This window comes from Schistocerca gregaria, unplaced genomic scaffold (genome assembly GCF_023897955.1).
Source record: "Schistocerca gregaria isolate iqSchGreg1 unplaced genomic scaffold, iqSchGreg1.2 ptg000288l, whole genome shotgun sequence".
In the NCBI taxonomy this organism is placed as follows: Eukaryota; Metazoa; Arthropoda; class Insecta; order Orthoptera; family Acrididae; genus Schistocerca; species Schistocerca gregaria.
Genome location: NW_026061777.1, coordinates 679,563 through 751,651, shown reverse-complemented (window position 1 = coordinate 751,651; position 72,089 = coordinate 679,563).

Below are 72,089 nucleotides of genomic sequence, written 5' to 3'. Positions count from 1 at the left end.
GGTGACAAGATGATCAACTCTTGTTTTGAGGAAGGCAAATGGCTGCTGATGATTCCACAACTACTATCACTTTAGTGCTTCCTCTTCCAACTGAAACTGACATTCATGCATATCTTTCTTTCTTCAGATAAGCAAAGATATGAAAATCACACAGAGAAAGATTTGGGCTGTATGGAGGGTGTTGCAGCATTTCCCAGCAAAATCAGAGGAGCATACATTTCATCCAATTGGCAGCATGGGGGCAAGCATTATTATATAACAGGACGATTCCAGCTGACAGTATTCCAATAGCCTAAGGTAAAGTGCCAAAGCCAACAGTGGAAACATTCCATGTCTCCCCCAACAAAGCAACCCAAAACTGTTCACACAAGTTCTGTTAAGGCCACGATGACCTTAATGCATGACGATTACCACCTGCCACATTGTGAATTGGAGAAAGGCTACACTTCAGCGACTTGCAATGTTACCCAACCAACATCCTCCATAAAGCCTCAATCTATCACTGTGTGATTCTCACATCTTTGGCAGTCTGAAGAAAGATGTGACGGACGTTGCTTTCAGCTGGACACGGATTCGGGTGCTGTTGTGGATCTGTCAGTGGCTGACTGTGTTCTACAGAAAAGGAAGTGATAGTTTCATCTCCCATTGGGATAAATGTCTTAATTTGTGTGGTGACTGCTTTTTAATGGAAGCACTCCATGGTTCTGTCATGTCAGGTGTTACATAAAAAACACAATTTCTAATTAAATAACAAAGCACCTAATTTATTTGAAAATTACTAGTATTACTATGTTAATACAAAACACAAAGACGGCAGTTAAACACGAAACAAAATATTTAGCAAATGTCATCCATGGCTTTGTACACACACATTCATTCTTTGGACAAAATTTTTGATGACTCTAGAGCAAAGTTCCACATGAATTTGATCCATGACATGTCTAATTTCTACTTTGAGGTATGGTATGGTTCAACTAAATGCAAGATCTGACATGCCTCCACAAAACAGTCATATGGTGTCATATCACGTGACACCAGTGGCCAGTTCACATCGCCATTACAAAGATGAGACAAGCAGGAAATCTTTCTGTTAGCACCCTAGTTGTTTCAACAAGCATTGTGGCAGGTTGCCCTCATCCGGTTGGTGGATGTCTTTCACATTCACATTCAATTCATGCCCTTGCAATTGCGCCCATAAAAACTGTTATCATCTGGCAATAACAATCACCAGTGACTCTCACTGCATTTCGAGTCTTGCCTTCAAAAACGTATGGCCCATAACCTGCACAAAACAGTGACTTGTTCTGGATAAAGACACTTCTCGCTGACTTTGTAAGGATTCTCTGTGCCCCAAACCCAGCAATTTTGGTTATTCACACAACCTTTAAGCCAGAAAGGTGCCTTGTCACAGAAGATTTTTTGTTGTTGTTGAAATTCTTGTTTTGTGAATACCCAATCAGCAAATACTTGTCCATTGACCTCAGCTCATGTGTTGTTTGGATCATAAAAGAATGTAAATGCAGATCTTTGTTAAAATTCAATGCAAATTCAATCTCAGAAGGGCTCACCATTGAGAATGGCGGTGAATTCACTCACTGCACATGTAGCAGTGGGACATTGATGACCGAGACATTCCCTACCAGTTGACAAGTATGAGGACATCCATGTGATTTTATGTTTCCAGTCAGTCATGTATCTTCGAATTTCCTTACCGGTCTCTGCACTTTTGACACATTAGGCAAATTTCGGATACCAAAAATTACATGTCTTCAAATGGTCTCTGCATGGCATTCAATGTACTTGAAATGCCCTTTAAAGATCTGGATTGTTGATCCATCATGTACCACTCTGTTTTACTGCCTGCTCAGTGTAGAGACTGAAAAACATTTGGGATAGGCTGCAGCCCTGCCTGTCCTCCTTCTCAGTTAGCACTTCCCTTTCAGTTCTTTGACTCTTGTAATGGCAATGTCCTTTGTGCACAACCTGCACACTGCCTTTGGCTCCCTGTATTTTATCACCATAGATTCATAATTTTAAATCTATGTTCTTGTCATCAGTGTCAAAAGCTTAGGTTCTTCACATGTCCATTAATTTTGAAGACTGCATAATTTTCATTGAGTGTACAACCCTTATAAATCTACAGAACCTTAAACTTTTCTTTTTATCAGTAATTCCATGCCTATTATATGCTACAGACAGTTTGTTAACAGAAAGAACATTGAGAACTTTTCCACTTGTGTCCTGACAGGAACAGTACTTGACAAAAAGTAAGACATTCTTGCAACTTGACAACAGGTTATGTCAAATACCTTCTAATTCACATTTCTGCTACAGAAATGCTGATTTGGCACATTAATATGGGAATGTGGGAGATTAAGCAAAGAAATTCTTCAATAAACAATGACAACTGGCAATTAAAAACAAGTGATTTGCTCTAAGTATGCAAATATGCTAATTTTTTACTATCTAAAATTTTATTTCTTTTGAGTCACCCTTCACATGTTGTAATGCACACATAACAAAATGAATTTTAAAGTTCTGCTAATTGTACTTTACTTTCATATTCCTTGCTATGATCCTCCTTTCTCCCAAAGCTCTTCAATCTGTAATGCCAACTGAATGCTGTTGCATTAAGAGTTAAATGTATCTCCTTATCTTGACCTCTTTTCTGTTTAATTTCATCATAAACATGCTGATCTCCAATACTGAGGTAAACATTCATACTGGCGTTCCTTACAACTGCTTCATTGTTCTTCGTCAACACTGTTTAGTAATACAACAGTCTGCAAATGAAGCATATTATTATCCATAGTGATTGCTTCATGTAACTGTGTATCATACAACTTTTAATACCCAATGAAGCATATTTACAGTATATATGTTTAACAACATGTCATAAATCCACACATTAAAATAATGTATGCAATTTGCAGCTAACACAAGCCAATTACAATGCATGTTGTCTCATGATGATTTAGTTAGTTTAAGGTTGAGACATACTAGGAATTAGGCCCAAACCAGCAGATTCATGTGTAGTATCTTGCAAATAAATGATTTTAAAGAACAATTTAACATCCTAGTACTGGGTGATTATAATTGAAATGCAGGTGCTCACAGAGGTCCAGTGTGTGGTGTACATATCATGTGGCAGCAAAACTTGGTAGATATTATAATGCATAAATACAGAAGTGATTTTTTTTTCCAGAGTAAAAGTTCCAATTTTGGCCCCCGAGTGCAAATCTGGCACTGTGAATGCAAGAAAGATGTATAGACATGTTTGCACATAAAGTGGATTAGGAACAGGACATGAGTAGAAAAGTTCAAACAAGACAGGAGGGAATAATTGTCAGTTTATTACTAAGCACTTTTTACACAATTTGCTCAATATAAGCACTGGAGATGTCTACAAAATGCTGAATGGGATTAGATTTGCACCTGGTGACAAAAATTGAAATTAATTTTTTTCCCAATGTAAATTGGTAGATACACTAGTGGGATAATGCAGAACCAAGTTTCACCTTCATATGGTAATTACAGCCCACACTGGATCTCCCTGAGCAGAAACACTTCAGTTGTAACCACCCAGCATTTTACTCGAGTTCAGAATCAGACATCCCCAGCTACAATAACAAATAGTAAAGAATAATAACACAGTACTTTAGTGCAGTATTTTGATGATTTGTAAGTAATTCTTTGAAAATCATGATAAAACACAGTTTTATGTTTCTATTCTTTACTGAAGCCACACAATTTCAGTTTTACAACAGACGTTTCCAGGTTTCTAACGACAAAGTTAAGAGACACACTATAAATAAGGGAAATGGCCTTCTCATTGGATGTGACCAGAGTGTCACATTATAAATGAGGAATGTGATGTAGAAGGGCACAAACTGAGTCATTTATCAAACAGAATATGAGTATTAGATGATAATATTTTTCATTTATACATTAAGTGCATGCATGGAAATCTTTTTGTGACTGTACAAGGTAATATATTCATGAAATCTCAATCAAGAAACAAAAAGTTTGTCAATGACAATATGTTCACCTTTTGACTGTAAAACTGTTGATTTGTTAATCCCAATATTGCAATTTTGATCATGTGGGAATAACTGCATGTTAGCACATGTCAAAATCCGACAAGCATATGACATGACAAAGAGAGATAGTTTCATGACATTGTGTTCCTGATTACAACTTTTTATATGTACCGCACTGTTCCGTAACATTTTGTGGGGTAAATGATTCCATATTTGTTTTTGTTTCATATAAAATAGAAGCTGGTTTTACCACTTGCTTTTCTGTGGGCTCACATATAGTTGTTCCTGTGTACAAATCTGCGTGTAAACTACTTGATTTAAATGTGTTTGGATATGTTGCACATTTTCTACTTTATGTTCATACATTCCTCTGTAATTTCTCACATTTAATGGAGAACTTCATGCTAGGAAGCTTTTGACAAAATTGGTATTTAACTTTTTTACATCTTGTCATTGAATGACTATGCAATTCTTCTTTGAACACTATTGCTTTTTGCCACAGACTATTTTTTGTAGTCTCAGTGACTGGAGAACCCTTCCTCACAAATACTAAAAAATTCAACAGCAGCTTCAAATATTTTATCACACATTATTGACAAGTACTACAAACAATACATTTTAGCAAAAATTGATGCATTAGAATCATCCTTCCACTCCAATGAGTTCTCCATTAAATGCAAGAAAGTATGGAAATGAACACAAACAAAAATAAGGTAGAATATGAGCAATATACTTACAATTTAGCAGTTCACACATGGATTTGTAAGCAGAAACAAATATATATGAGCTTGCAGAAAATCATGTGATAAAAGCTACTTCAATTTTATAAGAAACAAAAACCCAATAAGAACAATATTATGAAAAAGATGGACTGCTATTCACCACATGGAGCAATCAGTGAGCTGCAGACAGGTATAATGAAAAGAGTGCTAAACATTTAAGCTTTTGGCTGAAAGGTCATGTTCAGAGATAGAAAGCAATTATATATTCACACACTCGTGGCCACTTCCACCTAATGTGGAATTATTTATCTGCCACAATATTACAGGTATTAGCAAAAATCAGACAGAGTAGGAGTAACATATTTACAGTACGATTTATGGGAACAGGATACAAGTAGTGGTATACGGAATAAACTGTCCCCAGTAATATTTGCACATACATATATTTCGACAATTATCATACACATGCACACAGTACAAGGTATAAGAATGGACTGAATTAAAATAGTGGCTCGGATAAGTGACCTGAGTCCCAAAGATTAATGTTGTCTATTGTTGATATGACCTATCAATGCCACACAGCACCTCCACCCCCTGGCAGTAAGGAGTACTGCATATGAGTCTTGAGGGGAGACCATGTGGGCATTGATGTTGCTGGTATTCGTACGAGCTGGGAGCCACACAACCAGGACCTCCACCCCTACCGTGGTGGATTTTGGAGGCAAAGCAATGGGAGGCAGGTCTACCTTGAAGTCGTTGAGCCAGCGAGGGTAGATGATGCGGAGGCCAGCCTGAGAGCAGGTGAGTTGAACGGAGGATGGTGGGGTAAGCCCGGATGCTGATCAAGCTGTCCGGTGAGATGAAGGTGGCAGTTGTCATCAGGTCTTACTCACGAGGGAGGGTGAGGCTATGCACAACACTGATGTTTAACTGGTCGTCGGGTGGCGGGCAGTGGTGTCTGCATTGTGTGACTCTTCTACCAGTACCGTATGCCTGTTACCCCCCCCCCCCCCCCTCCCCACTCACTGCTCCAGCTGGCCTTCGAACTGCATAACCTCACTCACCCTGGTGTCTGCTCCAGCACATGGCTCATCTCTGAGTGTTTAATTTGGAAAAATATAAAATGGTACTGTCAGACCCTGGCACACTGCTGCATCCCCTGCCAATGCAAAAAAGTCAGCCGCCATACCGCCCCACCACTGGGCAAGTTCAACATCGCTCCAGGACGATTTCATCACGTACATATCGATCTTCTTCCACCATCGCGGAGGGCCACAGATACATTCTATCCAGAATTGACCACACATCCCACCAAGTAGAGGCAGACCCCTTACCTAACATCACTGCTGACAGTTTTATCTCCTCATGGATTGCTAGGTTCAGTTGTCCGACCACCATCACTACTGACTGAGGTTGGCAGTTTGAGTCTTCCCTGTTCACCATGTGACATCTGCGGCATAAAGAAAATTCACGCCACAGCCTACCACCCACAAAGCAACAGGCTAGTGGAATGGAGGCACATCACTCAGGTGCCACAACTGCCTCTGGTCTGATGCACTTCCATTAGTACTGCTCAGTCTCCGTTCAACTTTCAAGCCCAACTTACAGGAACTATCTCAGAATTCGTTTTTGTGGAGAACCCCATCCTACCAGGGGAATTCATTCAGCCTCAAGTACCTGAAGACTTCCCACTCCCCCGATGTCATAAGTTGCATGCACACCCACTTCAAACATGTACGTCTTCAGCCACTTGCCAACCATTCTCAACACTTGCTCCCATGTAATGCTGAGAGAATTCGGTCTGACAGCCTCTGCAACCACCTTATCTCGGCCCCTTTAAAGTCCTGCAGCAGGGCGATACAACTTTCGACATCAACGTCAAAGACAGTCCTCAAACTGTTTTGTTACACCAACTCAAACCAGCACTCATGGACCATGATGTCCCTATGCTGGCTCAGTCTGATCCTCCTAATGACTCTCCTGCCAGTCTCCCTCCCACTGTGGAGTCCGACAGTGTATCTCCTCAGGCCACCACACTGTTTTATTCACCTGACACCTCCCTGTCACCTTCTACGGGTTTCTCAGACACGTCACCCTCCACCTCGTGTGCAGGTTTTGCTGCTACCTTATCGACTATGGAGACACCCTCTCCGTCAGTCACCCTGCTCTGCAATGTACCCCCGCACCACGTTGACAACATTTCAGACATCACTCTCAATGTTCGAGTTCTCATTCTACTAGCAGACACCACTGAGAAGAGTCACACAACAGCTTTGTCCGCAATGCTAGGGAATTGGGAATCTAGTTTTAGTAAACACAATGGATGTTTGAGGGCCTGTGAGGAGAGCTTGAGATTCCTCATCAGAGGCTTGTAGAGTGGTTGGATAAGTCAATTATGCATGAAATAGTATTGATCTGCGGTGATATTTGATATAGTGAACATCGGTTATGAATTGGGAGACTAGATTAAAGGGACAGAAACGCAGGCAGGGTAGGTCCTCGGGGGGGTTTGCAGAAAGTATCTGTGAGTGGTTTGTGGTCTGCGAGGATGAAGAATGAGTGACCTTCCACATCAGGGCAGAAGTGTTTGACAGCCTTGTAGACCACAAGGAGTTCTCTATCAAAAGTGGAGAATTTCTTCTCACCTGGTTACAGCTTTTTAGAGAAGAAATGAAGAGGGGAAACCATGTCTATCTTGCATTGATGTAGTACCACTGCCACTGCAATGTCACTGGCATCCGTAGTGATGGACGGCTCAGGGTGAGCTAAAGAAGTCTAATACATTGAAAGCCTCCTGTGTAGGTGCAGTCCAGTGAACGGGCTTGAGTCCTGAAGTCTGTTTACCCAAGAGCGAGTCTGTCAGTAGGGCCTGCACGGCAGTGGCAGAAGCCAGGTGACGACGGCAGTAACTTATTGTGCCCGGGAAACATTGGAGTTCTTTGTAAGTAGCCGGGGGTGGCAGTGGAGTGACGGCTTGCACACGAGTTTTGGGAGGCTGTATTATGTCAGTGGAGACGGTGTGAGCCAAGAAAGTGACGGAAGGCTGACGCAACTGTAATTTTTCTTTGTTGACCTCAATGCCATTGGATAATGATTTTCATGTTCCTCAGCTGACTTGCTGAAAATTAGTATGTCGTCCAGGTATGTGGAGCAAAACTCTAGCTATGGGTAGGATGGAGTCAATGAAACGCTGCTGCATTTCTTAGGCCACACGGCATAAAGTGGTATTAGAACAAACCAAGCGGCATGATAATAGCTGTTTTAGGGAAGTCATCCGATGCTACGGGAATCTGATGGTAGGCATGTTTACAGCCAATAACACTCAAGATTATAGTACCAGGTAACATATGAGTGAAATATTTTATGTTGGGCATTGGGTAATTGTACATGACAGTACAAATAGCGGTATACAGAATAAACTGTTCTCACTAATATCTGCACATATGTATATTTTGATAATTATCTTACACATGCACACAGTACAAGACATAAGAACATGCTGGATTAACATGGTGGCTCAAATGAGTGACCTGAGTTCCAAAGATTACTGCTGTCTATGATGAATATGACCTATCGACGAAACAGATTCAAAGAGTGCAATACAAACAAGAAGTAATAATCAGGAACACAATGGAACGAAACCACCTTCTGTTTACTATGAAACAAAAAGCAATATTGAGTACTTTAAATTACTTAACAAGAAAATGAAGTGTGCTTGGCAGCAAACCAAGGTGATGTTACCCAAAGTCCCTACTTAAGTTTCATACCCCTGGTAGCACCAGTCGAATAAAATGACAAAACATGTGTAACTTTACAACAAACATAGGGCTGTAAGTGAACCTGTCAATCACAGCTTCTCATATCATTATATCATATCAGAGTAAATGCATAAATAATAAAATTCCTACCACCTACATCAAATTATTATGCTACTTTAGAATCAAGTTGCCTAATCATTTGGATATACCATTTGATACTTGAAAGATATATTGGTCCACCAGAAGAAACATGAACTGACAGTCTAATGTTAAGAGATCTTTATCATTCAGAGGAGAATGGAATAAAGTAATGTAATTAAGAAAATACAAGAGAAAAAGAAAATACGTTTAATATCAAACTGCAGCCACTCATTTCAGTTTACAACATTGGTGGGTAGGTTGTCTAATGACTAACAAAAATTCACCATTCCTCTGCTGTATAAATATATTGACAAAATTATTACTGTACTGAAAATACTGATTAACAACAATTGTGAATCAGACATTCTGCAGCTGTTGACTATGGCTGATGGTGACTGAGTGCACGTCTGTTCCATGAACAGTGCTGAACTATTGCACATAAAGCAATACAACAGCTGTAAGAATGACCATGCATGTAAAAGCATTATAATGTAACCAGGCATTCATTAGTACAATTAAATGCTGTGATGCAGTCAGTGTTATGAATATAATTACACGGAACAACTAGAATTAGCATTGTTTCATACCTTGTACAAGAATGATTGGTTTTAAAAGCCTACTAGTCAACTTTGACAGCCAATTTACGTACATCACAGCTGGAAAGGAGAAAAAATGAAGCCCCTGTATTATGGACTGTCTACACAAAAGCTTCGCTAAACTGGAAGTTTTGGCAGAAATGAAAGTTTCTATCCTCTAGAAGACAGAAATGAGTGTTAACCACTTTTGTTTATTAACAGTTATGAAAAGGGTAGATTGCTACTCACTGTAAAGATGAAACATTGAGTTGCAGGCAGGCACATGAAATAGATTGTTTTACACTGAGTTTTGGCCAAAGCCTTCGCCAAAAAATAAAAGAAATTACACATGCATATGCAGCACAGACAGGTTAAAATATGCCATTGTCAGGCCTCTCTACAAAAAGGGGGACACCTCAAATGTCAATAATCATTGGCTAGTGACCTTGCTTACAGCATTATCAAAAATCCTTGAGAGGGTAAGGTACTCACTAACGGTTAGCCATTTCAACAGTAATGGGATACTTAGTAAATCACAGTTCAGATTTCAAAAACGCTGTTCCACTGAGACAGCAATATACAATTTCACTGTCCACATTATAGAGTCTTTAAATAGTAAAACGTCACCAATAGGAATTTTCTGTGACTTGTCCAAAGCATTATGTTATAGGAATTACAATTCTATGGAATAGCATATGAGTGGTTTAAGTCACCTACAGAACAGGAACCAAAAGTTTCCTTATATGGGTCAAGTGATTGAAGTAAGTTTACCACTTCATCAAACTAGTGTTAAATTACATTAGGCGTTCAACAGGATTCAGTCCATCAGTCCCCTTCTGTTCTTGATATGTGTGAACAACCTCCCTTCTTATCTGAAATAGGAAGCTGAACTGGCACTGTTTGTGGGTGACACAAGAATCATTATTAATCCAGTAGAAGAAAGTCCAATTGAAAATGATACAAATAAGGTATTTGGAAAAGTCATTAATTGGTTTTCTGCAAATGGGCTTGCTCTAAACTTTGAAGAAACTCAGTACATCCGATTTTCTGCTGCAGAAAGTACAGTTCCTTCAATAAATATAGCACATCAGCAGACATGGTAGAGCACACTAAGATTTTGGGTGTACATATAGATGAGAATCTTAATTGGAAAAATCATATTTTGGATCTTCTAAAGCGAATAGTTTCAGCATCTTTTGCACTCAGAATAATTGCCAATTTTGAGGATATAGAAGTTAGTATGCAAAGTATGTTATCACTTCATAATGTCACGCAGAATAATAATTTAGACAAAAAGTATTCATTGCTCAAAAGAAAGTGGTTAGAAGAATGTGTGGGGTTTGTAGTTGCACATCTTGTAGGTATCTCTTTAAAAGATGTTCAATACCCTTTTTATAATGGGAACTGCCTAACTCCTCAAAATAGCCATTAACTGCCGACATCATGTCTTCATTTGTAGAAAATTTTCGACCATCAAGTCTTTTTTTTCAAGTTTTAGAACAGAATAGAGTGCATGAGGTAGCAAGTGAATCTTTAATTCATTAATGTTGGCCATTGTAATGTGAGCTGGTGCATTGTCCTGAAGAAACAACACTTCCTTCTTGGCCAAATGTGGCCATTTTTGTTTGATTTCTTTGCCCAAATGTTGCAGTACGTTTGCATAATACTCACCACTGATGGTTACTCCTTTTTCAATATAGTCAACGAAAACTATCCCACGTGCATCCCAAAAACTAAAAAAAAAAAAAAAAAAAAAAAACACAGATGCCATGGCCTTGCCGCCAGATGAAATGGTCTTTGCCTTCTTTGGGGTCTGTTCTCCAATTTGTAACCATTTTTTTGATTTTTTTGTCTCAGGAATGAAGTGGCGGACCCATGTTTCTTCCATGGTTTTGAAAAGGTGCAAAATATCATCTTTATTATTCTGAAACTTCTCTAAACACTCAACTGAAACATCTTTATGACATTGTTTCTCCTCGAGTGTGGGCAAACGCGTCCTGAACCTTGCACACAGTTTTCTCATGTCCAAGTTATGTGATGTACAACACATTCTGAAATGCCTGACAGCTCGCACTTACAGTAGACAATCATACAGTACTGCTTTGTGGATTTTTTTCACCATTTCTGGAGTCATCACTTCATATGTTCAACCACTGCGATGCTCGTCTTGGCTGCTCATACGGCCTAGCTTAATCTCAGGCACCCAATATTTTACTGTTGACAACAAAGGAGCAGACTCCCTGAAAGTAGAAGCTTTAATATTTGTTGCACTGAAGCGTTTAAAAAAATATATTGCATCAGGTAACAATGACGAATTTTCTCCACTTTAACAAGATCACACAACATTCACTACTGGAGGATACTAAACAATGTGGCGTCTTCAGACTTGAAACAAATGCTTCATAGATCATATAGTTTCTAATTCAGAGGTATTATTCAACAACTGCCATCTCCCAGTCAATCCAGGTACTTATGGAACCACCCTTATATATGGGCTTCATTTCTGGATCCTGATAAATGTGTAATAAAATTAAAAGATCTTGTTATAATATTTGTAGAATATTTAATTTTCTTCCATTTAACCGTTCCAATTTTTCGTAAAAGAAATATACCCTCTTGATTTACTTTTTCCTGTGATATTCATGATTTTCTGATACTTCTTGTTCCATTCCTCAAATATGACCAATTTAATGTACAGAATTCTCGTTCTCTTCATTGTCAGGAACATCATCACTCAGCTCATGGAACTATTCCAGTCAGACATTAAGATTGCTGCTAAACTCTGTCCTAGTTTTCTTTTATCTAACATGTTTAATCCACAAACTAGAGGTTTAGAGAGCATTATTTCTCATAGGTAAGTGTTCTATGTAAAAAGCAAATTAACTATAATTAGTTTTGATATACCTAAAGTAATGTACATAAAAGTTGAGTGAGTGTAGGAAACCAGTGAAGTAATGTGCACATTGTTTTGGATTCTAGCACTTGTGCTCGTGCAGATGACAAGTGTCCTCCAAACTATAATAATGTTTCACAAACAGTTCAAGCCAATGATGGCTAAAGCTTACAGGCAGAGAGTTAAGGGCCTGAACTCCATCCACCTGAGACAAAATGTAGATGGGAAAATCAAGTGGGACGAGTGTCACCCGCACAAACAATGTAGGGTTAGAAGAGGAGCTGGTGTCTGCATGAAGCAAACACACAGACTGTAATAAATGGAAGACAAGCAGCATCAATTATACAAATGGGTAGCATGCAGGAATAGTAAGATCAACCAGCAACACCTATCACAGCATCTCGATGATGGCAAGGTGCAATCCTGATCTAAGCAGCTGAGCATTCCACAGCCATAACCTACTGTGTCGATGTTGTCGGGCACCTCGAAGATTCTTTACATGAGTTTGAGTGCTTACTGGCAAATGACATTTTAGTGCAGAGTCATGCTACAATTACCAGTATTTTGAGAGATTTCAGTGAAAAACAAGAGTCTGATCACAATTTGTACTAACCACTGCAGACATCATAAAAATTAGGAGTTAAGCATCACATATTTCCTAAGAACAATTACACCAAACAAAGATGATTAAAAAGCCTATAAACATAATGATTCACTTTTACTTGGTAATGCTTTCGCATGGTTTATGAATAGGATTTGAGAAGCAAACTATTGAATCATCCTCTGAAACACAAGTTGGAATCTGATGATGTGCCAGCTGCATGTTTCCCATCCTACAGAATGGATATAGGTGGGAAAAATGAGCCTAATATCAGGATGCTAATCTGGATATAAAAAGGAAATTACAGTAAAGAAGTAGAAGAGATTCTGCAAGTAAGGACAGGGTGAATCATCTAAAATTCTCACGGCAAATCTTGTAGAAATGGGAACAGGTGTGGTTTTCACAAAATGAATTGGTAGTCTGGAGCTCATATTGCTAGCCAAGAAACAGATCATAATAATACTTCAAAACTGTATTGTTTGTGAAAACATGCAATTTTTTAAATGGAACAATGCCTATTGACATTTAGAAATTAAAAGTGGTATACCTCAGAATGTCAGTGGGGTTTCTTGCGGGAATCTAGTACGAGTCATTTATGCATTATAATATTGTACACATTTTCCCCACTGACACTTGTCTGTGTCATTAAACCTACATAGTTGCTAGGTACAATGTTCTTATGTTTGCCTACAGTGTGCATAAAGACTTGCTAATCAGTAAATATGTGACAGTCCAAGCGGTAGGTCAAAAGTGGTTGACGGGATTTACTAATGCATAAAAAGCAGACATACTCATGAAGTACAAAGAGTTTCATAAGATTGCAACTAATTCTTGTACAGTATACGAGGCAAGATAACCCAATAGATGTGGACCATCTTGACAATTATTTATCATCTTCAACGAGTTACTAAAAGTGGTAGTGTAACACCTAAACATTGTAATGGAAATAAACAAATTAGGACAGAAGATGGGGAAATTAGTATTCTTGATGCTGTTTGCAGTTGATCCACACATTAGTTTCTGCAGAATTGCAAGAGGAAATGGTATGAGTCAGACAAGTGTCCTACACATTCTTCACTGACACAGGTTCCATTTCTAACACATCTCTAAAACATTACTATGAATTAATTTTGATTTAAGTTAAAGTACTCACAATTGCTGGTGATCTGTCACAGCAGAAGTCCCAGAAAACAGCGACTGTAGGATTTAACCATAAAGTTGAATGATTTTTTAATCTAGTATAATGTTTCAGCTGAATATTTATTATGATCTCAAAGTAACTAAAAGCATCTTGAAAAATCTAAAATAAGTTGTAACATACTTGCAATAATGAAATGAAACATGCTCAACAAGCAACATACTTTCTGTCCAAATATAAACAAAGTACTGACCCCCTATGTATAAACTCCAAACAATCTGCGGCATTGTTTAGAATCATTTTTTGATTAACTAACAACTAAAATTAACACACAAAAAACTGAAAATACATATATAATCGTATATTTACTCCAGAACAGCAAGTACAATTCTATGATGGGTCATATTTGTGATACTATTTGAGTATAATTTCTTGAATACATAATTGCAATAATGCATTTACATTTCTTGTGAAGTACTGGAGGTTCCCTTCATGTACAGAGCTTCTACACTTTGAAGTAAATGAAATCAAGCATTTATAATTTTTTCTAGATGAGTCACATGCTTTTATATGCATGTATAATTCCAAATTCATCTGGAGAATGCATGTTTTAAGTGAGTCTGTTATGTTTCAACACACCCAAAAGGATTTTTGAAAGTGAAAGATGAACAAAACCTTTTCCGACACATGGAGGAACAAGAATTTTACTTATGATATGAAATAAATCCACTATTTGATTAAATATGTAAAGTAATATGAAACATAATACAAAATTATTACTCAATAGCAGAAGGAAAGAACAAGTTGTTTCTTAACTGTATGAGATAATATGTAACTTAGAGTTTCAAAGGTAGCAAAAATTCCTAAGCGTAAATGCACAAATCTCTGTACTTTACATAAATGTAAATAGTCTTGAAGTATGCAGACTGCTTCGTAGAGAATCTTGAAGTGTGCAGTATGCAGACTGTTTTATGAGATGACATGCCTGACCAAGTATCTTGAAGAGTGCAAAAATACTAGCTTGTTTCCCAGATCCTCCTGTAAAATAGGCTTTTGTCAACAATGGCAAGTGCTGACATGGTAAGCTAGAAGGATCTCAGCAATAGAGGCATATGCATGTGGACAGGGGGAAGGAGATCATGGTACTCTAATGAGAAGTAAGAAATTAAATAGAAGATTCAGAGTGTTGGAGTTGAAGAAGAAAAGATGACAGACCCCCAAAGACAGGACCCCCACTGTTCCAGAACTTCACTGTCATGCCGGAGAGAGAAGAGTGTTCGGCATTCCCTGCAGAACGGACTTGCCACAGCTACACCTTCCCAGTCCTCGAATATTAACCCCAACACTCCCTACTGACTAATCAACAAAGGGTGAACAACTAGCATTCTACAGGAGAGAGTAAATGACATGTAAAATGCTGTATTGGTTAATTCAAGTAAAAAATGCTAGATACTACCAACTGACTTACAAGCAGCCCCTCTAATATCTGGGTTTGATCTTACATAAACATGAAATACTGAAACATAAACATGAAAATAATAAAGAGAGGTACAGAATTACTGTGTTCATATGATATCTGTTGCTGCTCAAACATAAATTAGTACATTAACACGAAAATATAGAAATAAGGTAGCCAAATGCATCAAATTACAACATATCCCATATCAATTAATAGACAAGTCAACTAACTGCTTCGTTGGGTATATCATAGATATGTAGAACGTTCATATTATAAGAAGTACTTTGTGATGCATTGATATGTTTGCTAAACACCATAGAGTCAAGTACAAAAGTAAAAATATCACATTTTCAAAATTAAACAGAAGGCGAGTCTGAGATACAAAAGTTTAGGTTACTAAAATCTTGGCTAAGTGTCATGTTCTCCTTCCAATTGACAAAGCATATATGAAGTGCTATTTCAAGTTCACAGACATATTTCATGTGTTCATAATGTTACAAAATTATATATAAGGCAAAGGTGAAAGATGTATATTTTTTCAAGCTCCATTACATATAAATAAACAGTTGTTAGCAGAGTGATGGAATTAATTAAGTCAAGATATTGTTGTTAATAACTGCTGGGGTATGCTGTACAGCACAAGAAAGCAGTTCACCACTTGGACAATGAACAGTTACAGAGAATTAGACTGCATGTGACAGCACATCATGGTATAATATATGGCAATACATTGCTAGTTCTAACTTTGTTCCCATAAGTTGCAGATCTAGTGAAAGTAAATATACTTCTTTTGAAAGAAAAAGAGCATTGATAATGAGTGGTTACTGAGAACCACATTGCACTTGACAGTGTATCATTGCGTTTAATTGACATAGAAGATATTTCAAGCAGCAGTGCGTATCAATAAGAACTCTTAAGTTTTAGAATACATTGACAACAGGTGATTATAAAGAATTACATTGCATGTCTTTGTATTAAGTCCAGATAGACCAGATTAAACAGATGATTATAGCATACATTGTATCATGTAAAGGTAGTTGTTAAGCAATTTACAAGAAACAGTAATTGTTAGCCTTTCAGACATCTACTTTCATGGAATAATTATGTTAGTTTTCAACTGTTGAAATGTACCTAGACATAATGACTGTGCCACTTGTAGGACAAAAAGGAATTATTTCTTTACAAGTCAAACTCAGACTTTACAGCAACTGAACTGACATGAAAATTTAAGGTCAGGAAGCTACAAGGATGGATTGAGGGATAGAGGAATTTGCCCGCAATAATTGTCAAAGGCACCATGTTCTTGTAGATAGAAAGTCATCATCCCAATATTTTTTAAATTTTTTTTTTGTAGGGACTGAGAGCCACCATGGCCAGATACCACTGTAGAATCAGGTTTATAGTGGAAAATGAAGAACCCACAGGGTACTTCCAGAATGTATACTGCTCAATAACCAGTTGACAGTCATCTCGTTGATCATCACCACACTAGACATGATGTGGCAACATCACATCAGACAGTAAATAAAACTGGGCACAGATAAGGTAAATTCCAACATAGATTAAATTAAAGGATGATGTACCATGAGTTACATATGAATGAGTAAAAAAAAAAAAAAAAAAAATTTATTGGAACAAAATGGATAGTTCAGCCATCCTAAAGGTTTGATCTATATGTATATATTTTCTCATTAGTTATAAAATGATGAATTAACTAGACTTCAGTTGAAAGTATATGTCTGCAGAAACAATAGCTATACCATGAATACAAATCCTCATGGGCTGCAGACAAATAGCTAATCTTTGAAACATTATTTTATCATAGATTTGCCTTGTGCAACACATTACATTGCAGTTGTTTATGACTGTCGGAATACAACTGATGCAATAACATAATGAAAATGAGTCCAATATTAAGTACACATTAGTGAAAAGCTATGGCTTGCTCCAACATTGAATAGCACCTAACCTACTTTCTTCAGCATTACAAATTTTCCATTCAATTATCCTACGTCACCTGACATTTATAGCTGAGCAGTTTGCTGATTTGAGCAGACATTACAACAAAAGTAATATGCAGAACACCTTATATCTGTATCTGACAGATAGCATAATATATATGGATACCAGACATGGAGCAATCATCAAAGTATGTCTGAATACTCAGTGCACCAAACACTTCTAACGATGGGCCTCTGCAGCCATGAACCGTACGTGTGTCACCGTTAAACCACAACATCGGCGGCAACTACAACTGAAATGGGCATGTGACCATTGGCACTGGAAATTAGTACAGTGACAGAGTATTACTTGGTCTGGTGAATTGTGATACATTTTTAATCGTGCTGATGGGAGGGCGCAAAGCCTTTGTCTTCCAAAGGAACATATGGCGGTGGCTCTATTATGCTCTGAGCACATTCAAGTGGGCATCCGTAGGTCCGGTGGAGCTCGTGCAAGCAGTATTGTACACCCCTTCTTAACAATTACATTTTCCAACGGCAGTGGAATTTTTCAGCAAGATAATGCTCCATGTGACAAGGCCAGGAGAGAGTGATGGAGTGGTGCGAGGAACACAGTGGCAAGTCCAGTTGATGTTCTGGTCGCCCAACTCGCCAGATCTGAAACTGGTCAGGATGTGACTGAACGTGGCATCAGAGATCAGAACACCCTCTCTGGAATTTGGTAACTTATGTGGTGCCAACTCCCTCCAGCTACCTACCAAGACCTCATTGATTGCATTGCTACTGTTATCCCTGTCGGAGGTGGCCATACCAGTGATTACGTAGGTGATCGTGCTGTTCTGGCTGATCAGTGTATGCACAAGTAAATTATGTGTATTAATGACCTTGTGGACAATATTAAAAGTAAACTCAGGCTTGATGCAGTTATCTATATTGAAGTACTGCCTGAATGAATCTTCATAAATATTCAGTTAGCTCTTGATAAAATTTGAAAGTGGTGTTCTTCAACTTGATTTAAACGTTCACTAGTGTAAAAGTGTGCACTTCACAAAATGAAAAAAAACGTAGTAACCTGTAACTATAATATCAACGAGTCACTGTTGGAATCAGCAAACTTATACAAATACCTGGGTGTTACACTTTGAGAGGATATTAAAGGGAGATGATAATGTGGGCTGAGTCATGGGTAAAGAAGGTGCTGTACTTCGATTTATTGTAGAAAGCTGGGGAAATGCCCTCTGTCTACAAAGGAGATTGCTTACAAATCACTCATGTGACCCATCCTAGAATATTGCTCAAATGTGTAGGAACCGTACCAGATAGGACTAACAGGGGATATTGAATATATACAGACAAGGGCAGCACAAATGGTCACAGGTTTGTTTAATCCAAGGGAGAGTGCCACAGAGATGCTTAAGAAATGGAAGTGGTAGGCTTTTAACAATAATTACAGCACACATGAAGGTATCCAAGCACTCATTCTTCCTGCACTCCATATGTGAATGAAATGAAAAGAAATCCCTGTACCTGGTATATAAGGCTATCACCAAGAGAATCTTGTAAAATCAAATTCAGACAATTTACAATTTCGACAGTTCCATCCATCTATGTATGTATGTATGTATGTATGTATGTATGTATGTATGTATGTATGTGAAACTATAATGTATGTCATAGCAAACTATGCACTAATGCTAAACAGATATGTACACATTTGTAGCACAAAAGTTAAAGTTTGTTATCACATAGTCCAATATCACATCAATGGTACTTGACTACAAGTGGTTGATAAAGGTCATACTAAAGCTAAATGTTTTTACACAACAGGCTTCCAAACAGTGTACAAAATACGAAAGCACTACCAGGCTTCATAACAAAAGTAAGAGTACAAAGTTAAGGAATACTTTGGGGCTAGTCCGTAAGAATTGCTCTACTATGGCAATTTCCTGATGAAGGGGTCAGTGACCAGTAAATATGAAAATTTTCTTATGTTTTGTCAACACTCAAGTACCACAGCTGAAAGCAAAGTTGAGGGCCGGTATTTATTAAATTAAATTAGAAATAAAGTTTTGGTTTTTCCTTTTCATTAATTATTATATGTATCTACACAAGTAAGTCTACTGTAAAATAACCTGTGTGCTCAGTTTCTAAATCACCCGGTAACTGTAAATGTAAATGATACTGATGCATCCAATATCATTCTAAACAGTGGCAATAAATAAGTAAATATTTGTTGAAAAGGAACACCCTCTCTCTGTGGTTTCAGTTGCATGAGATGCAGCCGTGTATTTGTGTGCACATGCACAAGTATCTGTGTGTCATGTGTTTTTGACAAAGGCCTTTTGTGAGTCTATTTGTTGTGGCCATCTGCGACTCAGCATCTCTGCTATATGGTGAGTAGCAAGTTTCCTTTTCATAGTACTGTTACATTTCATCCTGGATTTCACATTGTTTAAAAATTTGGTGACTTTAATACAATGCAAATCCAAAGAATATAGTAAATTTGAAGCTCATTGAGATGTTAAACTCATAAAATCTTTTAAATATAATACATCTACATCAATACTACACAAGCTACTATATGGTGCATGGCATAGGATGCCCTGAACAATTACTTATTATTTCCTTTCCTGTTCCATTTGCAAACAGAGCGAGGGGGAAATGACTACATTCTTTCATGAGGATTCTTATTTCTCTCATCTAATCTTCTTTCTCCTTGCATGAAATGTAAGTTGGTGACAGTAGAATCGTACTGCAATAAGCCTCAGATGCTAGTTCTCTAAATTTTCTCAATAGTGTTCCTAGAGAAGAATGTTTCCTTACCTCCAGGGTTTCCCTAAGCATCTCCACAATACTTGCATGTTGACTGAACTTACCAGTAATAAATATAATGGCCCACCTCTGAATTGCTTTATGTCTTCCTTTAATCTGACCCAAAAACTGAAATAGTACCATGGGTTTCACTAGTATGTCATCTCCTTTAAAGCTAAACCATACTTTACTAAAAGTCAATCATTCACCTTCCCTACTACAGTCCTCACATGCTTGTTTCATTTCACATCGCTTTGTACCATTATGCCTAGACATTTAATCGACACGAATGTTCCAAGCATTTCTGGTTTGTTTTTCCTACTCGTGCGCATTAATTTACATTTTTAGACATTTCAAGCTAGCTGAAAGTTATCACACCAAATAGAAATTTTTGTCTAAGTTATCTTGTATTCTCCTAGAGTCACTCAATGATGACACCTTCCTGTGTGTGACAGCATCATCAACAAACGGCTGCAGATTGCTGCTCACCCTGTCTGCCACATCATTTGAGCATACAGAAAAAAAATAGCAGTCCTTTCACATCTCGCTGGGGAACCCCTTACAATATCCTTGTCACTGACTGACATCAGCCCTCAAGGACAGCACACAGGGTCCTGTTACTTGAGAAGTCTTTGAGCAACTTTCATAGCTGGAGACCTATTCTTTATGCTCATGCCTTCAGTAACTGTCTGCAGTGGGGCATGATATCCAATGCTTTTTGGAAATCTGAGAATATGAAGTATTCCTGTTGCCCTTTTTCCATAGTTTGCAGTATATCATGTGAGAGAAAGGCAAGCTGATCTTCACATTAGTAATACTTGCTAAAACCATGCTGATTCGTGGACACAAGTTTCACAGTATCTAGGAAATTTACTGCATTCGAATTCAGAATGCGTTCTACAATTTTGCAGGAAACCCAATGTTAATGATACTGGTCTGTAATTTTTTGGGTCCTTCTTGTATACAAGAGTCAGCTGTGCCTTTTTCCAGGCACCTGGAACTTTTCAGTGGATGAGAGATTAATTAATTCAAGCTAAGTAAGAGGGCAATGCCATAAACTACTCTTCGTAAAAGCTAATTAGGATTCCATCTGGACCTGTGACATATAAACAAATAACTCTTTTAGTTGTTTCATTATGCCAGGGATGACCATTGCTGTGTCCCCCATATGGAAGTCTTTGCAACACATCACTGTTTGTATGATCGTCCTGTGTGGATGATTTCTTCAACACAAAATTTAAAACTTCAGCTTTCTTTTTGCTGTCTTCTACCTCCATGCAGGTTGGTCAATGAGTGACTGGATAAAAGCCTAAGACTTGATTAGTAGTCTTATAGATGACCAGAATTTTCTTGTGTACTCAACAATATCTTTTGCTTAGGTATGACCGTTGTACGGATCGCACATTTATCTTTTTACAGATGCTTGAATCTCTACTAACTTTTTCCTGTAATAATTTGTTCATTCTCTTTTGAACTGAGAATACAACAGCCTTTACTTTCTCAGTATTTTCCAAATTTCAGTGGTAAACCACAGTGGATATTTTCTGTCCTTCATCCACTTAATCAGTACATACTTCTCCAGAGCATTTAAACTTTTCCTATAATTCCTCTACATCCATCATACTGGATGAAACATGGTACCTACCAGAATGAAAGAAAATGTGGAAGGAAGGACCCACAAATGTAACTTACTTTTCACACAACCTGTATATTTAACAGTATACAACCATACCTGCAGCCCACACATTATTGTGTCAAATGGCAGTGTTTACTACTGCACTGGACAAAGCCTCTGCTACTACATGCCTTTCTGCAACACGTGAAAATTATATAAGCACCATTGATGACAAGAGTTACTCAAAACAGATGACGTAATTTTTAATTTGAAGGCTGTATGTCTAAAGGTCCTGGGTTATTACGTGCACCTGTGCTTAAAGACTAAACAGATTAGGAAACAATATGACACTGATAAAGCTTATTTAAAAGCAACCAACTTTTTAATTTCAATCAACAGCCATGGTGCGATTGGATCCCAACCTGTCCATTTTGACTAATTCCCTGGTGACAGTTGGCTGTTAATATTTTCAAAGTTAAACTGATTGTCAATTATTAAGACTGTTCTGAATTAACATCTTAAAATATCACTTTTGAATACTTATTACAAGAGAACTCACTTGCCAGAACTACAAGTTCCAGCTAAAATACACCTACAATGACCCGGTCTTTCAAACACACCTTAGAACAAAAGGTTGTTCAGATTATAACTAAAGACTTAAAAATGTAAATGCAATCAAAGAACTGAACTGGTTAACACCTAAATCTAACTACAAGGTCCCTCTTTTGTTTAATGGCAACATGTGCGTTAGTACAATTGTTCTGGCTGTATTTATGGCCAGGAGCTGGTCATTAGAACATTAATGATTGGGTACAAACCAGAAAGGAAAGTAATATAATAATGGGACAAATTTTCAAATGACAACTAGTGTCTGAGTACAATATTACAGCCTCTATTATTGACCAAAGAGCTGACCGAGTAAAACTCTGAGGGTCGGGTACAAACCACAAAATCATAGGCAATGACACAAATCAACATGAGGATTATAGAATGTTACTCCACTTTATCAGCAAACAGTTACAGTGGTTACTGAGTGTTGCCAATGAAAGCCAGGTAGAAGAGGGCAGCCAGGCCACGAGCAGCCATCCGAAACAAATGTTGACAACCCACTGACGGGGTGTCAGCCTGCAGCTTGTAGTCAATGCTGACCCCAGCGAAGTACTCTGGTGTCTTAACTCTGCAGAGGCCCTCCTCACGCAGCTCGTGGTTTCGGCCACTCGGACCTCATAGCCACCTTTTGCTGTGACGCTACTGCAATCGGCAAACTTCGTGCCTCCCTTCTCAGGCCAGCAGACCCCTCTCAAGGACCTTCTAAGTACATGACCCAAAGATATCCACTCTTCCTCACAGATATTGGCAATGGGGCCACAAGAGAACATCCCCCTCTCAAGCCTGAACAAGCCTTGCCCCAGACCTAAAAACCCTTCACTCTGCTGGAAAGTTCAACCTGACTGAGATGAGCTTCCTCTTTTCTGGGTCCCTGACCAAAAGATTGACTGGGCTTAAAATTTTTACAATGGAATATGGACCTAGGAAATGTGGGGCAAGTTTCTCTAAACATTTATCCTGGGAAGTCCATCCAGAAATGTTCCTGATGTAGACAAGGTCCCCTGTCTTCCCTTGAAAGGGGCACCTGTTTCTGTTATAGTGACAGGCCTGACAATAATGAACATTCCTAGTATTTCCCCAAATTTGGTCCCTTTGCTCTCTAAGTACCTTCGGACTGATAGATGGAGGTAAAAGATAATTTATCTCGCATAAGTTGGAGAGTCAGGAATTCAGGGGATATGCGAGCATTAGGTTAGCTGGGTTGGCATGGGATTCTTCATGCCACACGGAGTTAAACACTAAGTTTAATCAGGGTGAGGTGGTATCCCACTTCTTGGGTGATTTATGGTGGTAAATAATCAATGCTGACTTCAAGTTGCAGTTAATCCTTTTGGCAAAGGAACCCTGAGTATAATAAGGTGTGGTGGAAACATGTTTTATCCCATTGTGTAAACAATTTTGCCAGAAATCCTGGAACGGTATCCATAACCAATGGCTGCAGTGGCCCAAACCAACAACATATATTAGTACCACCAGAGATGGTGATAAGAGCACTCTCACCCCAGCTAGATAGCAACCAAATGAACCTGGAGAAGGTGTCCACTACTATGAGAATATACAAATTGCCTTTTTTTGTCCAGAGAAGCTGGCCCACATAATCAACAAACAATTTGTCCAGTGGATGCTCTTCCCATTCCGACTGCAGAATTCCCCTCGCCAGGGAGTTACGTGGTCTTCCATTCTTACAATCTCGGCATTCTTTGACTAAACCTCTAATGTTTTTATAAGGTGTTGACCAGGTCAGCTACTCCTTGACTGTCTCCAACGTTTTATAAAGACCTAAATGCCCTCCTACTTGAGAGTCATGAAAGTACTGGAAGACCAGAATAACTAAGGGTCAGGGGAGATAAATTCTAGCTACCCCTGCAGTTACACAGTATCCCATTCTTCAGAAAACAGTCGCTGGATTACTGTCCATCTAGTATTTGCTTCCTGAGGGCCCCCCCCCCCCCCCCCCCAAAAAAAATGGGTATTATTCTTGTTCAGTTTACAAAATTTTAAACAGTTTGGGTACCTTAGTAAGGATAGTACATTTCCTTATCAAGCTCGTGCTGTTGGAACATCCCGCTCAGGGCATCAGCAGCCTGATTATCAGAGCCCTCAGTGTCCTGAACCTTAAAATGGAAAGCCAAAATGTGGACCGCCCATCTTGCAATACGCCCTGTCTTGCTAGGTCCCAACTAAGGACCTGATTATACATCTCTAGATCAAATTATGATGTTTGAGATAGAACCAAAATTTTTCCAGAGGAAATAACACAGCTAATGCTTCACACTCATATACCAAGTAATTGAGTTCAGGCCCCTCCAGAAGTATGGAAGCAAAAGATAACAGATGCCTGATATCTTGATCTTTCTGTAAAAGAACTGCTGCCATACCAGTATTGCAAGCATCAGTCTGGACCAAAAATCATTTCTTAAAGTCAGGTACGGCTAAAACCAGTGGGTTGGAAATCACAGTTTTGATTCCTTCAAAGGCTGCCTGCTGACTTTCAGCTCACATGAATTTCTCATTATTTCTGCGTAACAAATTTAATGGAGCTGAAGGTTGCACAGAGTTTGGGACAAATTTGCGGAAATAACTAGCCATCACTACAAATGAGGCAATCTCTCTCTTATTTCGTGGCTGCAGAAAATTCCTCAATGCCTTCGTTCATTCTGGATCAATGCTAATTCCATCACCAGGTACGAAGTAACCCAAAAATGACACTTGGTGCTTAGCCAAGGTCATCTTTCAAGGTTTCACAGTCAGGACTACATCCCTAAGCCTGGAGAGTACCATCCCGATGTGCTCTAAATGCTCTTCAAAGGAGGCACTGAATATGACTGCATTGCCCCAATAACTGGAGACACATTTCAACTTTAAATCACCTAAAATTTCATCCAATAAATGGGATGAAACTGCTGCACTGGTTGACAAACCAAATGGAACTCGGATGAACTCGTATAAATTCCAATCCAGGGTTAAAGCGATGAGATGCTTAGATTTCCCTGTTAATAAGCCTGATTAAGATCTAATACAGTAAACCAATATGCTCCCTAAAACCAGGTGAAACAGGTGTTGAGATCAGGGACTGGCACATAATCCAGGATCACCTTTTAATTGAGAAGCCTGTGATCAACTACAGGTCATAAATCCTGCCCCTGATCTTTAGGTACTAAGAATGGTGGATGGTCTTATGACAAGTGATGTGGTGACTGGCAAACCAGCACATCATCCATAACATGAATATGGTATCAAATGATGTCTGTGACTCCCAACCTGTCATGTAGTACCTCAGGAAATTCTCCCAAAAGTTCACTTAACTGGGAAATAATAAGGAGGGCAGGTAGGCAATGACACAAATAACCATGAGGATTACAGAATGTTACTCCCCTTTATCAGCAGGCAGTTCCATGGATCCACAGTGTGCTTACTGAGTGTGCCAATGAAAGCCAGGTAGAAGGAGGCTGCCAGGCCGCAAGTGGTCATCTGACATTAATGTAAATAACCAACCGACAAAATGTCAGCCTGCTGCTTGTAGTCAATGCTGACCCCGGTGAAGTACTCTGGTATCTCCACTCTGTGCAGGCCCCCCTGCATATCTCACAGCTTTGGCCGCTCAGACCTCACGACCACCTCTTGTCGCAATGCTACCACCAGTCTCAAAACTTCGTGCCTCCCTTCTCAGGCCAGTGAACCCCGTGTATATATCGGCAAGCAAAGACCTTCTAAGGACGCAACCAACAGATAGCCACTCTTCCTCATAGATATTGACAATGTGGTTGCACGAGGGACAGTTGATACTACTCTTGAGCCAGTGGCTCCAGTCTACTAACTCAATGGCACCACAGCTCACTGGAACAAAATGATGTCAGTTCATTATCTATGTGGTGATACCAACAACTATTTACACTATGTCATCAAAAGTATCCAGACACCTGGCTGAAGATGAGTTGCAAGTCCATGGTGCCCTCCACCAGCAATGCTGCAATTCAATAAGGTGTTGGCCCACCCTTAGCCTCGATGACAGCTTCCACTCTCTCAGGCATGCATTCAACCAGGTGCTGGAATGTTTCTTGGGGAATGGCAGCCCATTCTTCACAGAGTGCTGTACTGAGGAGAGGTGCCAATGTCTGTTGGTGAAACCTGGAATGAAGTCGGCGTTCCAAAACATCCCAAAGGTGTTTTACAGGTTTCAGGTCAGACCTCTGTACAGGCCAGTCCATTACAGGGATGTTGTTGTCATGTAACCACTCTGCCACAGACAGTGCATTATGAACAGGTGCTCGATCATGTTGAAAGATGCAATTGCCATCCCTGAATAGCTCATCAACAGTGGCAAGCAAGAAGGTGCTTAAAACATCAATGTAGCCTGTGCTGTGATAGTGCCACACAAAACAACAAGAGGTGCAAGGTCACTCGATGAAAAACGTGGCTACACAATAACACCATCACCTCCATATTTTACTGTTGACACTGGACACACTGGCAGATGATGTTCACTGGGTATTCGCCACATCCACACCCCGCCATTCGATCACCACACTGTGTACCACAATTCATCACTCTGCACAATTTTTTTCCACTGTTCAATCTTTCAATATTTATGCTCCTTACACCAAGCAAGACATCGTTTGGCATTTACTGGTGTGATGTGTGGATTATGAGTAGCCGCTCAGCCATGAAATCGAAGTTATCTCACCTCCCACCTAACTGTCATAGTACCTGCAATGGATCCAGATGCAGTTTGGAATACCTATGTGATGGTCTGGGTAGATGTATGCCTACTACACACAATGACTCTCTTAAACTATCAGCGGTCTCTGTCAGTCAACAGACGACGTCGACCTGTACGCTTTTGTGCTGTACGTGTCCCTTCGTGTTTCCACTTCACTATCATAGTGGTCCTAGGTATGTTTAGGAGTGTGGAAATCTTGCATAAAGATGTCTGACACTTGTGACACTCAATCACCTGACCACATTCGAAGTCCGTGAGTTCCGCAGAGCGACCCATTCTGCTCTCTCACGGTGTCTAATGAGTATTGAGGTTGCTGATATGGAGTACCTGGCATTGGGTGGCAGCACAATGCACCTAATATGAAAAACGTATGATTTTGGGGGTGTCCTGACACTTTTGATCACACAGTGTATCTGCTGCTTCTAGCAGAAACACTCTCCAAGCTTTCTTGATTGATTCATTTAGTAACCCTAGTTACTAAGATGACATCATAATCACTAATCCCTGACTCTAAAATGATGCAACCAATAGAGCCACACCTGTTTGTAGCTACAAGGTCTAAAATATTCCCACAGCATATGGGCTGTTGAATTAGCTTCTCAAGGCAGTTTTTGGAAAATATGTTCGAAAGTACTTTGTCTGTATGTAACAGTCCATACTCAGTAGGTTAAAGACACCTACAACTAACATTGTATAATCTGGGTATTTAGGTGCTTCTGACTGAAGACTTTTTTGAATGACTGTAGAACTGTCACAATGAAATTTGGCAACCAGTAAAAACATGCAACAATTAACTTGATTTCATCTAGACCTGTTAGACATGACCAGGTAAATTCAGTGTCACATTCGAATTCACCGTCAGTAGAGTAAGTATTTTTGTTAACTGCAATGAAGCCCAGCTTCCTGATGCATCAGGTACTAGAATAAATGACAAATACACCGCTAAAGTGGATTATTCTACAACCACCAGGAATTTTATAGGTCAGGTAGCATAGCTTTAAATTATTCTCATCAATTTTGTCATGTGGTAGAGTACATAAATTCAGCCATAGAAAAATTACAAAGGATGTTCTGCTGAAATTAACTCCAAATAGATTGAATAGTAATGCCTTTAAATACAATCAGAGGAGAAATGAGGTTCTGTGCACAGGTGTAAGGAACTGATGACAAATGGAATAAGTTCTATTGATCCCTGATGAGACACTATGACTATTGCCACTCTTTCAGAGAAACCCTTCAGGTAGTTAAACATTACCAAAATGGAAGTAATCCTAGACTGAAACTCCCCCAAGTATGATTAGGCTCAGCCAAATATACATCTAAACCTACTTTATAAAGCTAATGCTGCACAGCTTTTGAAGGACAAATGGAATGAGGCGAAGGAAACTTTTAAAACTGGAATTGCTACTCATAGGAAATACATTAGCAACAAAACAATCTGAGAACTAATTAAAAAATGAATTTAAGTTCAAAGATGATGAACATGAACCATTTAGCATAATACACGATGGTGAAACATCCAAACACAATCTATATATATATCAGGCCATAATGCCCTGACTGACTGCCTCCTCATTGCCCAGTCCAATGATAGACTGGACAGAAACTTGAAATTTGGAGGTGTGGATCTTATATTGCCAGTGTCATTTTTGAAATACCGACATCAAGGGGGTGAAATATGGGATGAAGGGTGTTTTTCAAAAATTTTTCTATTAAGGCAATTTTGAAGCTAGACTTACAAAAATTGGTATTTGGTTTCTTGGTCAGAAATAAAGAATTAAGTGTTTCAGCAATTTTGGAAATTTAACAAGAGACTAGACTGTAGTTTCAATTGTTAAGGCTATCTCTTAAATGGTACTTGTATTACTGTCAATGTTTAACAACTCTTGTAGTTGTCTCGCCAAATATTGTTTATACTTTACTTGGTTCATTTGTTTAATGCAAACTGTAACATAGACACAGTTGTGAATATAATATTAATGTCAAAGTGCTGTACCGCCACACTCTCAAAGGCTGCATTTACAGTATGTTCCCTCAAATGCGCCCATTTTCCTGCATCTATTTATTTCTGTTTATCTTATTGATATTGCTTACGTTACTTATGTATTCAATAGATACGTTAGTAGTAGTAGTAGTAGTAGTACCTTTATTCATCCGTAGACCGCTTTTTACAAGGATATAGGACATGGCAAAGTATTTATAAGTTTACATCAATTTAAAATAAGCTAATTTGTATACACATGTATTTATAGAATTCTAGTTAGAGACAATAATTAAATCTACTCCTGCAATGTTAATATTATTTATGGGTATAACATTCTTTGTCAAACCCCTACACTGTTTTATCTAAGTAATCCTTTAATGTATAAAATGCATTGCATGACAGGTAATTTTTAGCTGCCTTTTTAAATAAGTGTATTTTGGCAATTTATTGTACAGTTTTATTCCATGGTAGAAAATGATGTTTTGAGTTTTATGTTTATTTTTCTTGGTAAATGTAAGCTGAGTCTGTCTCTTGTTGCATGGTCATGGACAGAGCTGTTTGTGCAGTACTTACCAATGTTATTTTTGATGTGTACAACTGACTGGCAAATGTATTCACATGGAGCAGTTAAAATCCGTAGTGTTTTGAATAGAGCTTTACAATGAGCTTGACTAGTATTTTTGGTTATTGTTCTTATGGCTCTTTTCTGGAGTTTGAAAATTGCGTTCATATTTTGTGCATTTGTTGCCCAAAAAAGAAGGCCATGGCTAAGAATTGAGAGAACATATGAAAAATATGTAACTAAAAGACACTGCATGTTAGACACTGGTGATAGGATTATAAGGGTATAACATACTGATGATTGTTTCTTCTTTTAATTGGTTTGTGTATCACTCTCCGTTGTAGCATTGTCAAGTACTAATTTTATTTTATTAGTTTTCTTTATTAATAGAAACTGTTATGTAGTCATGCTGTTCCTATTTTGTGTTAAAGATTTTCCTGTTTAGTCCATTTTTATCTATTTACTTCCCAGTCATCAATGCACTACCACCACACTGTCAAAGATGTTGCTTGCTGTATGTTTCACATCAGCACACACTCCACTGCAGAGTGAAAATTTCATTCTGTAAACATCCCCCACGTTGTGACAAGCCATGTCTTTGCTATATCCTTTCTTCCAGGAGTGCTAGTTCTGCAGCATTGCAGGACAGCTTCTGTGAAGTTTGGATGGTAGGAGATGAGGTACTGGAGGAAGTAAAGCTGTGAGGATGGGTCATGATTCGTGCTTAGGTAGCTCCGTTGGTAGAGCAGTTTCCCACAAAAGCAAAGGTACTGAGATAGAGTCTCAGTACAGCACACAGTTTTAAATCTGTGTACACTTTGCTGCATTCTGGAAGCTTTGAGAGTTTGTGTGTTTGGGTGGGAAGGAGTGTTTTACGACTGTGGAACATGTATTGTGATTAGTTGGTTTATTAGCACAGAATAGAACTACTGAAACTAATAAGTTATTGGAGGTAATTTGTCATACTTTTTGTGGATTTTAGAAGCAGAGTGTTCACGACTTTGCAATACAGATATTCAGAATGAATCTCTGAGATTGTGTTTATAAGCTGACTTGAAGGTCCCTCGATCCCATTCAGTAGCAGCTGTCCCCACCGTAGTGGCAGCAGACCTCCTCTGTGGCTGTGTGTTGGTTGGCCAAACATTTGACAAGTCTCCTTACACATCACTGTAGCAGCTGTGAATTGAAGTTCATCTGTGAGGAGAGATCGATCCAATTTCTCAGTATGAGGGAAACCTTGAATTGCCAAATTTTTCTATACGTGCTTAATTTTACTGGCTGTGCTTTGGATCTTCCAAGCTCTGACTGACAAAAATGCACCTCAGAGAGCACAACTCCCCTCCCTGGGCTATGTTTTACTCGAGTAACCATTGCTCCCCTTTCTGCTATACTCCTCGGAAAAAGTCGTGCCTTGCTATTCATATCTCTCTCCCCTGTCAGTGAGGCAGCTTCCTTTTGGCTCTGTTGGGCTCTCTGTCACTCTGAAAAACATCAAGATGAACCACTGTCCAAAGGTCTTAAATCCTTAAACAAAGTTTTTGTAAGAGTTGTGTGTTTGGTGGCATCTCAAAAATTTACAAGGCCTAGCTGGGAGTTCACCTGTAAGATAGCAGTCTCTGGTATGCATCCCAAAGCCAGATTTTCAGCAATTGGCAGTCAATAGCATCTTTTGCTAACATTACTCCTCACTCCAAGACGTAAAACATTTGTGTGAGCGAACACTACAGAATGTCTCGACTGTTGTCCATCTGCATGGTGGTGCCATTAGGGATCACAAAGACACTTACTGGGCCAGGCTGCCACAGTGAAAGTTTCCCCTCACCGCCGCTTTCCAGATGAGCTCAGCCGGGTCTCTGACTGTTACAGTGCTCAGCTCAGTCTGTGTCACTGGATGTGCTTCCAAACATCCCCTTATTCCCAGCTAACATACAAATCTGTTTTAAATTACTCTCTAAACTGACAATCACTCAGACATTTAATATCAATACCGTGCTTCATTCGTAATTAATTGCACAGCTCAAGGTGGACCTCTACTATGAACTCACAAGAATTTGTGTATGTTGTATGACAGTGTTGAAAAATTGTCCTGTAACAATTATTATAGCATCATACTTAGGTGTACATCATTTTATGGCCACAGAAATTGAAATTTAAGCTTGCAATGTGAAATATTTTAAAATGTTGTGTAAATGCCCCACTACATCATATGAGTCATGTAGGTAGTTGTTGGTCACAGTTTGGAAGAGTCCATTCAGGATGGCAGACAGCTGGTCATACATCATACCCTCATAGAGTACCATGCACGAATAGAGTGTAAGAAGATTTGCTAGCTGATTCTCAAGGGAATGAAATATATGGTGGGAACCTGGGATCAGGATGACATACAAATGCACTAGCATATGGTTTAAGTTGAGTGATTAATAGCATACTGTTATGGGAAGCAGAAACAAAATTTTGACCACGATATTCCTTACTCCTCACATCAAACTATGATGAAGTGGGCAAAGTTCTGTCGAAAGATGTAGATAATTTTCACAAAGCCTGTAAATGTTGGTAAGTGAAGTATTCATTTGTTAGCGAGCAATTTAATCAAATACATTGGCACTGTAAGAAAAACTATGGTTCTGGGATTAGACATGTCTGTTATCCAGCCTGAAAGCCAAATTCTGAGCCCTGTAAGAAACCACGTGTGATTTTAACCAATGCACATCTCGATGAAACATTGTGAGTGAAGCTCTCTGTACTGTGCTATGTGGCCAAGGTTCAATAAGGGTGCACACAGCCCTTGTAAGGCCACTGAGGAGTTACTCGACTGAGAAGTAGCATTGCCACTGCCAAAAACTGACAACGGCTGGGACAGAGGTGTGCTGACCCCATGCACCTCAAGTGAATTTGGTTTGCTGAGAATGACACAGTTGTCAGTCAGTACCAGCACTGTTGAGACATCCAATGCCTCTTCGCATCGATTTTTTTTTTTTTTTTTTTAGATTCAAGTCATGGCTGAAATGTACTGATTGTTATTCACAATTCTTTTTTTTTTTATGGAAGAGTGAAAAATATGATTATTAAGCTGCTGTTAAGTGTGCTTGTAGCCCATCATATGTACAAAGACACTATGAAAGAAGGAGGCTAAAAGACTGATAGTATGCACAGGTTCCTAATATATCTAAACTTCAGCTAGTGCTCACTATTACTTTATTATTCAGCTTTTCTGTGAATTCCCAATGGGGCACTGACTGACTTGTAAATAAAGTTCAAAATGACAAAAATAAATATAGATCAACCCAGAGCACAATCTTTTTTAAATCTCATTTTCACAAGAAACAAGTAAAGCTGAGTTACACACTGGTTCCAGATGTCACCTGTCAAAGATGAGGACAACAGCTAGTTAGGTCTTTAGATTTTTCTGTTTTCTTCATAGATTAATTCTTAAATTCCACGAGTTTTCTTCTATTTAAGAGGTGTAGTCTCACATTTTTGTAGCTTTAAATGGAAATTCAGGCAGTGTGTAGCACAGTCATCATTTCTCTTGAACGACTAACTACACTGATCGGTTAGGCGTGTGGAGGCTGGCTGTGCGGCCTTGCCCACTCGTCTGTGAGTCACTCCTCCGACGGCATCTGAGCGAGCAAACAGGGAGAGGGCTTTACTAGTTATTGGGACTGCTAGTGTTGGACAAATTGGGGAAATATTGTTCAGAGCCAGAAAGATAGCCAATGTGTACTCGGTATGTCTACCAGGGAGCCTCATCCAAGATGTGGCGGCTTCATCTGTCTCTATCGAGCTTGCGGGGTGCAGTCATCTGCGAGGAGTGGTATCACTTCCGAGGTCATCCTGATGACTGGTGGAGGCTGCTGGCCGCTCGTATGGAGTGCAAGCACAGCTCACAATTTGCAGCACAGTTTCCAGAGTTGACTGGGGTCCTGCGGCCTGGAGCCCAGTGGACAAACTCGGCCAGAGGCTTTGTTAAGTCTGACAGTCTTGGCTGGACCTGCATTATTGGGTGGATAATTGTAGGACTCTCCAAGACAGGTCAGGGTACACTACACAAAGGAAGCAGCTACTCAGTTAGGTAAGTACTTGTGGGGTGCACATAATGGTTTTTAGGCTACATGGTAGTCTGAGATACTCTGATGAACACAAAGCAGTTGACATACAGATAACAAAATCAGAGCACTTTCAGAGTGAAGACACTGGTACTGCGAACGGCTGAAAGCAAGGAGAAACTACAGCCGCAATTTTGCCCAAGTACATACAGCTTTACTGTATGATTAAATGATGATGGCGTCCTCTTGGGTAAAATAGTCCCCCATTCAGATCTCTGGGCGGGGACTACTCGAGAGGACATCGTTATCAGGAGAAAGAAAACAGGCATTCTACAGACCGGAGTGTGGAATGTCAGATCCCTTAATTGGACAGGTATGTTAGAAAACTTAAAAAGAGGAATGGATAGGTTAAAGTTAGATATAGTGGGAAGTAGTGAAGTTTGGTGGTAGGAGGAACAAGTCTTTTGGTCAGGTGAATACAGGGTTATAAATACAAAATCGAATAGGGTTAATGGAGGAGTAGGTTTAATAATGAATGAAAAAAATAGGAGTGCTACTAAACCAGCCTAGTGAACACATTATTGTGGCCAAGATAGACATGAAGCCCAACTAACTCTGCCGATGATGAAGAAATTGAAGAAATGTATGATGAAATAAAAGTAATAATTCAGATAGTGAAGAGAGACGAAAATTTAATAGTCACTGCTGACTGGAATTTGAGAGAAGGAAAAGGGAGACAAGGAAACATAGTAGGTGACTATGGATGGGAGGTAAGAAATGAAAGAGGAAGCCGCCTGATAGAATTTTGCACAGAGCAAAACTTAATCATAGTTTACACTTGGTTCAAGAATCATAAAAGAAGGTTGTATATGTGGAAGAAGGCTGAAGATACTGACAGGTTTCACATAGATTATATAATGGTAAGACAGAGATTTAGGAACCAGGTTTTAAATTGTAAGACATTTCCAGGGGCAGATGAGGACTCTGAACACAATCTATTTGTTATGAACTGAAGAAACTGCAAAAAGGTGGGAATTTTAAGAGATGGGACCTGGATAAATTGTAAGAACCAGAGGTTGTACAGAGTTTCAGGGAGAGCATAAGGGAACAATTAACAGAAATATCTACATCTACATCCATACTCGGCAAGCCACCGGACGGTATGTGGCGGAGGGTACCCTGAGTACCTCTATCGGTTCTCCCTTCTATTCCAGTCTCGTATTGTACGTGGAAAGAAGGATTGTCGGTATGCTTCTGTGTGAGCTCTAATCTCTCTGATTCTATCCTCATGGTCTCTTCGTGAGATATACATAGGAGGGAGCAATATACTGCTTGACTCTTCGGTGAAGGTATGTTCTCGAAACTTTAACAAAAGCCCGTACCGGGCTACTGAGCATCTCTCCTGCAGAGTCTTCCACTGGAGTGTATCTATCATTTCCGTAATGCTCTCGCAATTACTAAATGATCCCGTAACGAAGCGTGCCGCCCTCTGCTGGATCCTCTCTATCTCCTCTATCAACTCTATCTGGTGCGGATCCCACACTGCTGTGCAGTATTCAAGCAGTGGCCAAACAAGCGTACTGTAACCTACTTCCTTTGTTGTCGGATTGCATTTCCTCAGGATTCTTCCAATGAATCTCAGTCTGGCATCTGTTTTATCGATGATCAACTTTATATGATCATTCCATTTTAAATCGCTCCTAATGCGTACTCGGAGATAATTTATGGAATTAACTGCTTCCAGTTGCTGACGTGCTATTTTGTAGCTAAATGATAAGTCATCTATCTTTCTATGTATTCGCATCACATTACACTTGTCTACATTGGGATTCAATTGCCATTCCGTGCACCATGCGTCAATTCATTTCAGATCCTCCTGCATTTCAGTACAATTTCCCATTGTTGCAACCTCTCGATACACCACAGCATCATCTGCAAAAAGCCTCAGTGAACTTTTGATGTCATCCACCAGATCATTTACGTATATTGTGAATAGCAACGGTCCTATGACACTCCCCTGCGGCACACATGAAATCACTTTTACTTCGGAAGACTTCTCTCCATTGAGAATGACATGCTGCATTCTGTTATCTAGGAACTCCTCAATACAATCACACAATTGATCTGATAGTCTGTATGCTCTTACTTTGTTCATTAAACGACTGTGTGGAACCTTGTCAAACGCCTTGCGGAAGTCAAGAAACACGGCATCTACCTGTGAAACCGTGTCTAAGGCCCTCTGAGTCTCGTGGACGAATAGCGCGAGCTGGGTTTCACACGACCGTCTTTTTCAAAACCCATACTGATTCCTACAGAGTAGATTTCTAGTCTCCAGAAAAGACATTATACTCAAACATAATACGTGTTCCAAAATTCTACAACTGATCGACGTTAGAGATATAGGTGTACAGTTCTGCACATCTGTTCGATGTCCCTTCTTGAATACGGGGATGACCTGTGCCCTTTTCCAATCCTTTGGAACGCTTTGCTCTTCTAGAGACCTACGGTACACCGCTGCAAGAAGGGGGGCAAGTTCCTTCCCGTACTCTGTGTAAAATCAAACAGGTATCCCATCAGGACCAGGGGCCTTTCCTCTTTTGAGATACTTTATTTATGAAAATATACAGTACAATCACCAAAAAACTTTACATATTCACATACACCTTTACCTTTTACCCAAATAAATAGAGATTCATTTACAGATACTTTCCTCCTGTTACGATTATATAAAGACAAAGATGAAGGTGAGACATATGCTGATTTACCAAAATCTTTATTAGCTAGTTCGGAAATATGGTAAGTGCGAAATGCAATAATGTCTCTGTCCACAAAACTTTCAAGTCTGGGAACATTTGGTACTCCTGTACCTCCTTCAACAATGGCTACAGTAAACCATCCGTTACCATGACCAAATGAATCATTTATATCTAAACTAAAATTAAGTCTGCAACTGCAGAAAACAGAGGGTCCGCCCAGCAGGGCTTGAGCAGCGACAGACTTGACCAGAATGCGATTCTTCTTGTCTCCAGCTGTTGTAGCAAATTCGATGGTCTTGTAGACTGTCTGTTTCGAACGGCAGTGGTATCTTCTATACGGCATCTTGGCAGCGTTCAATGCTGTTGCCTGTGCAGCAGCAGCAGCGCGACATAGCGAACTGCGCGGCGCTCGCTCGCTTATATAAAAGTCCGACAATGCATGACCTTGATTCAGACTTAGAATATTTCAGCCTGCTGGTGGAGCGTTATCCCGGACGTGAGCGCTAGCCGTACTAGGCGCTCGGGTCCGCTGTGCGCTGAGTCCGCCACAGGCGCGCTGCCAAGATTGCATAAACCGTAAGTCTACAAGACCATCGAGAATATCGAATTTGCTACAACAGCTGGAGAGAAGAAAAATCGCATTCCTGTCAAGTCTGTCGCTGCTAAAGCCCTGCTGCACGGCCCTTCTGTTTTCTGCAGTTGCAGACTTAATTTTAGTTTAGATATAAATGATTCATTTGTTCATGGTAACGGATGGTTTACTGTAGACATTGTTTGAGGAGGTACAGGAGTGACAAATGTTCCAGGACTTGAAAGTTTTGTGGACAGATACATTATTGCTTTTCGCACTTCCCACAGGAAGGATATACAGTAGAAGATGAATGGTTAGCTTTGAGGGATGAAGTAGTGATGGCAGCAGAGGATCAAGTAGGTAAAAAGACAAGGGCTAGTAGAAATCCTGGGATAACAGAAGAAATATTGAATTTAATTGATGAGAGGAGAAAATATAAAAATGCGGTAAATGAAGCATGCAAAAAGGAATACAAACATCTCAAAAATGAGATCGACAGGAAGTGCAGGATGGCTAGATGACAAATGTATGAATGTAGGGGCTGATCTCACTGGGGTAAGATAGATACTGACTAGAGGAAAATTAAAGAGACCTTTGGAGAAAAGAGAACCACTTGTATGAATATCAAGAGCTCAGATGGAAAGCCAGTTCTAAGCAGAAAGATGGAACGAGTATACAGGAGGTTTATACAAGGGCGAAGTACTTGAGGACAGTATTATGGAAATGGAAGAGTATGTAGATGAAGATGGAATGGGAGATACGATACTGCGTGAAGAGTTCGACAGAGCATTGAAAGACCTGAGTAAAAACAAGGCCCTGGGAGTAGACAACATTCGCTTAGAATTACTGACGCCCTTGTAAGAGCCAGTCCTGACAAAACTCTACCATCTGGTGAGTAAAATATATGAGACAGGCGAAATACCCTCAGACTTCAAGAATAATTCCAATCCCAAAGAAAGTAGGTGTTGACAGATATGAAAATTACTGAACTATCAGTTTAATAAGACACAGCTGCCAACTACTAACGCAAATTCTTTACAGATAATTGGAAAAACTAGTAGAAGCTGACCTCGGGGAAGATCAGTTTGGATTCCGTGGAAATATTGAAACATGTGAGGCAATACTGGCCCTACGACTTATCTTAGAAGCTAGATTAAGGAAAGGCAAACCTACATTTCTAGCATTTGTTGACTTAGAGAAAGCTCTTGACAGTGTTGAGTGGAATACTCTCTTTCAAATTCTGAAGGTGGCAGGGGTAAAATACAGGGATCAAAAGGCTATTTACAATTTGTACAGAAACAAGATGTCAGTTATAAGAGTGGAGGAACATGAAAGGGAAGCAGTGGTTGGGAAGGGAGTGAGACAGGGTTTTAGCCTCTCCCTGTCCATGTATTGAGCAAGCAGTGAAGGAAACAAAAGAAAAATTCAGAGTAAAATTAAAATCCATGGAGAAGAAATAAAAACTTTGAGGTTCACCGATGACATTCTAAGTCTGTCAGAGGCAGCAAAGGACTTGGAAGAGCAGTTGAACGAAATGGATAGTGTCTTGAAGGGAGGATATAAGATGAACATCAACAAAAATAAAACGAGGATAATGGAACGTAGTCGGGTGATGTTGAGGGAATTAGATTAGGAAACGAGACACTTGAAATAGTAAAAGAGTTTTGCTGTTTGGGGAGCAAAATTACTGATTATGGTCAAAGTAGAGAGGATATAAAAAGTAGACAGGCCTTGGCAAGGAAAGTGTTTCTGAATATGAGAAATTTGTTAACATCGAGTATAGATTTAAGTGTCAGGAAGTCTTTTCTGAAAGTGTTTGTATGGAAGTGAAACACGGACGATAACTAGTTTGGACAAGAAGAGAATAGAAGCTTTTGAAATTTGGTGCTACAGAAGAATGCTGAAGGTTAGATGGGTAGATCACATTACTAATGGGGAGGTATTGAATAGGTATGGAGAGAAGAGAAGCTTGTGGGACAATTTGACTAGAAGAAGGGATCGGTTGGTAGGACATGTTCTGTGACATCGAGGGATCACCAATTTTGTATTGGAGGGCACCGTGGAAGGTAAAAATCGTAGATGGAGACCAAGAGATGAATACACCAAGCAGATTCAGAAGGATGTAGGCTGCAGTAGGTACTAGGAGATGAAGAAGCTTGCACAGGATAGAGTAGCATGGAGAGCTGCATCAAACCAGTCTCAGGACTGAAGACCACAACAACAACAATATTAAACAATATTAACTCCCGTGGAGGCCTAGGAAAAGAATAGACCTCTGGTATGTTCTGCCAGTCATAAAAGATGATGAAGCGGACAAACCACTAATAGGGCCAACCACCCCCCCCCCCCTTTTAGTATGATTAGTTGGTTCAGGACAGAACTAATGAAGCGCTGTCATGGTCGGGGATGATGCTAGAACCCTATGCCCGTCCACAATGGTAATGACACTGCTAGCCACACGGAAAATTATTTAAATCCAAATAGAGGTGTTTTGCAGGATATGCTTCCTGCAACCACTCTAGAAGGGAAACAAAGACAGAGAATGAGATGGTCAGATGAAGTTAACTGACACCTCATGTTCTGTTATTACCAAGCAACACACTTAGGAACCTATACAAGTATACACAACATTTATTACCAGATGCCCAGAATTAAAATTTTTAACAGAACAACGACTTGCTGATCAGATCCGTGTAATAATCAAAAATAACATCAAACAAAAAAATACTGGGACAAAATAATGCTCAATCAGGAGAAGTAGAAGAAGAAGAAGACAATACAGTTATGGACTCAAACATCACAGAGCAAACAAACAAAGAACAACACGCATCAATTAAACAATCAGAGGAGAACAAAATCTTAAGACAGCCACCAGAACAAGCACAACTATAACACAAAGTGACACACATGGTAGATATAGAAGAAAAATTTCAGCCGACATATATAGAATACAAATATAGACATTAGACCATTCTTGCATAGACCACCAAATAACCCACAAGTCAAACCAACAATAACAACTATCAACACAATCATACACAACAAAGTAAATGAAAATACAACTATGGAAGAGTTACAACTATTGGTTTATATAGGAGCACTAAATATACACACTAGGCAGACATCAGAACCAACCAACACAGAGAAGAAACCCACAAAACCAGCATGGCAACATAGGCTACAGATCAGAATAGGAAAACTGAGAAAAGACATCGGACAGCTTAATACAATTTATAAGAAATGAAATATCAGACAAAAAACGAAAAAGGTTGGGTAAAATCTCACAACAAGAAGCAATAGAGCAATTAGATGAAAAGAAGCAGAAATTACAAGCATTGGCCAAACGACTTAGAAGATACAACAAGAGTGAAAATAGAAGGATACAAAACCAAACATTCAACACAAACCAACAGAAATTTTACCAGGCAATAGATAACACACAAATTAAAATAGACAATCCACCAAACATAACAGACGCAGAATACTCCTGGAGCAAAATTTGGTCAAACCCGCTACAACATAACAGACATGCAGGTCGATACAAATGGAAACAGACACGTAAAAGATGATACCACAAATGCCTGAAGTGATAATTTTGCAACATGAAGTCACCTGAGCAATTAATTCTATGCACAACTGGAAAGCCCTTGGAAAAGATAAAATAGCAAATTTCTGGCTAAAGAAGTTCACCTCAACACATTCATATCTAACTAAGTTATTTAACAATTACATTGCAGACCCATACACATTCCCTGATACACTTACACAAGGAATAACTTATCTGAGACCTAAAGATCAAGCACACCCAGCAAAATATTGCCCCATAACATGCCTACCAACAATATGCAAAATATTATCTTCAGTTATTACACAGAAATTAATGACATAGACAACACAGAACAGTATTATAAATGAAAAACAAAAAGGTGGCTGCAAAGGAGCACGAGGTTGTAAAGAGCAACCGATAATAGATGCAGAGGTGACATATCAAGCTAAAAGTAAACAAAGGTCACTACACTATGCATACATTGATTACCAAAAAGCTTTTGATAGTGTACCCCACTCTTGGTTACTACAAGTATTGAAAATATACAAAGTAGATCCTAAATTGATACAGTTCCTATACATAGTAATGAAAAACTGGAAAACCACACTTAATATCCAAACAAATTCAAGTAATTTCACATCACTACCAATACAAATTAAGTGTGAAGTATACCAAGGAGACTCATTAAGTCCTTTCTCATTCTGGCTTGCTCTGAACCCACTATCCAACATCCTAAATAGTACTAGTTATGGATATAATATTACTGAAACATACCAACACAAAATCACACCTTTGCTATACATGGATGATCTAAAACTACTGGCAGCAACAAATCAACCAATTACTAAAGATAACAGAAGTATTCAGCAATGATATAAATATGTCTTTTGGAACAGACAAATGAAAGAAAAATAGCATAGTCAAGGGAAAACACACTAAACAAGAAGATTACGTGTTGGATAACCACAGCGACTGCATAGAAGCGATGGAAAAAACCGATGCCTATAAATATCTAGGATACAGACAAAAAATAGGAATAGAAAATACAAATATTAAAGAAGAACTAAAAGGAAAATATAGACAAAGACTAAAAAAATTGACAGCAAGAAACAAGACAAAAGCTATAAATACTTATGCTATACCAATATTGACCTACTCATTTGGAGTAGTGAAATGGAGTAACACAGACCTACAAGCATTCAATACACTTACAAGATCACAATGCCACAAATATATTCTGTATCACATACATTCAGCAACAGAAGGATTCACATTAAGCAGAAAGGAAGGAGAAAGGGGATTTATTGACCTAAATTGTCTACCTGTCCATAATGTAGGTTTTTTTAAAGAAAATTCTTTCCAAGACGAGCAGAAAGTAGCAAAATACGCAAAGCAATCATTCACATAAATATATCGGCTACACCACTGCAATTTCATAACCACTTATACAACCCTTTAGCTCACATAACATCAACAGATACAAAGAAAGCAAACACTACATGGCAAGCATCCGTATCCTCTGACACAGCCACACATCGATCAAGATGCATCCAACACATGGCTAAGAACATAGTGAGATGGAAGGATTCATGATTGCAATACAGGATCGAACAATAAACACCAGATATTACAGCAAGTGTATTATTAAAGATCCCAATATCACAACAGATAAATGCAGACTTTGCATACAAGAAATAGAAACAGTAGATCACATAACAAGCAGATGTACAATACTAGCAAATACAGAATGCAGCAGAAGACATGACAATGTAGCAAAAATAATGCATTAACAACACGTTCCCACGTATAAGTATGCACCACAAAATGTACTGGAGAATGATGAATACAAATTATACTGGAAGTGAACAATTATAACAGATAAAACAACACCACATAACAAACCTGACATACTCACCAATAAAAAGAAGAAATTTATACAACTAATCGAAATATCCATACCCAACACAACAAATATACAGAAGGTAACAGGGGGGGAAAAAATTGAAAAATGCATCCAACTGGCTGAGGAAGTAAAGGACATGTGGCATCAGGATGAAGTTGACATTATACCAATTATAGTATCAACTACAGGAGTCATACCACACAATATCCACCAGTACATCAACGCACTACAGCTACATCCAAATGTATATATACAACTACAGAAATCTGTAATTACGGATAAATGTTCAATTACCCAAAAGTTCCTAAATGCAATGTAACATATACCGTACATTTAAAAGGAAGTCACGCTTGATCAAGGTCTGTGTCACTTTCCATTTTTAACCAGACATAACGTCTGAGAAAGGAATAAAGTTATAGTAATAAGAATAATGAAATAACAGAGGCATTATGAATGATACTGATTAGTTTGGAGCTTTTGAAGCCTTCCTTGGTATTAGAATAAGTGGAAGGGATAATGGAGGAGACTGAGGGAGGTGGCGCAGTGGTTAGCACACTGGACTCGCATTCGGGAGGACAACAGTTCAATCCCATCTCCAGCCATCCTGATTTAGGTTTTCCGTGATTTCCCTAAATCGTGTCAGGCAAATGCCGGGATGGTTCCTTTGAAAGGGCACGGCCGATTTCCTTCCAAATCCTTCCCTAACCCAAGCTTGCACTCCGTCTCTAATGACCTCATTTTCGACGGGACGTTAAACACTAACCACCACCACCACAATAATGGAGGAGGAAAGGGTTGAAATTAAAGTGACAGTGGCTTGTAGGGAAGAAGGTAATATCAACAGAGAACTCTGTAGACAAGAGGAGGGAAAAGTAGAGGTGGAGGGAGGATTGACAAGAGTGAGTTGCAAGAAGAGATACTTCACTGTTGTGATAGAAAGTGAGTCATTAGGTCTCTTCTGAAGTTTGAAATGATTTTATTTCTCTAATCTTTTAAGAAAGATTGTTCCAAAGTTTGGTTCCTCATACAGAAAATGGCAGTGTGTTGTGACACAGAGAGGATTTTACTTTATAGAGAATGAGTATATCTGCTGTGCTGTTCAGACAGCAGTGTAAGACTTGAAGATAAATAGGCAGGAGTGCTATGATTGAGAATATGATGTAGCAAGCCGCTTGGAATGGTCACACAGTTTGAGGCGCCATGTCGTGGTTTGCACGGCCACTCCCACCGGAGTTTCGAGTCCTCCCTCGGGCATAGGGGTGTGTGTGTGTGTAGTTAGTTTAAGTGCTGTGTAAGTCTAAGGACTGATGAACCCACAGGTTTGGTCCCTTAGGAATTCGCACACATTTGAACAATGCAGCAAACACAGTGTATGATAATCTCTATGTCTATTGGCACATAGCCATGATAATTGTTCATTGAAGTGATATGGTAGAAATACTGTAAATCACAGAAGCATTTTTCATCAGTTCCAACTGACATGAGCTCTCACATGAAAATCCCCGGAGAATAGGATCACTGCAACCAACGAGAGGAGTATTAGTGATTCTACAAGTTTCTTTTTAAGTTCGAGAGTAAATATCTTTTTACATTTCTGTAGTGAATGAAGTGTTCTGCATCCTTTGTGATAAGGCAAGTAGGTCAGCATTTACTTTCTGGATGGCTGAACAAAGATTTGTTGGGCTTGCATTTACATATAACTGCAGATCATCAGCATATAAATAGTATTTACAGTGGGAGACCATACTCGACACATCGTTAACATATAACGAGGAAATTAATGGGCTCAATACAGATCCTTGTGGGTACCTTGATACTAAGTTCTTTCTCTGTTTCAGTCATTACACATTACTGATGGCATGTAAGATATGAGTGGAACCACTATACAGCATGATGTGTGCATTATGAAACCGATTATAAAAGGTACTGGATGGATCATTTCTAGTCTGCACATGCCTTATGTGTAAAACCAGAAGCCGTAGAATTTTCCAGTGAAGAAGAATTTTTAAAATGAAAAGAAGAAACAGAACGTGCTACACATTCCAAATTCATTAAAAACAGCGGCACTAAATTTTACAATGATGGCACCAAATGTTGTCATGTTTGCTATTTCCCAGGTAATTTTATCTCCAAACGTGATGGGAGCAGACATCTAAAATTGCCAGGGAGCAACAAAACCAGTGGAAAGTGCCCCTGCAGACATTAAAATGTAATACAAGGAAGGAAAATGCCATGTTACTTTTGTGTCCACTCATGTTGGTCACGATCTGGACCTGACAGAAAAAGAATGGATGAAGATAGCTGAAGACATTGCTGCATGAATCTCATTTCCTACAGTCCTCCAAACAATTGAAGAAATAGTGCACAATTCAAATTTGGAGAAAATGCATGATTTGCATAATTTGCAGCTGCATATAATCTGTCTTCAAAGTCAGTCAGACATACAAATGATGTGATCAGCATTGAAGCTCGGGTGCAAGAAGTGCAGCAAAGTGACAATCCATGTGTATTGTCTATAAGCCTCAAGAAACAATTAATGATCTACACCCTGCACTGAGAAGTGAAGACTTTGTGTTAATTATAATGAATGACATATAAGCAAAATATGGAAGTGATTGTATTTGTGTTGATGGAACTCATGGCCTAAATGGCTATGATTTTGAAGTTACAACATTACTTGTACTGGGTGATATGAGGCAAGAATTCTGTGTACTTTATCATTTGTAACAGGAATGACTCTGATATTTTGAGTATATTTTTCAATTGTGTTAAGTTACAGGTTGAACATATTTCCCCAAAAGTATTCATGACAGTTCTGGCAGAATCATATAGTATTGTTTGGAACAAATAAATGAGACTTTTCTGTACCTGGCATGTCGACAGAGCCCGGAGAACCAATATTAAGAGAAAAATTAAAAATTTGGACAAGAGAAATGAGGTGTACAAACTAGTTAAGACACTAATGCAGGTAAGAGATATTGCTGTGTTTCAGGAATCATTGATAAAAGCTCAACAGTGATTCAGAGACATCACAATTTGGTCACTATTTCCAGATGTATTATGAAAAAGATGTGAAGTGTTGGGCATATTGCCATAGGATGACAACAGGCTCAACACAGACATGCACCTGGAGAGTATGCATAAGACACTGAAATACATACATGGTAACACAAAGCAGGTAAAACATATACCTGCATTCATGTTGCTTGTAACAGCAAAGCTGCTTGACAGTCTCTTTTTATTTCTCTCCTTTCCTGTACTTACCCCCTACCCCTCTTCACCTTCTCTCCTGCCCTCCTTCTAAACTGAAACACTTCACTGTCCGCCACTCCCACCATAATATCCCTCCTCCTCCTGACCACCACCCAGTGGCCACTGATGATGCTGCTGCTCGCAGTGTGGTTTCAGTTTTCTGAGACTGTAGGTGTGTGTTCTAGTTGCATGTGTATGTCTGTCTACTGCTGACAAAGGCCTCATTGGCCGAAAGCTATAATTGTGTAAATCTTTTTGTTGTGCCTATCGCAACTCAGCATACTGAGTGAATGCTTGGAGAATTGAGTGCTTTCTAAGTATTTGCAGGTTCCAGCAGAACTGATAGAATTACTGGGTGAAAACTCAGTGGCATACACAGCAGTGAGATAGGCAACATTTATCACCTGGTATGTGTATGTAATTCTGTGAAGTGGACCACACTGCATGTAATTTATCTTTCATTTCACACATACACAGTGCCATGTTTCTGTTTTATGTATGGAACATGATTTAAAAGCCTACAAGTGTCAGTACATGTGTGCAACAAACTTTGAGTCAACCAAGGCAGCAACAGCTCCAACACACCACACCGGGTATGAGATTAAATCTGTCTTACGTACAACACTAAAATGTCTTGAGAGCCATCCCTAAATTCACATATGTTCAAAGTTACTTTTCTGTTCTGATGCAGTATGCCTGCATGCTGTTTTAATCTTTACTTACAGCATCTGTCATTGGATCTGTAGAAAGAGTTTGTGACTTACCATGGCAGTAGACCAGGTATGAGATTAATTCTGTGCTACACACAATACTGGAATGCCTTGTGAGACCTCTATAAATTGAAATATGCTCAATGTTACTTTTCTGATCAAATGCACAATGCCTGCACTCTGATTTAATGTTTAATTGTTTACTTAAAGGGCCTGTCACTGAGTGTAAGGGGGGAAGCTGTTGGCATACAATGCCAGTAAGAGCATCCAAACCCCACACCAGGTATGAGATTCATTCTGTGATATACAGAATTGTGTAATACCTTGTGAGACATGTATAAATCCAAATATGCTCATTGTTCCTTTTGTGTTCATATGGACAATGATCACATTCTGATTTAATAAAATCACTTGATGCCTTCCTAAGAAATGGTCTCCATTCCTTCCAGGCTAATTATGTAAGGCTAGACCAGATACGGCTCAAATTCAAAGATACACTATCGACAGCAATAGATACATTCATACCACATAAGTTCATAAGAGATGGGACTGATACACAGTAGTAGACAAAACACGTCAGAACACTGTTGCAGAAGCAATGAATAAAGCATGCCAAACCCCCAAGACTGGCTAAGTTTCATAGAAGCTCGAACTTTTGTGTGGACGTCATTGTGAGATGCTTTTAATAGTTTCCACAATGTCTCAAAATATGGTAGCAAACGCAAAGAGGTTCTGGTTGTATGTAAATTACACCAGTGGAAAAAAAACAGACAATACCGTCACTGCGTGATAGTGGTGGAAATGTTACCAATGATAGTGCTACTAAAGCGGAGTTACTAAATACAGCTTTCTATCATTCCTTCGTGAAAGAAGGCAAAGTAAATATTCCAGAATTTGAAAACAGATCAGCTGTTAGTATGAGTGACATAAAAGTAGATATTTGAGGTGTTGCAAAACAACTCAAATCAATGGCAGCAACAGCTTCCACACAGCACACCAGGTATGTGATTATTTCTGTCTTATGCGCAATAGTGAAATTCTTTGTGAGACATCAATGAAGTTAAATACACTCAATGTTCCTTTTCTGTGCCAATGCCCAATGCCTGTATTTTGATTTAATGTTTAATTGCTTACTCACAGTGCCTGTCACTGAGTAAGAGGGGGCAAACTTTTGGCATATCATGGCAGCAAGAGCTTCTACTCAGCAGACCAGGTGTGTCACAAATTTTGTGTTATGCACAACACTGAAATCCCTCGTGAGACGTCTATAAATTGGAATATGCTCAATCTCACTTTTCTGTTTCAATGCACAATGCCTGCATTCTGCTTTAATGATTAATTGTTTACTTTCAGTGCTGGTGACTGAGTGCAAGGTGAAAGCTTTTGGCATTCCATAGCAGCAAGGGCTTCCACACAGCACTCCAGGTATGCGATTAATTCTGTGTCATGCATAGTACTGAAATGCCTTGTGAGTTATCCCTATATTCATTTCTGTCCAACAGTACTGAGTGTGAGGGGAAGCTTGTGGCATACCATCGCAGCAAGAGCTTCCACACAGCCCACTAGGTATGAGATTAATTCTGTGTTATGCACAAAACTGAAATGCCTTGTTATACATGTACGAATTCAAATATCCCCAGTTTCACTTTTCTGTTCCAATTCACAATGGCTGCATTTTGATTTAAGTTTAATTGAATGCTATTTTGCGTTTTATATTTATATTTTCTTGGTAAACGCAACTTGAGTCTTGCTGTTGTTCCATCTTCATGGACAGAATGGTAATTACTACACAAACCTGTGTTATTTTTGATATGTACAACTGACTGGTAAAGGTGTTCACATGGTGCAGTTAGAATGCACAGTGTTTAGAACAGATATTTTCAACGAGCTCAACTACTATTTTTGGTTATCATTCTTCTGGCTCTTTTCTGAAGTTCAAAAATTGTGTTCATATTTTGTGCATTTTTTTCCTCAAAACAGAATGCCAGAGCTAGTAACTGACTGTACATATGAATAGTATGTAACTGGAAAGCTCAGCATGTTATACACTGATGATGGGATTGTAAGGGCATAACATGCTGATGACATTTTGTTTGCAAGCATCTTTATGTGTTCTCATGACTTCAACTGATAATCAATATTCATTCCTAGAAATTTTGCATTTGTCAGACAGTCTATAGAGGTGAAATCTACATTTAATTTAATATTGTCATTTTCACTCTTCAAACTGAAATTCATGGCATTAATTTTCGTTATGTTGAATGTAACTTTGTCGCTTATTAACCAAGGCACAGATCAGATAATTTTAGTGTCCTTCACTGGAATGTACAGTGTTTATCTAATAAATTGGAAGTAGTGGAATATGTCATAGAGACTTATCACTTCGATGTAGTCTGTCTCGTAGAACACTGGTTAAAGCATGATGAAATAGGTCTATACTGTCCTGAGGGCTACACCCTAGCTGAAAAATATTGTAGAACTAATAAAAAACATGGTGGGTGTGCTATATTTCTAAAAAAGGGGATTAAATATGAACCAATAGCAAAAGTTAAAGCATTATCTCTAGAAATGTCATGTGAAATTGCAGCTGTTTGGTTAACAGATTCAACTTTACAAAACTACAACTATTACTCAACTAAGATGGGAGGCAAGTCAACAGATGATTTTGTTAACAAGTTAGTGTCTTTATGTGAGACAGTCTGTAAGTATAAGTGTAGGATACTAATCTATGGAGATTTCAATTTGAATTTTCAGTTGCCTACTATCTATAACTCATTGGTAAATAATTTATTAAATTCTTTTGGTCCTTATATTACAACCACAGAAATAACAAGGCCACATTATAAAGGTACTGGTACCTGTATTGGCAATATATTTGTATCAAATGAGTTAATGCAACTCAAGTCAGAGGTAATTAAGACCTGGGTATCTGACCACTGGCCACTACTTCTGAGAACAAATATAACACGAAATTGTAACACTGATTCAGTGCACATGGCAGCAAAGAAAGTATGTGTGGTAAATTATTATAATCTGAGTATGTTTAAGTCTTATACTGCTAAAAGTAATTGGTTGCAGGTTTATCAAGAACATGCAATAGATAGAAAGGTGGAAGAACTCATATCTACTCTTTCTGTATATGCTAAGATGTCCTTTCCCATTAAGTTACCAAATAATAAAAAGGCACTAAGAGTAAATAAGGTCAAGGATGAAAAGGTGTTAGTTAGTTAGTTAGTTATATTACTTGTTCCATGGATCATGAACACGATTCTTTCGTAATGATGTGGAATGTGTCAAAGTACACAAGATTCATTTATCCCAAATAATCATTGTTAGTCTTATATACGGTACAATTGTTAATGCTTACTGTATTTCTTTGGCCTATGTCTAAAAATTCATCTATGGAGTAGAAGGAGTTGTCATTCAGGAATTTCCTTAACTTACTTTTGAATGCCGATTGGTCGTCTGTCAGACTTTTGATATTGTTTGGCAATTGACCAAAAATGTTTGTGGCAGTATAATTCACCCCCTTTTGTGCCAATGTCAAATTCAATGAACGGTAGTGAAGGTCACCCTGTCTCCTAGTATTGTAGCTATGGACTGTGTTATTAATTCTGAATTGATCTGGGTTACTAACAACAAATTTCATTAGGCTGTATATATAATGTGACGCTACTGGCAATATCCCTAATTCTTTAAATAATTGTCTACAAGATGATCTTGGATGATCCCCAGACATTAGTCTGATAACACGTCTTTGTGCAATAAATACCTTCTTTCTTAGTGATGAATTGCCCCAAAAGATGATTCCGTAAGAAAGCAACGAATGAAAATATGCATGGTATGCTAACTTACTGATCTGCTTGTCTCCAAAAAATGCTATGACACTAACAGCATAGGTAGCTGAGCTCAATCGTTTCAGTAGATTGTCAATGTGTGTCTTCCAGTTTAAATTCTGATCAATACAGACACCCAGAAATTTTGAACAAATTGCTTTAGCTAAAGATTTTCCCCCACACTCTATATTTATTTCCGGTGTTATGCCTTTCCCTGTACTGAACTGTATGTACAGTGTTTTTTCAAAGTTCAATGAAAGTCCATTTGCGAAAAACCACCTAATAACTCTTTGAAAATCATTATTTGCATTTTCCTCAGCTGATTCTTGCTTTTTAGGCTTGATTACAATACTTGTGTCATCTGCAAAGAGAACAAGGTTTGCATCTTCATGAATATAATTAGGCAAGTCATTAATATATATTAAAAACAATAAAGGCCCCAAGACAGAACCTTTTGGTACCCCATTCTTGATACATCCCCAGTCTGAATGATCTGATGCCCTTTGTGTACTATGTGGGTTTACTGTTTCAACCTTCTGCATTCTACCAGTTAAATATGAAGTGAACCATCTGTGTACTGAACCATTCATTCCATAGTACTTCAGCTTATCTAAGAGGATTTCATGATCCACACAATCGAAAGCCTTAGTGAGATCACAGAAAATCCCAATTGGTGATGTTCTACTATCCAGAGCATTTAAAATTTGATCAGTGAAAGCGTGTATAGCACTATCTGTTGAAACACCTTTCTGAAAACCGAACTGACATTTTGTTAAAACATTATTCCCACTAATGTGTAAAGTTACTCTTGAGTACATTACTTTTTCAAACACTTTTGAGGATGTCAGAAGTGAAATAGGATGGTAATTGTTGACGTCTGTCTTGTCACCTTTTTTATACAAGGGTTTAACTATGGCATATTTCAATCTGTCAGGAAATATTCCCTGATTCAAAAATCTATTACATATGTGGCTAAGAACTCGACTTATCAGGTGTGGACAAGATTTTAGTATTCTATTGGAGATACCATCAGTTCCATGTGAGTTTTTATTCTTAAGTGAATTTATTATTTTCTTAATTTCAGATGGTGAGGTGAGTAGGATTTCAATTTCATTTGTTTGCACCGGGAATGCCTCTTTCATATAGAGTTCTGCCCTATCTGGTGAGCAGCTGGTGCCTATATATTCTGCTACATTTATAAAATGATTATGAAAAATATTTTCAGCCTGTGATTTTTCATTTATAAGCTTTTCATTGTGCTTAACAGTAATACTGTTGTCCTGTGACCTAGGTTGCCCTGTTTCCCTTTTAACTATATTCCATATTGTTTTAACTTTCTCATCAGAGGTGCTAATCTCAGACTTGATACACATACTTCTGGATTTTTTTATAACTTTTCTTAATATATTACAATATTTCTTATAATGCTTGAGCTTTTCTTCATCTCGATCTATTCTAGTGTCTTGGTATAGTTCCCATTTCCGGCTACAAGAAATTTTAATCCCTTTAGTCAGCCATGGTTTTTTATCAAGTATATTTGAATTATGATTCCCTAATTTCTTAGGAAAACTGTTTTCAAATATACCCCAAAGTTTATCATCGAATAAGTTAAATTTAACATTTGCATCAGGTTCCCGATAAATATCCTCCCAGTCTACCCTTTTCAAGCTTTCCTTACATTGTTGAATTGTTATATGGTTAATTGGGTGTATTATTTTGTTTGTTTTTTTCACATTACTGTATGGAGCAAAGTCATGAATTGAAAGTAGCTGTGCATCGTGATCAGAAAGCCCGTTCTTAATAGGATAGGTGCTTACTTCTTTTAATTTATCTTGGTCTATGAAAATGTTATCTATCAGGGTGCTACTAAATAAATAAATACTGTCTTGTACAATACGAGTAGGAAAATCAATGACTGATGTCAGATTGTAAGAGCAAAGTAATAGTTCAAGTTCGTTCTTCTTGCTGAGTGTTTAAGAAAATCTACGTTAAAATCTCCACAAATGATAATGTGTTTTCCCTTTTCTGACAGATAATGCAGCAAGAGATCTAGGTTTTTAAGAAACATTTGAAAATATCCAAGTGGGGACCTATACACAGTCACAATTATGAATTTACCACTGTCCAATTTAAGCTCACTAGCGCATACTTCAATGTGCTGTTCTACACAGAATTTTGCGGTCTCTATGTTTTAAAACATAATGTTCCCCCTTAACATAAATGGCAGCTCCTCCTTTCTCCATACTGTCTCTACAAAAATAAGTTGCTAGTTTATACCCATTAATATTTACATTTTCCATTTGTGTAGTTATATGATGTTCAGACAGGCACAGTACATCAACTTCTGTTCTATTTTTTATATTCTCAAAACAAATTATTAGTTTGTCTATTTTGTTCCTTAATACCCTGATATTTTGGTGAAATATATTAACACAACTGTTTCCTCTACCTTTATTCAAACCATTTATTTTTTTACCTTTAAGAGCTGTCTGTCTGGACATCTTGTTCAACCTAAAAAAGCTGCCCCTATGCCCTTTCGGGTCACAGGGGTTTTGCCTTGAGTGCTACTGGCCCCCTTTACACGACCTACAATTAAATCAGCAAATCTATCCTTCCCTAGACTATTTAGGTGCAGGCCATGTCGAGTGTATCCCCATCTCCCAATGCTACCAACAGGCACTGTATAAATGTGTGTCTTTGCACCGTCCAGCAGCTTCTCGCTCAACTCTCTGTGAACTCGCCACACAGAAGGGTTAACCGAGGGCTGATCATAACGCTGCAATACATCAACAAAACCCACATCCTTACATCCTGTTGCAGCTCCTATTTTATCCAGGTCACTCTTAATATCATAATTCCTATCCTTAGCCAGGCTGTTTCCTGCCCCACCTATTACTATCACCTCATCATTCTTGTCAAAGTCCCTACAGAGTGGTCCTATGTTTTCTATCACCTGGCTAAGCCTAGCACTTGGCTTAAACAAACTCGTGACCTGGAAATCTGCTCCTAATTTCTCCTGCACTAGTTGGCCTACACCCCTCCCATGACTGCTACCTAGCAGCAAGACATTTCTATTCCTATTACTAGATTTTCCCGACCAAATGCTGTTACCAATTTTATTAGTCTGCTGCACCCTACTTTCAACTACTCCTGTTTTTGGATCCTCCCTTCCTATTTCAGGTAACAAGCAGGTGAGTCATATTGCGGCAAGGTGTCAGGGGCAGTTAGTGCTATGCCTTGTCTCAGTGTCGCCCTCATACCCGTCACCATTCACAGTGATTGTACAAGAACATTGAAATTTTTTTTTTTATTTCCCAGACCATATGGATATGAAAATTTCACCAAACCAACTTTCTCTTTATACATATATCAAGCAGGCCAAACAGATGATGGCAAGGAGTCAGCGGCCGTTAGTGCAAGGCCTTATCTCGGTGCCGCCCTCATACCCGTCACCACTCACATGAGTGTAAAGGAACATTGAATTTTTTTATTGATTTCCCAGACAATATGTATATGAACATATCACCAAACCAAGTCTCTCTTTATACATATATCAAACGATCCAGGCAGATGGCTGCAAGCAGTCAGCAGCCGTTAGGGCAGGGCCTTTTCTCAGTGCTGCCATCCTACCCGTCACCACTCACATTGATTGTGAAGGAACATTGAATTTTTTTTTTTTTTTTATTGGTTTCCCAGACCATATGTATATGAACATATTAGCAAACAGACTTTCTCTTTATACATATATCTAGCGGGCCAGGCAGATGGTGGCAAGGAGTCAGGGGCAGAAATTGCTAGGCCTTGTCCCAGTGCCACTCTGATACCCGCCACCACTCTAATTGATTGTAAAGGAACATTGAATTTTTTTTATTGATTTCCCAGATTGTATGTATATGAACATATCACCAAACCTACTTTCTCTTTTTACTTATATCATGCAGTCCAGGCAGATAATTGTAAGCAATAAAGGGTAGTTAGTACTAGGCCTTGTACCAGTGCCGCCCTCACACCCGTCACAACTCACATTGATTGTAAAGGAACATTGATTTCCTTTTATTGATTTCTTATTATTGCTCTCCCAGACCATATGTATATGAAAATATCACCAAACCAGCTTTCTCTTTATACATATATCAAGCTGGCCAATCACATAACGGCAGGGAGTCTGAAGCAGTTAGAGCTAGGCCTTCTCCCAGTGTGGCTTTCATACCCATCACCACTTGCACTGATTGTAAAGGAATATGGATACTTTTCACATTCTAACGTGTAACGTGGCTGCCAGCCATTGTTTCATGCGAAATCTTAAGGCCGTCGGTCATGTCCAAGGCACCTAAGCCACCTAATAAGTAAATAATCTATAACTGAAACTTGAATTGTACTGCTTCTTACTGGCCGATTACATCAACTTAGAAGCTTCTTCTGTGTTCTACTATGGTACACTCCTGGAAATGGAAAAAAGATCACATTGACACCGGTGTGTCAGACCCACCATACTTGCTCCGGACACAGCGAGAGGGCTGTACAAGCAATGATCAGACGCACGGCACAGCGGACACACCAGGAACCGCGGTGTTGGCCGTCGAATGGCGCTAGCTGCGCAGCATTTGTGCACCGCCGCCGTCAGTGTCAGCCAGTTTGCCGTGGCATACAGAGCTCCCACGCAGTCTTTAACACTGGTAGCATGCTGAGACAGCGTGGACGTGAACCGTATGTGCAGCTGACAGGCTTTGAGCGAGGGCGTATAGTGGGCATGCGGGAGGCCGGGTGGACGGACCGCAGAATTGCTCAACACGTGGGGCGTGAGGTCTCCACAGTACATCGATGTTGTTGTCGCCAGTGGTCGGCGGAAGGTGCACGTGCTCGTCGACCTGGGACCGGACCGCAGCGACGCACGGATGCACGCCAAGACCGTAGGATCCTACGCAGTGCCGTAGGGGACCGCACCGCCACTTCCCAGCAAATTAGGGACACTGTTGCTCCTACGGTATCGGCGAGGACCATTCGCAACCGTCTCCATGAAGCTGGGCTACGGTCCCGCACACCGTTAGGCCGTCTTCCGCTCACGCCCCAACATCGTGCAACCCACCTCCAGTGGTGTCGGGACAGGCGTGAATGGAGGGACGAATGGAGACGTGTCGTCTTCAGCAATGAGAGTCGCTTCTGCCTTGGTGCCAGTGATGGTCGTATGCGTGTTTGGTGCCGTGCAGGTGAACGCCACAATCAGGACTGCATACGACCGAGGCACACAGAGCCAACACCTGGCTTCATGGTGTGGGGAGCGATCTCCTACACTGGCCGTACACCTCTGGTGATCGTCGAGGGGACACTGAATAGTGCACGGTACATCCAAACCGTCATCAAACCCATCGTTCCACCATTCCTAGACCGGCAAGGGAACTTGCTGTTCCAACAGGACAATGCACGTCCGCATGTATCCCGTGCCTCCCAACATGCTCTATAAGGTGTAAGTCAACTACCCGGGCCAGTAAAATCTCCGGATCTGTCCCCCATTGAGCATGTTTGGGACTGGATGAAGCGTCGTCTCACGCGGTCTGTACGTCCAGCATGAACGCTGGTCCAACTGAGGCGCCAGGTGGAAATGGCATGGTAAGCCACTCCACAGGACTATATCCAGCATCTCTACGATTGTCTCCATGGGAGAATAGCAGCCTGCATTGCTGCAAAAGGTGGATATACACTGTACTAGTGCCAACATTGTGCATGCTCTGTTGCCTGTGTCTATGTGCCTGTGGTTATGTCAGTGTGATCATGTGATGTATCTGACCCCAGGAATGTGTCAATAAAGTTTCCAATTCCTGGGACAATGAATTCACGGTGTTCTCATTTCAATTTCCAGGAATGTATATGAACATATCATCTAAGCAACTTTCTCTTTATACATCTATCAAGCGAGCCAGGCAGATAAGGGCAAGGAGTCAATGGTAGTTAGTGCTGGGCCTTGTCCCAGTGCCGCATTCATACCTTTCACCACTCACATTGATTGTAAAGGAACATTGAATTTTTTATTTGATTTCCCAGACCATATCTACATAAACATATTACCAAACGAACTTTCTCTTTATACATATATCAAGCAGGCCAGGCAGATGGCAGCAAGTGGTCAGGGGCAGTTAGTGCTAATCCTTGTCCCAGTGCCGCCCTCATACCCGTCACCCCTCACATTGATTGTAAAGGGACATTGAAATTTTTTTATTGATTTCCAAGATCATATGTATATGAACATATCACCAAACCAACATTCTCCTTATACATATATCAAGCGGGCCAGGCAAATGGTGGCAATGGGTCAGGTGCAATTAGGGCTAAGCCTTGTCCCAGTGCCGCCCTCATACACGTCACCACTCACATTGATTGTAAAGGAACATTGAATTTTTTATTTGATTTCCCAGACCATATCTACATAAACATATTACCAAACGAACTTTCTCTTTATACATATATCAAGCAGGCCAGGCAGATGGCAGCAAGTGGTCAGGGGCAGTTAGTGCTAATCCTTGTCCCAGTGCTGCCCTCATACCCGTCACCCATCATATTGATTGTAAAGGGACACTGAATTTTTTTTATTGATTTCCAAGACCATATGTATATGAACATATCACCAAACCAACTTTCTCAATATACATGTATCATGCGAGCCAGGCAGATGGCGGCAAGCAGTCAGGGGCAGTTAGTGCTAAGCCTTGTTCCAGTTCCGCCCTCATACCTATCACCACTCACATAAATGCACTCCTGGAAATGGAAAATAGAGCACATTGACACCGGTGTGTCAGACCCACCATACTTGCTCCGGTCACTGCGAGAGGGCTGTACAAGGAATGATCACAGGCACGGCACAGCCGACACACCAGAAACCGCGGTGTTGGCTGTCGATTGGCGCTAGCTGCGCAACATTTGTGCACTGCTGCCATCAGTGTCAGCCAGTTTGCTGTGGCATACGGAGCTCCATCGCAGTCTTTAACACAGGTAGCATGCCGCGACAGCGTGGACGTGAACTGTATGTGCAGTTGATGGACTTTGAGTGAGTGCGTATAGTGGGCATGTGGGAGGCCAGGTGGACGTAATGCCGAATTGCTTAACACGTGGGGCCTGAGGTCTCCACATTATATCGATGTTGTCGCCAGTGGTCAGCAGAAGGTGCACGTGCCCGTCGACCTGGGACCGGACCGCAGCGACGCACGGATGCACGCCAAGACCGTAGTATCCTACGCAGTGCCATAGGGGACCGCACCGCCACTTCCCAGCAAATTAGGTACACTGTTGCTCCTGGGGTATCGGCGAGGACCATTCGCAACCGTCTCCATGAAGCTGGGCTACGGTCCCGCACACCGTTAGGCCGTCTTCCGCTCACGCCCCAACATCATGCAACCTGTCCCAAGTGGTGTCGCGAAAGGCGTGAATGGAGGGCGAATGCAGACGTGTCGTCTTCAGCAATGACAGTCGCTTCTGCCTTGGTGCCAATGATGGTCATATGCGTGTTTGGCGCCGTGCAGGTGAGCGCCACAATCAGGACTGCATACGACTGAGGCACACAGGGACAACACCCAGCATCATGGTGTGGGGTGTGATCTCCTACACTGGCCGCACACCTCTGGTGATTGTCGAGGGGACACTGAATAGTGCACGGTACATCCAAACCATCATCAAACCTATCGTTCTACCATTCCTAGACCGGCAAGGGAACTTGCTGTTCCAACAGGACAATTCACGTCCGCATGTATCCCGTGCCACCCAACATGCTCTAGAAGATGTAAGTCAACTACCCTGCCCAGCAAGATCTTCGGATCGGTCCCCCATTGAGCATGTTTGGGACTGGATGAAGCGTCGTCTCATGCGATCTGCATGTCCAGCATGAACGCTGGTCCAACTGAGGTGCCAGGTGGAAATGGCATGGCAAGCCGTTCCTCAGGACTACATCCAGCATCTCTACGATCGTCTCCATAGGAGAATAGCAGCCTGCATTGCTGCGAAAGGTGGATATACACTGTACTAGTGCCGACATTGTGCATGCTCTGTTGCCTATGTCTATGTGCCTGTGGTTCTGCCAGTGTTATCGTGTGATGTATCTGACCCCAGGAATGTGTCAATAAAGTTTCCCCTTCCTGGGACAATGAATTCACAGTGTTTTTATTTCAATTTCCAGGAGTGTAGTAAAGGAACATTGAATTTTTGTTTATTGATTTCCAGAGCATATGTATATCAACATATTACCAAACAAACTTTCTTTTTATACATATATCAAGTGGGAGAGGCAGATGGCAGCAAGGAGTCATGGGCAGTTAGAGCTAAGCCTTGTCCCAGTGCCTTTTACATACCCGTCACCACTCAGATTGTTTGTAAAGGATCATTGAATTTTTATTATTGATTTCCCAGTCCATATGTGTATGTACATATCACCAAACAAACTTTCTCCTTATACATATATCAAGCAGGCCGAGCAAATGGCAGCAAGGAGTCAGGGGCAGTTATTGCTAAGCATCTTCACAGTGCCTTCCTCATACCCGTCACCACAAACATTGATTGTAAAGGAACATTGAATTTTTTTTTATTAATTTCCCAAACCATATGTATATGAATATATCAAACAAACCAACTTTCTCTTTATACGTATATCAAGTGGGACAGGCAGATGGCGGCAGGGAGTCAGGGGCAGTTAGTGCTAGGCCTTGTCCCAATGCTCCCTCATACCCGTCACCACTCACATTTATTCTAAAGAAACATTGAATTTTTTTTATTTATTTCCCAAACCGTATGTAAATGAACATATAAAAAATACCAACTTTCTCTTTATACACATATCAAGTGGGCCAGGCAGATGTCTGCAAGGAGTCAGGGGCAGTTATTGCTAGGCATTGTCCCAGTGCCCCCTCATACCCATCACCAATCACAATGATTCTAATGAAATATTGAATTTTTTTAATTGATTTCCCAAACCATATGTATATGAAAATATCAAAACACCAACTTTCTCTCTATACATATATCAAATGAGCCACGCAGATGGCGACAAGAATCAGGAGCAGTTAGTTCTAGGCCTTGTCCCAGTGCCTTCTCATACCCGTCACCAATCAGATTGATTCTAAAGAAACATTGAATTTTTTTTTTGATTTCCCAAAACATATGGATATGAAAATATCAAAAATACCAACTTTCTCTTTATACATATATCAAATGGGCCAGGCAGATGGCGGCAAGGAGTCACGGGCAGTTAGTGCTAGGCCTTGTCCCTGTGCCCCCTCATACTCGTTACCACTTTCATTGAACCTAAAGAAACATTGAATTTTTTTTATTGATTTCCCTAACCATATGTATATGAAAATATCAAATAAACCAACTTTCTCTTTATACATATATCAAGAGGGACAGGCAGTTGGTGGCAATGAGTCAGCTGCGGTTAGTACTAGGCCTTGTCCCAGTGCCACCCCATACCCGTCACTACTCACATTGATTCTGAAGAAACATTGAATTTTATTATTGATTTCCCAAAGCATATGTATATGAACATATAAAAAAACTTTCTCTTTATACATATATCAAATGGGATAGTCAGATAGCGGCAAGGAGTCAGGGTAAGTTAGTGCTAGGCCTTGTCCCAGTGCCCACTTATACCCGTCACCACTTACATTGATTCTAATGAAACATTGAATTTTTTTTATTTATTTCCCAAACCATACGTGAAATGAACATATAAAAAAAAACCAACTTTCTATTTATACATATATGAAATGGACCAGGCAGATGGCGGCAAGATGTCAGGGGCTTTTAGTGCTAGGCCTTGTCCCAATGCTCCCTCATACCCGTCACCACTCACATTGATTCTAAAGAAACATTGAATTTTTTTATTTATTTCCCAAACCGTATGTAAATGAACTTGTCAAAGAAACCAACTTCCTCTTTTTACATTATTGTAATGGGCCAGGCAGATGGCGGCAAGGAGTCAGAGGCAGTTAGTGCTAGGCAGTTAGTGCAGCGCATCTTCATACCCGTCACACTCACATTGATTCTGAAGAAACATTAAATTTTTTTATTGATTTCCCATAGCATATGTAAATGAAGATTTTTAAAATACCAACATTCGCTTTATACATATATCAAGTGGGCCAGGCAGATGGCGGCAAGATGTCAGGGGCAGTTTTTACTAATACTTGTCACAATGCCCCCTTATACACGTCACCACTCACATTGATTCTAAAGAAACAATGAATTTTTTTTATTTATTTCCCTAACCAGATGTAAATGAACATATAAAAAACCAAATCTCTCCTTATACGTATATCAAATGGGCCCGGCAGATGGCGGCAATGAGCCATGGGCAGTTAGTGCTAGGCCTTTTCCCAGTGCCCCCTCATACCCGTCACCACTTACATTTATTCTAAAGAAACATTAAACTTTTTATTGATTTCTTAAACCATATGTACATACAAATATCAAAGAAACCAACTTTCTCTTTATATATACATCAAGTGTGCCAGGCTGATGGCGGCAAGATTTCAGGGGCAGTTAGTGCTTGGCCTTGTCCCAGTGAGCCCTCATACCCGTCACCACTCACATTGATTCCAAAGAAACATTGAATTTTCTTTATTGATTTCCCAAACCATATGAATATGAAAATATCAAGGAGACCAAATTTCTCTTTAACATATATCAAGTGGGCCAGTCAGATCGTGGCATGGATTCAGGGGCAGTTAGTGCTAGGCCTTGTCACAGTGTCCCCTCATACACGTCACAATTCCTATTGGTTCTAAAAAAACATTGAATTTTTTTATTTATTTCCCAAACCATATGTAAATGAACATATAAAAAAAACTTTCTATTTATACATATATTAAATGGGCCAGGCAGATGGTGGCAATGAGTCAGGGGCAGTTAGTGCTAGTTTTTATCACAGTGCCCCCTCATACCCGTCACCACTCACATTGATTCAAAAGAAACACTGATTTTTTTTAAATTTATTTCCCTAACCATATGTAAAAGAACATATAAAAAACCAACATTCTCTTTAAACATATATCAAATGCGCCAGGCAGATGGCGGCAAGGGGTGACGGGCTGTTAGTGCTAGGCCTTGTCCCAGTGCCCCCTCATACACGTCACCACTCACATTGATTCTAAAGAAACATTGAATTTTTTTTAATGATTTCCAAAACCATATGTAAATGAACATATAAACCAAACTAACTTTCTCTTTATACATATATCAAGTGGGCCAGGCAGTTGCCGGCAAGGAGTCAGGGGCAGTTTGTGCTAGTCCTTGTCACAGTGCCCCCTGATACCCGTCACCACTCACACAGATTCTAAAGAAACATTGAAATTTTTTTATTTATTTCCCAAACCGTATGTAAATGAACATATAAAAAAAACCACTTTCTCCTTATACATATATCAAGTGGGCCAGGCAAATGGCAGCAAGGAGTCAGGGCATTTAGTTGTAGGCCTTGTCCCAGTGCCCTCTCATACCCGTCACCACTCACATTGATTCTAAAGACAAATTGAATTTTTTTAGTTGATTTCCCAAACCATATGTAAATGAACATATAAGAAAACTAATTTTCTCTTTATACATATATCAAGTGGGCCAAGCAGATGGCGGCAAGGAGTCAGGGCAGTTTTTGCTAGGCCTTGTCCCGGTGCACCCTCATACCCGTCCCCACTCACATTGATTCTAAAGAAACATTGAAATTTCTTTTTTATTTCCCAAACCATGTGTAAATGAACATATTTAAAAAGGCAACTTTCTCTTTATACATATATCAAGTGGGCCAGGCAGATGGCGGCAAGAAGTCAGGGGCAATTAGTGCTAGGCCTTGTAACAGTCGCCTCTCATACCCGTCACCACTCACATTGATTCTAAGGAAAAATTGAATATTTTTATTGATTTCCCAAACCATATGTATATAAGAATATCAAAAATACCAACTTTCTCTTTATACATATATTAAGTGGGCCTGGCAGATGGCGCCAACGAGTCAGGTGCAATTTTTGCTAGGCTTAGTGCCACCTCAGACATCACCACTCACATAGATTCTACAGAAACAATGAATTTTTTTTATCTCTTTCCCAAACCATATGTAAATGGACATATCAAAACAACCAAATTTCTCTATATACATATATCAAATGGGCCAGGCAAATGGCGGCAAGGAGTCAAGGTTCAGCTTTTGCTAGGCTTTGTCCCAGTGCCTCCTCATACCCGTCACCACTCACATTGATTCTAAAGAAACATTGAAATTTTTTATTTATTTCCCAAACCATATGTAAATGAACATATAAAAAAAACAACTTTCTATTTATACATATATTAAATGGGCCAGGCAGATGGCGGCAAGGAGTCAGGGGCAGTTAGCTCTAGTTTTTATCACAGTGCTCCCTCATACCCGTCACCACTCACATTGATTCTAAGGAAACATTTAATTTTTTTTATTTATTTCCTAAACCGTATGGAAATGACTATATCAAAAAAACCAATTTTCTCTTTATACATATATCAAATGGGCCAGGCAGATAGCGGCAAGGAGTCAGGGGCAGTTGTGCTAGGCCTTGTCCCAGTGCCCCTCATACCCGTCACCACTCACATTGATTCTAAAGAAATATTGAATTTTTTTTATTGATTTCCCAAACCATATGTATATGGAAATATAAAAAAAACAACTTTCTCTTTATACATATATAAAGTGGTCCAGGCAGATAGCGGCAAGGAGTCAGGGGCAGTTAGCGCTAGGCCTTGTAACAGTGCGCCGTCATACCCGTCACCATTCACTTTGATTCTAAAGAAACATTGAATTTTTTTTATTTCCAAAACCGTATGTAAATGAACATATAAAAAAAAAAGCTTTCTCTTTATTCATATATGAAATGGGCCAGGCAGATGACGGCAAGGGGTCAGGGGCAGTTAGTGCTAGGCCTTGTCCCAGTGCCCCCTCATACCTATCAACACTCACATTGATTCTAAAGAAACATTGAATATTTTAATATTTATTTCCCAAACCATATGTAAATGAACATATCAAAAAAACAACTGTCTCGTTATACATATATCAAATGGAACAGGCAGATGGGGGCATAGAGTCAGGGGCAGTTAGTGCTAGGCCTTGTTCCATTGCGCCCTCATACCTGTCACCACTCACAATGATTCTAAAGAAACATAGAATTTTTTTTATTGATTTCGCAAACCATATGTATATGAACATATCAAAAAAACCAACTTTCTCTTTAAACATATATCAAATTTGCCAGGCAGATGGCGGCAAGGGGTCACGGGCTGTTAGTGCTAGGCCTTGTCCCAGTCCCCCTCATACACGTCACCACTCACATTGATTCTAAAGAAACATTAATTTTTTTTTATTTATTTCCTAAACCGTATGGAAATGACTATATCAAAAAAACCAACTTTCTCTTTCTACATATATCAAATGGGCCAGGCAGATGGCGGCTAGGAGTCAGGGGCAGTTGTGCTAGGCCTTGTCCCAGTGCCCCCTCATACCCGTCACCACTCACATTGATTCTAAAGAAACATTGAATTTTTTTTATTTATTTCCCAAACCGTATGTAAATGAACATGTGAAAGAAACCAACTTTCTCTTTTTACATTCATGTAATGGGCCAGGCAGATGGCGGCAAGGAGTCAGATTCAGTTAGTGCTAGGCCTTGTCCCAGTGCACCTTCATACCCATCACACTCACATTGATTCTGAAGAAACATTGAATTTTGTTATTGATTTCCAAAGCATATGTATATAAACATATTAAAAAAACAACTTTCTCTTTATACATTAATCAAGTGGGCCAGGTAGATGGCGGCAACGAGTCAGGGGCAGTTTTTGCTAAGCCTTGTCACAGTGCCCCCTTATACACGTCACAACTTACATTGATTCTAAAGAAACATTGAATTATTTTATTGATTTAATAAACCGTATGTATATGAAAATATCAAAAATACCAACTTTCTCTTTATACATATATCAAGTGGGCAAGGCAGATGGTGGCAAGGAGTCAGGGGCAGTAAGTACTAGGCCTTGTCCTAGTGCCCCCTCATACCCTTCACCACTCACATTGACTCAGAAGAAATATTGAATTTGCTTTATTGATTTCCCAAAACCATATGTATATGAAAATACCAAAAAAATCAACTTCCTTTTCATACATATATCAAGTGGGCCTGGCAGATGGCGGCAAGGAGTCATGGCAGTTAGTGCTAGGCCTTGTCCAAGTAGTCCCTCATACCCTTCACCACTCACATTGATCTAATGAAACATTGAATTTTTTTATTTATTTCTCCAACCATATGAAAATGAACATATAAAAAAAACAACTTTCTCTTTATACATATATCAAGTGGGCCATTCAGATGGCGGTAAGGAGTGACAGACGGTTAGTGCTAGGTCTTGTTCCAGTGCCCCCTCAAACCTGTAACCACTCACATTAATTCTAAAGAAACATTGAATTTTTTTATTTATTTCCCATACCATATGTAAATGAGCATATCAAAAAAAAATCAACTTTCTCTTTGTACATATATAAAATGGGCCATGCAGATGGCGTGCAAGTAGTCAGGGGCAGTTAGTGAGAGGCCTTGTCCCAATGCCCCCTGATACGCGTCACAAATCACATTGATTCCAAAGAAACTACGACTTTTTTTTTACTTATTTACCAAACCGTATGTAAATGAAAATATAAAGAAACCAACTTTATCTCTATACATATTTCAAATGTGCCGGGCGGATAGCGGCAAGTAGTCAGGGGCAGTTAGTGCTAGGCCTTGTCCCAGTGCCCCCTCATACCCTTCACCACTCACATTGATTCTAATGAAACATTGTTTTTTTTTTATTTTATTTTCCCAAACATATGAAAAGGAACATATCAAGAAAAACTAAATTCTCTTTATACATATACCAAATGAGCCAATCAGATGACGGCAAATAATCACGGGCAGTTAGTGCTGGGCCTTGTCCCAGTGCCCCCTTATACCCGCCACCACTCACATTGATTCTAAAGAAAAATACAATTTTTTCTATTGATTTCCCTAACCATATGTAAATGAACATATCAAAGAAAAACAAATTTCTCTTTATACTTATATCAATTGTGCCAGGCAGATGGTGGCAAGGTGTCAGGGGCAGTAAGTGCTAGGCTTTGTCTCAGTGCCCCCTAATACACGTCACGACTCACATTGATTCTAAAGAAACATTGAAGTTTTTTTATTGATTCCCAAAACCATATGTATATGAAAACATCAAAAAGCAACTTTCTCTTTATACATATATAAAGTGGGCCAGGCAGATGGCGGCAAGGAGTCAGTGGCAGTAAGTGCTAGGCCTTTTCCCAGTGCCCCCTCATACCCGTCACCACTCACATTGATTCTAATGAAATATTGATGTTTATTTATTGGTTTTAAAATCCATATGTATACGATCATATTAAAAAAACCAACCTTCCCTCTATACATATAACAAGTGGGAGCGGCATATGGCGGCAAGGAGCAACGGGTAGTTAGTGCTAGGCCTTGTCCCAGTGCCCTCTCATACCCGACACCACTCACGTTAATTCCCAAGCAATATTGAAGTTTTTTTTATTGGTTTCCCAAACCATATGTATATGAACATATAAAAAAAAAACACTTTCTCTTTATACACATATCAAGAGAGCCAGGCAGATGGCGGCAAGAAGTCGGGGGCAGTTAGTGCTAGGCCGTGTCCAAGTGTCCCCTCATACCAGTCACCACTCCCATTGATTCTAGAGAAACATAGATTTTTTTTAATGATTTCCAAACCATATGTATATGAACTTATAAAAAAATAACAACTTTCTCATTATACATATATCAAGTGGGCCACACAAATGGCGGCAAGGAGTCACGGGCAGTTAGTGCTAGGCCTTGACCCAGTGCCCCCTCATACATGCCACAACTCACATTCATTCTAAAGAAATATTTAATTTTTTTTTATTGATTTCCCAAACCACATGTATATGAATATTTCAAAGAAAAACCAACTTTCTCTTTATACCTATATCAAGTGGGCCAGGCAGATGGCGGCAAGGAGTCAGGGGCAGTTAGTGCTAGACATTGTCCCAGTGCCCCCTTATACCCGTCACCACTCACACAGATTCTAATGAAACATTGAATTTCTTTTATTTATTTCCCAAACCATTTGTAAATGAACATATCAAAAAACCAACTTTCTCTTTATACATGTATCAAGGCATATATCTGGCAGATGGCGGCAAGGAGTCAGGGGCAGTTAGTGCTAGGCCTTGTCCCTGTAGCCCCTCATACCCGTCACCTCTCACATTGATTCTAAAGATATATTGAATTTTTTTATTGATTTTCCAAACCATATGTATATGAAAATATCAAAAAAAACCAACATTCTCTTTATACATATGTCAAGTGGGATAGGCAGATGGCGGCAAGGAGTCAGGGGCAGTTAGTGCTAGGCCTTGTCCCAGTGCCCCCTCATACCCGTCACCACTCACATTGATTCTAAAGAAACATTGAATTTTTTTATTGATTTCCCAAACCGTATGTAAATGAACATATCAAAGAAACCAACTTTCCCTTTATACATCTATCAAATGGGCCAGGCAGATTGCGGCAAGGAGTAAGGGGAAGTTAGTGCTAGGCCTTGTTCTAGTGCCGTTCTAATACCCATCCCACTCACGTTGTGTGTAAAGGAACATTGAAGTTGTTTTATCATTTCCCAAACCATATGTATATGAACATAACCAAAAAACCAACATTCTCTTTATACACAGATCAAGTGGGCCAGGTAGATCGCTGCAAGGCGTCAGAGGCAGTTAGTGCTAGGCCTTGTCAATTGCTGCCCTCATACACGTCACCACTCACATTGATTGTAAAAGAACATTGAATACTTTTTATTGATTCCCCAGACCATATGTATATGGACATATCACCAAACCAACTTTCTCTTTAATGATATATAAATTCTACCAGGCAGATAGCGGCGAGGAGTCATTTTCAGTTAGTTCTAGGCCTTGACCAGTACACCGTTACACCCATCACCACTCACATTGATTCTAAAGTTACATTGCATTTTTTTATTGATTTCCAAACCATATGTATATGAACATATCAAAACACCACTGTGTCTTTATACATAAATCAAGTGGGCCAGGCAGATGGCAGCGAGGTGTTCAAGGGCAGTTAGTGCTAGGCCATGTCCCAGTGACCTCCCATAACTGTCACCACTCACATTGTTTCTAAAGAAACATTGAATTTTTTTTATTGATTTCCAAAACCACATGTATATGAAAATAGCAAAAAAACGAACTTTCTCTTTATACATATATAAAGTGGGCCAGGCAGATCGCGGCAAGGAGTCATTGGCATTTAGTGCTAGGGCTTGTCCCAGCGCCCTCATACCCGTCACCACCCACATTGACTATAAAGACATATTGAATTTTTTTTATTGATTTCCCAAACCATATGTAAATGAACATATAAAAAAAAACTTTCTCTTTATACATACATCAAGTGGGCCAATCAGTTGGAGGCAAGGATTCAGGGGCAGTTAGTGCTAGGCCTTGTCCCAGTGCCACCTCATAACCGTCACCACTCACATTGATTCTAAGGAAACATTGAATTTTTTTTTTATTTATTCCACTAACCATATGTAAATGAACATATAAAAAAAACTAACTTTCTCTTTATACATATATCAAGTCGGCTAGCAGATGAAGGCAAGGAGTCAGGGGCAGTTAGTGCTAGGCCTTGTCCCAGTGCCCCCTCACACCCGTCACCACTCACATTGATTCTAAAGAACCATTGAAGTTTTTTTATTGGTTTCCGAAACCATATGTATATGAACATATAAAAAAAAACCACTTTCTCTTTATACATATATCAAGTGGGCCAGGCAGAAGGCGGCAAGGAGTCAGGGGCAGTAAGTGCTATGCTTTGTCTCAGTGCCCCCTAATACACGTCACGACTCACATTGATTATAAAGAAACATTGAAATTTTTTTTATTGTTTTCCAAACCATATGTATATGAAAATATCAAAAAGCAACTTTCTCTTTATACATATATAAAGTGTGCCAGGCAGATGGCGGCAAGGAGTCAGTGGCAGTAAGTGCTAGGCCTTTTCCTAGTGCCCCCTCATACCCTTCACCACGCACATTGACTATAAACAAATATTGAATTTTCTTTATTGATTTAACAAAACCATATTTATATGAAAATATCAAAAAAACCGACTTTCTCTTTATACATATATCAAGTGAGCCATTCAGATGGTGGTAAGGAGTGACAGACGGTTAGTGCTAGGTCTTGTTTCAGTGCCCCCTCAAACCTGTAACCACTCACATTAATTCTAAAGAAACATTGAATTTTTTTATTTATTTCCCATACCATATGTAAATGAGCATATCAAAAAAAAATCAACTTTCTCTTTGTACATATATAAAATGGGCCATGCAGATGGCGCGCAAGTAGTCAGGGGCAGTTAGTGCTAGGCCTTGTCCCAGTGCCCCCTCATAACCGTCACTACTCACATTGGTTCTAAAGAAATATTGAATTTTTTTTATTTATCACAAACCGTATGTAAATGAACGTATAAAAAAAAAACTTTATCTTTATACATATACCAAATGGGCCACGCAGAAGGTGACAAGGAGTCAGGGACAGTTAGTGCTAGGCCTTGTCCCAGTGGCCCCTCATAACCGTCACACTCACATTGATTCTAAAGAAACATTTAATTTTTTTTATTGATTTCCCAATCCATATTTATATGAAAAGATCAAAAAACCAACTTCCTCTATATAAATATATCAAGAGGGCCAGTCATATGGCGGCAAGGAGTCAGGCGCAATTAGTGCTAGGCCTTGTCCTAGTGCCCCCTCATACCCTTCACCACTCATATTGATTCTCATGAAACATTGAAGTTAATTTATTGATTTTCCAATCCATAAGTATACGTACATATGAAAGAAAACAAATTGCTCTTTATACATATATCAAGTGGGCCAGGCAGATTGCGGCAAGCAACCAGGGGCAGTTAGTGCTAGGCCTTGTCCCAGTGCCCCCTCATACCCTTCACCACTCACATTGATTCTAATGAAACATTGTTTTTTTTTTTTATTTTATTTTCCCAACCATATGAAAAGAAACATATCAAGAAAAACTAAATTCTCTTTATACATATATCAAATGAGCCAATCAGATGACGGCAAATAATCACGGGCAGTTAGTGCTGGGCCTTGTCCCAGTGCCCCCTTATACCCGCCACCACTCACATTGATTCTAAAGAAAAATACAATTTTTTCTTCTGATTTCCCTAACCATATGTAAATGAACATATCAAAGAAAAACAAATTTCTCTTTATACTTATATCAATTGTGCCAGGCAGATGGTGGCAAGGTGTCAGGGGCAGTAAGTGCTAGGCTTTGTCTCAGTGCCCCCTAATACACGTCACGAATCACATTGATTCTAAAGAAACATTGAAGTTTTTTTATTGATTCCCAAAACCATATGTATATGAAAATATCAAAAAGCAACTTTCTCTTTATACATATATAAAGTGGGCCAGGCAGATGGCGGCAAGGAGTCAGTGGCAGTAAGTGCTAGGCCTTTTCCTAGTGCCCCCACATACCCTTCACCACTCACATTGATTCTAATAAAATATTGATGTTTATTTATTGGTTTTTAAATCCATATGTATACGAACATATTAAAAAAACCAACCTTCCCTCTATACATATAACAAGTGGGAGCGGCATATGGCGGCAAGGAGCAACGGGTAGTTAGTGCTAGGCCTTGTCCCAGTGCCCTCTCATACCCGACACCACTCACGTTAATTCCCAAGAAATATTGAAGTTTTTGTTATTGGTTTCCCAAACCATATGTATATGAACATATAAAAAGAAACACTTTCACTTTATACACATATCAAGAGAGCCAGGCAGATGGCGGCAACGAGTCAGGGGCAGTTAGTGCTGGGCCTTGTCCCAGTGCCCCCTTATACCCCCCACGACTCACATTGATTCTAAAGAAACATACATTTTTTCTATTGATTTCCCAAACCATATGTAAATGAACACATAAAAAAAATTTCTCTTTATATATATATAATGTGGACCCGTCAGATGGCGGCAGGTAGTCAGGGTCAGTTAGTGCTAGGCCTTGTCCCAATGCCCCACTCATACCCGTCACCACTCACGTGGATTCTAAAGAAACATTAAATTTTTTTATTTATTTTCCTAACCATATGTAAATGAACATATAAAAAAAACCAACATTCCCTTTATACATTTGCCAAGTGGGCCAATCAGATGGCGGCAAGAAGTCGGGGGCAGTTAGTGCTAGGCCGTGTCCAAGTGTCCCCTCATACCAGTCACCACTCCCATTGATTCTAGAGAAACATAGATTTTTTTTAATGATTTCCAAACCATATGTATATGAACTTATAAAAAAATAACAACTTTCTCATTATACATATATCAAGTGGGCCACACAGATGACGGCAAGGAGTCACGGGCAGTTAGTGCTAGGCCTTGTACCCGTGCCCCCTCATACACGTCACCACTCACATTGATTATAAGGAAACAATGAATTTTTTTTATTGATTTCCCAAACCATATGTATATGAAATTAGCCAAAACAACAAACTTTCTCTTGATACATATATCAAGTGGGCCAGGCAAATGGCGGCAATGTGTCACATGCAGTTATTGCTAGGCGTTGTCCCAGAGCACCTCATACACATCACCACTCACATTCATTCTAAAGAAACCCTGAATTTTTTTATTGATTTCCCAAACCATATGTATATGAACATATTAAAAAAAGGCAACTTTCTCTTTATACATATACCAAGGGGTCCCGGAGGATGGCGGCAACTAATCAGGGGAAGTTAGTGCAAGGCTTTTTCCCAGTGCCCCCTCATACCCGTCACCATTCACATTGATTCTAGAGAAACATTGAATTTTTTTTATTGATTTCCCAAAACGTATGCATATGATAATAGCAAAGAAACCACCTTTCTGTTTATACAAATATCAAGTGGGCCACGCAGATGGCGGCAAGGAGTCAGGGGCAGTTAGTGCTAGGCCTTGTCCCAGTGCCCCCTCATACCCGTCACCACTCACATTGATTCTAAAGAAACATTGAATTTTTTTATTGATTTCCCAAACCGTATGTAAATGAACATATCAAAGAAACCAACTTTCCCTTTATACATCTATCAAATGGGCCAGGCAGCTGGCGGCAAGGAGATACGGGCAGTTAGTGCTAGGTCTTGTCCCAGTGCCCACTCATACCTGTCACCACTCACATTGGTTCTAACAAAACATTGAAATTTTATTATTTATTTCCTAAACTGTATGTAAATGAACGTATAAAAAAAACCAACTTTCTCTTATACATATCTCAAATGGGCCAGGCAGATGGCGGCAAGGAGTCAGGGGCAGTTAGTCCTAGGCCTTGTCCCAGTGCCCCCTCATACCCATCACTCTCACATTGATTCTACAGAAACAAAGAATTTTTTTTATTTATTTCCCAAACCATATGTAAATAAACGTATCAAAAAAAAACAACATTCTCTTTATACATATATCAAGTGTGCCAGGCAGATTGTGGCAAGGAGTAAGGGAAAGTTAGTGCTAGGCCTTGTTCTAGTGCCGTTCTAATACCCATCCCACTCACGTTGTGTGTAAAGGAACATTGAAGTTGTTTTATCATTTCCCAAACCATATGTATGTGAACATAACCAAAAAAACAACATTCTCTTTATACACAGATCAAGTGGGCCAGGTAGATCGCTGCAAGGTGTCAGAGGCAGTTAGTGCTAGGCCTTGTCAAATGCTGCCCTCATACACGTCACCACTCACATTGATTGTAAAAGAACATTGAA